At 41.8% G+C, this 72,089-nt stretch overlaps 1 protein-coding gene across 1 annotated transcript; it reads right to left on the minus strand.

The window, feature by feature from the left end:
- Positions 1 to 22,846: 22,846 nt before the first annotated feature.
- Positions 22,847 to 55,161, minus strand: LOC310934174 (zinc finger matrin-type protein 4; the record flags this gene model as incomplete). Its single annotated transcript, XM_083897843.1, has 5 exons — positions 22,847 to 22,947; positions 33,736 to 33,993; positions 40,202 to 40,379; positions 48,465 to 48,557; positions 55,051 to 55,161. The coding sequence occupies 5 exons, from the start codon at positions 55,159 to 55,161 to the stop codon at positions 22,847 to 22,849; spliced, it is 741 nt and encodes a 246-aa protein (XP_083753969.1).
- Between the last annotated feature and the right edge of the window lie 16,928 nt (positions 55,162 to 72,089).

Raw genomic sequence — 72,089 nt, forward strand, 5'->3', positions numbered from 1 at the left:
AAACAAAGAAAATATTTACATTTAAATTTCAAAAATGTATTTAAATTATTCCTTAAAAGGTTTGCAAATATTTTCAACGGATCCTTGTTCAGGGCGATGCCGACTATTATGATGGTAAATTTTAAGTAATTCCGAGATACTTTTTGTTTTTGAGAAGAAAGTCAGCTCACTGTCAAAGTGCATCAGGGTGAATGGATCATTTCCTGAATTTCAAAAAATCCTTAAAATTATTCCTTAAGAGGTTTGCAAATATTTTCAATGGGTCCTTGTTCAGGGCGATGCCGACTATTATGATGGTATTTCAAGTAATTCCGAGATGATTTAGCTTTATAGATTTCTTTGTTTTGTGGATCAAAGAAATAAAGAAAATATTTAAGAAGAAGCTGAAAGGCTCAGAAATCTTGTTTTAATCATGAAAAAAAGCCTCAAACCGATTATCAAAATAGTTAACGATTAATTTAGGAATGGATGATTTTTTTCAGCTCTAAACTCCATGGATTGGTTTCGTTGCCGTCATGGTCAACATTTGCAATAAAATGAGTCGAGAATGACATTAGCACTCAAATACTAGGTTTTAGTCTAAAAGTTTGAGGTTTAAGTTCATTTTACCCTCGGTTTATGAATGGAGAAGAAACTGTAGCCTTTTTAAATTCACATATTTATTGACTGACATATCCCACTTACTTATTCGCCTGCACTACTGTTGTGTTTGAAACTGTTTACCCTTCTCGACACTTCTTCTCCATATGCATTCTCTTTTCCCCCTGTTTTCCCCCTCACTCACACTCCAATAATGCTGATATCTTTAAAAAATAAGTTTGCACCATAATATTACTTTGCTGTTTGTACCTTTATTGTTTTTGGAAGTTTTCTGCTAAACTGAAACTCTTTACCTTGTTTGAAATGATCCCTTCACCACACAGAGACAGGTTTGCATGAGTCAGGCACTCGTTATCAATCTGTGACTGAGGGAATAAGTAAATGCTGTGTTTGTGTTTCTTTAACCACGTCACACCTCTGTTCAAAAACAACGGTAAAAACATGCATTTTATTAATTATGCGATTGTACAAAACTTGGCATTTTGGTGTGTCGGTTGCTCGCGAGAACGCTGTCGAATTAGGAAAACGATAACAAGCTAGTATCATGAGATTACGAACTCTCAGCACCCAATCTGGATCAGATTATTATAATTTATTATTTATGTATTATTATTATTATTATAAATATTAGAAAATAAAAAGGCACTTTTTTAATCTCTTGATACAATACAACAAAACCAATTTCTGGATTTTGTAGCCCTGTGTAACCATGGTAACGGACTATATTTTTAAGCATATTGTCACAAGATGATGTCAGGCACTGGAGGGTGGTGTTAATGATGCAGTGACTTTCTTTCTTTGACAGTTTTTGTAAGAACTTTGTATATTTACACACAATTAAGCTTTTTATGCAGGCGCTGCATCGTCTTACTAGAGACGTTTAATGAGGCGGTTTTTTATGAGTTTATTAGCTAGTTTTTATTCTTTATTTTTTGTAAATGCTTGTCTTAGTTTAGTTTTAGTGCTAATTTTAGTTTATTTGCCAGGGGCAAATGTGAATGGACAACCATCTCTGAATGAGCTGAATACTGCCGAGGTTGGAACAAATGTTGTTTAACTTTATAAAAGCCTTATAATGTCCCACATTGTAAACAAAAACAAATGGAAAACATTTTATTTTGAATGAAAATACAGCAAAATTGCCTGTAGAGAAAAATTAACACACACGCAAAAGATTATGTATGAAATAAATCATTTATTTCATACAAAAACAAAAAACTAGGCACATTTTTCCCTACAATTGTAGTATTTTTGTCAGTTTTCGTGATAATAACCTCGTTGCACAGTGGCTTCAGCACAGTTTTCAACATTGATTTCCCATTACAGTCGGACATGACAGGGGGGGAAACATAAACGTGTGACTCTCTGCCTGCTGCAGACAGGTGAGGCTGCCTGTGTGTTTGTCTTCACGCTGCTTACAGATTTAGATGGCTTGTTTTTTGGGGGGAGTGCCTGCGATCTGAAGGATGGGAGCAGCAGGATGTTGTTGGGGATGACAGCAGTCGCAGAGGGCGCAGCCGTCAGATGTAGCCGTCACCGGACAGATGAGATTAAATATACTCTCCGTGCCCCTCCTGAGCTCAGGCCCAGATACATAACGTATTAGGCCAAATGTTGCCTCACTGGCCTAGTTTTTAAACCCAGTTTAGAGCAGTCTAGAAACTGTGGGACATCCCTTTTGACGTCCCGACTCGCTTCTAATCCTGCTTGTTTAATGCAGCCCTGTCAGCTCTATCAGTGTTATCTTGTATTTAATGTTACCTCTTTCTTTTCCTTTGAACTTAAAAGGATTTGATTTGTTAAGGAAAAAGCCCCTGGATGGTGAAATAGAGACAAAACACGCACACGAACACAGTTTTTAGCTAAAACTGTTGCGGCTTTTTACCAAGCGAGTGTTTTTTTTTGCACTTGGCAAAGCCGTTTGAAAAACAGCAAGAGACAGATTTGGATTAAAGAAGGAGCCCAAAACTGTGTCTGTCTGCTTGACTGGAGCTGCAGACATGTTTTTTTTTTTGTTAGCCTCAAACGAGGTTAAAAATACCGGCCTAATCTGTCAGAGTGCATTTATTCTGATCGCATGTTGACATTAGGATCAGAAAGTGACTTAACACGGTGACGGTGTGATATATGCAGCTCGTCGCCAGAGCTTTGGAGGAGTCGAGACGCAGAGAGACGACTGACGGAGGTGACGCAGTCTGCAGTCTCATGGTGTGATCTGCCACTGACTTTAATGTAGTTCAAATGGTGCAAATACAGCACCTCTGTCCACAGTGTAGAGATTCTTAATCTCCTATTTCAACCCTTTAACACCGAGTGTATCGCAGACGATACGTTTGCGTTACTGCAATTACGCGACGGTTTGTGCTATAGTTTCCATTTTTTGGCCCGTTTTTTGGACTTTGAGACCATGACTCACTGAACAAATGTTATTGATATATATGTTTTCGCTGGAGTTTGTTTGTCTATCTGTCTGTTGGCAACGTAACTCGAATAGTCACGGACGGATTTGGATGAAATTTTCAGGAACAAATAATCCGTAGATGCATTGTGGTGTATTTTGTAGGCACTGAGCTGCCTTGGCGGAGGTCTGCGCTCTCTGAGTGCTTTTCTAATTTTAAATATGTTTTGTGCTGTTCAAATTTCAAATTTAGCATTAGCATTAGCATTAGCATTTAGCAAGTGCAAGTTGTGATCGTCTTTTCTTAACTTGTGCTGCCACTCTGCAGGACTCTCTCAATCCAACCAATAACAAAACACAGAGCTTGATGATGTCAGGAAGCAGATCGTGGGAACACGCAAAAAACACAAAACGACAAATTTCATAGGGATTTTGTCCCTAAGTTATAACACAGACGGGTAAATTGGTCAGTTATCTTGAGTAGAAATATGGATGCAATAATGTGTTGCAATAATTTTGGCAAATGTAAGTGCACTATGGAACGAAATAAATGACAATATAGCTTTAAAAACGTAGTTATTTTCATTTTCTGTTGTGTTTTTTTTTGGTGAATGTGCCACCACGCAGATGCATCGAGTGCTGCATATGTGAATATCCGCTGCCTGTGATATCCACTGCCTCAAGTGCCAGCGAGCACTGTGGGGCTGAACATTGCGATGGTGACGATGAGTTTTGACAGAAAAAGCTTTGACAGCCTCTGACAATGAACAGCCTGCTGCTGCAGCGTGGTGGAAATGTGTGTGTGTGTGTGTGGCTGCTGGGGGGGGGGGGCTTTCTGAGGTCACATCAACACTGGTGCTGATGTGACATCCAGTTTAGGAAAAATGAAGACACTGCAGCTGACGTGTGAAGTGAAAGGAAAACGAGAGCTCTGTTGCTTTGGATTTGTGGGCAAAAAAATGACTAACTGAGTGAATGAGCTGCGCTTTGTTGCCTTTGATCATTGTAAGACGTTCATTGTTATAGGTAGAGATGGAGCGATATTTGTGTGCCATTTTTAAAGCCCCCATAGAGTGGTCCTATCGCACATGTTAGTTATGGTGGTCTATTTACATACATTAACTTGTTTTTATGCTCAAAAACCTCCTAGTTGCTTCAAAGTAGCCGATCCAAATCTCTCCTCACTGAAGCTCTCTTCAGCCGCGCTGTTTCTCACCCCCAGAAGACAGAACTGTGTTGTCATTGGCCAGCCAACAAGAGCTTTCCCAACTGTCTTGTGATTGGCCAAGTACAAGATACCAGCTCCCCCCTCTGGAACGGTGGATGCACTGCTACTCATTATCAAAACATTGTTTTAACAATGTTTAAAAATGGCTTTGTCCTGATTCCCCCCGCAGTCCCTTTTATGACTTTGACCCAGAGTCAGAAGACGCTGTCGCTCGTGAAACACCTCCACAACGGACGTTATTCTTCTTCTGAGGTTCAATGTACGCAACGGATGTGCCCGGACTCGTGCCCGGAGCAGGTAGATCTGCTGTTCAGGAGTCGGGATCCTTACGTCACGATTCCAGGGTTTTTCAGAGCGCTTGCAGAGCCCGAGAATACAATAAAAGCCAGCGTTCTCAGCAGTGGCTGAACAGCAGGAAGAGAGAGAAGAGAATGACTTTGGCTTCACTGATGCGACACCAAAAACAGGCCCTACAAATATTCCAGACACTCGATACAAACCCCTTTGTGCCTTGCGCCTCACTTTGAGCCTCGATTACACGCTGTGTAACTCGCAAAAGTGGACTTGGACATGCCCTGATGCATTTGCCCCACACACTTTTTTACACCATGCGCCGTGGATCGATTAAATTGGGCCCTCAGTGTGTGTGTGTGTGTGTGTGTGTGTGTGTGCGCGACCGCTTCATACTCATTATGAGACTTGGCTGTACGATATGAAATCATCAATCCGCGCTCTCTCTCTTCTCTGGAAGAGACTTCCCTTCTTTGCGACCCCCTCTGCCCCTTACATCCTTTTTTAAAATGTCAAGTGAAGACAAATCTCCAGGTTGACATTTTCAACAAATGCTTCTCATAATGATGCCGACGTACGGCGAGGAGGAGGAGGTCACGCCGAGGAAACCGCAACCTCCACGGCGACCGATTCACCGTGACTCACTGATAGTGCTCCATTACGTGTTGTGGCGTAATTACACGATCGCTTAACACGTCTTAATCCAGTGTAAACTCCACACATGACATTTTTCCTCATTAGCGAGTTCAGTGGGTCCGTCTGTGAAGAGGTCCGACGGTAGCGTGAGATCACCTTTGCAGAAACACAAAGTGGGGGTTGCAGTGATATGGTGGCCATGAATATGGATGAACTAAGATCCAGTAGCTTTGGCTAAGTGGAGTGGCTGCCCTCGTATTCTCATACCCACTGACTTAATGGAACAGGAGCAGGAGTTGAAAGGCGCAGTGAAAATGACATAATACCCGCTTTAATGTTTTATTTAGCTCATCTCCTGTTAAGTACAGTGGCCCATTAAGAGTACACAGCATTTCCCTTCTCTCCTCCCGCTGCGTTCTTATCTCCTCTCTCCGCCTCTCTTCATTAAAATGCACTATTTGCCCTGAAGTCTGTACGAGTTGCAAACCTGTGGCTCGGTGATTGCGTTGATTGCGTCGAAAGCCTCGCAACAGCAGCAGCGGGAGAGAAACATCCGACGCGATTGCCGCACTGCAGCCGTTCTCTGTAAATGTATGCCGATTATGGTTTCCACAACAGGAAATTACAAGAAATTAAAGTAAATATTTTGCTCCACCGTGGCGGATATTATGCCGCTCATGTTTGGAGGTGAGCGCGTTATTATCCTCATTTATCTCCGCAAGAATTTAAGGAAGGTACACGTGTGCGTTTCTTCTGTGATTATTATGCACCCGACTTAACACAACTTTTCTCTTTCCCGAGCCGCTGCAGAACCGTTAACGTTGCATCGGAAACATTATTGAGAGAATTAAAGCTGTAGTGTGTGACTTTTAAATGGAAACAAATGTCTTGTTACCCTTTTTAAACCATTGTCAAACGAGTTTACACAATGCTAATTCAGCCACAGATGAGTTTTATGTCAGTAACCCCCCCAATGCCCTGAATGTTTTAGATGTTTCCCCTGCACCAACCATCACACGTGATTCACACGCTCAGCAAAGCACTGCAGAAGCCTGATAACGATCTGTTTATTTGTATCTTAGGTTAAGGAATTGACCCTGGTTCTCTGAAACATGAGCTTGGTAGTGAGATACTAAAACAAAATGTTGGAATATGAATCTAGTGTTTCTGCAGACTCGTAGGAGGTGTGGAGTAGCTCTTGGAGGTTAGCGACACTAGAGCTCTGTTTCCACTGGGTGGAATGGTTTAGTCCAGTACGGTACGTTGTTTTTTTTTGCGGATTAGTACCATAATAACCAGTCTCAACCTTTCCATTTTGGTACCCTGCCCTTGGGATACCTAGAACTCGACCAGCTCTGGAACGTGTTGACTTGGTGGATATTCTGCTTCAGCCTGACCCGGTGCTTTACCGTCATATCCTACAGTACTGTCCCAAACCGAAACTGTACCATGAAGGAAACGCAGCTTAGTTGTGTTTGAGGAAACGGACGTAAGCGCACAAAAGCTTTGATGCTTTCCATCATTTTCATCTGCTGAATATATTCAGCATTATCCACCAAGTCAACACATTCCAATGCACACACACACACACACACACTCCCAGAGCTCAGATCACACCTCAATGGTATTCCCCTTTTCATGTGCTTCCTATACTTTTCCTGTATGAATAAGTAATGAGTTGTCACCATGGTGAAAGTCTGTATAATCTGAGACACTTCAGTGTTCTGACAGGAACAAGAGTCTGCAGTTGTGAGTTGTGTATATCTGTGGTTTGGTGATGGTGATGATGGTCTGCAGCAGAAAAAACAAGACAGTTACCTCTGCATGAGGGTGTGATTGATGCACCGACAGAGTCAACGTTTGCATTAGGTTCTAGCCAGGATCCCAGCCATTCTAAGGGCACCCAAAGGGGGACATTGTTATTTTTACACCATATATTCTTGCTGGGTAATTTTTATTCAACCTTCACAAAGGACGTGCCACAACTGCACTGGTGATTTTTGAGATCTTTCAAAGACTGGCGCGCAGCGAGTGTTCAATTAACTATTAAGTTTGTTTCTTTTATAAAAAAGATAATGCAATTTAGTGGGAGGGTGACATGCTACGTTAAGGCGGAACGATCGACGTATTCAAGTTGAGAACGGGGCAAAGCATGCTTCTAAACGCTAGGTGAAATTGATACACTTCCGCAAGCATTCCAGGTGGCCCGGCCTTCCAAATATGGCTAACGTATGCTAACGTCATGATTAGTTACTTAGGGTGGGAGATATTTACTTGCTGCTAATGTTGTGAGTTTTGTGGCTGCTGAATGTAAACACAGTCAAAAAACTGTAAAACAGTCCTCAATTTTGCGTGTCTAAATCTAGCAAATCTAGCTAGCGCATGGTAGCGTACCGGCCCGTTTCGCAAGAAACTTGGGTCAATGCTAGTTGACTGGTGAAACTAGGGTTTAGAATAGTATTTAAGGCCCGAGTTTCACCAGTCTAGCATTAGCATTGACACAAGTTTTTTGCTAATCAGGGTTCTAGCTAGCACATGGTAGCGTACCAGCCGTTATGCTACCATGCGCTAGCTAGAACCCTGATTTGCAAAAAACTTGTGTCAATGCTAGTTGACTGGTGAAACTAGGGCCTTAATAAGTCTCATTAGCAACTCTATCTTTAATATATTTCATAAAAACGTTATAATTTCTTCTGACAATGATACAAAACGTGAATGTAAAAACTAGAAATCTCATCGAACGAAATGATCAGACACTGCCAAAGTTTTTTTGTTGTTGAAACTTTTTAAAATATATAAATATGACTAGTGATTTATACTTTTCATAGATATCAAAGACACATTTGGCAGCAAAACAGTGTCCAGATTTTGCCCTTTTTTCTCTTTTTTTTTTTTACAGGGTACGAGCCTTAAATTCTAAACCAAAAAAAGTGTGGTGATAATTGATCACTGTCGTCAACAATGCATTTCTTTTAAACACACACATATATACTGTATATGGTGACACCCAAAACTAGAAAAATAAGAACACACAGGTCTGTTTTTTTGCAAGAGAAAATAGACATAGTTTTGTCATCTTCATTGTATTCGTCGTCAGGCGTGTTTACAAATGTGCTCACGGTTCTCAGCCCACGGCCCCGTTCTCCCGCTGCCGGTGCAGCTGACAGCAGCTTCACATACACAGACACCCACCCACAAAGCGTCATATCACACAATACTAACCCATAAATACAACTCTGTTGTATGTTATGTAACATCTGCTCAAATATGTGACTCATGGCACAGCCATCCTCTGCACATTCTGTGATATCAACACACACGATAACACACACCATCTGAATACACCAGTGCTGGAGCGAGTCATCAAAAGTGTCCCCGACGATGCGTGTCGAAAAGATGCCAAACGACTTGTTGTTTTTGTGTTGTTTTTTTTTTTTTTCCTTCGTGGCATTAACGACAGGACAGGGTTTGGGTAATTTCAGACGTCTCGTTAAAATCCGACAGCCTGTCATTGTTATCACCGTCTAATGAATCCACCGGCAAAACGGTCACATTTCACAGATTCAGACAGTCTTTGATGATCGTGGTCCTCACGGAAAAAAACAGCTGTTATCCCGTAATCCCCCGTCGGTGAGAACGTTCCATCACTGTCATCCACATGCTGGATTTTTGGTCCGTCGTCGCTCCTTGGTTCAGTCTGTCCTCATTTTAGTGTCAGTATGTTTGTATTTTCCCCGTAATAATAATAATAATAGCTTTTACGAGGTACACACTTCCATCATCTCAGTGCAGATCATCACTATAAATAATAAAAAAACACACAAATTTGCCTGTTGCTACTTCTTATTTACACACTGTTTTTCTCTTCTTCCTTTGCTTGGTTAAACAATTTCACTTGAAAACACATAAGTTACAGTTGTTAATACTTCAGTGTGATTGCATAAAAACCATTCCTCCTCTTTAAAGTCTGCAGAGGAAAACACAAGTTTAATCATCAGGTTCATTTGGCGTTCACTCTCTTCACCGTGAAATGATGGAACAAAGCGTGAAATGAAAACATTTGAATGTAGAACTGACAGAACATCATCTTAGCAGTGACTCTAGGACCAATCCATAGACTCCACATAAAAATGGACCAAGTCTCCATGTTTGAAAAGTCAACAATTTGCAAAACATCGGTTTGTAATCGGTGTCTGTGAGGAAATGAGCCAACATTTCACTTGGTTTACAACATCAGTGAACATTTTCCTGAGTAGTTGAGGCTCTCGATCGATAGTTTCTGGTTTTCTTCAAGAGAACGTGATGTCAATTTTGTGGAAAATAGACGATAAAGTACTGCGATAATGTGGACGATAACGGTGTGACTGGAGACCAATAGGTGCTCGGTTGCAGATGATGTTTGTTGATTTCTGGCTTCACGACAGGGATTTATTTTAAAGGGGACATATTATGCAAAATCAACTTTTTAATCATTTTAATACTTATATTTGGCACTCTGGAGGCCCTACACTCTTAGAAATAAGGGTTCCAAAAGGGCCCTTCTACAAGGGCTGAGGTTCTACCTGGAACCATTTGCTTCTGAAAGGGTTTCATGGGTTCTTGGTAACACTAATGGTTCCAGTGAGAATCATTTTGATCCAGAGAACCCTTTAAAACCCCTTTCCTGAATAAAGGGTTTTAAAAGGGTTCCAGTAGGAACCTTTATGAAAAGGTTCTACCTGGAGCCAAAAAGAGTTCTCCTGTGAGGACAAGCCAAAGAAACTTATCTGGTTCTACGTAGCACTTTTATTTTATATAAGACAGTGCAGCACAGAGTTCTACACAAACTTCCAGCCTCAGATGATTTACATGTTATATTTGACGGCAATGTGGCGGCTAGAGTCGACTAATGATGGCTTTTCCAAATGCTAACTGCTGTTAGCCAGCTGACGTAGTTTCCTGTGTCTCATTTGCATATTTAAAGAGACAGGCACTCAAAAGCGAGCGTTCTGAACAGGACTGTTTTGGGCAGAGTGATTGAACTGCTCTGGTGCTTCATCCTTAAGGTAATTTGACCAAAGCATGTCACAGACATGTTCATGAGGACACCAGGGAACGAGGTTTACTTGAAGAAATGGTGTATAATATGTCTACTTTTAGAGCCAAAGATTGCGTCCATTTTTAGTACACAGTCTATGGACCGATCTGGGTGCTAACACACAGTGAAGTGTGTCCTCTCGTCTGTTTCTGTAACAGGTCAACTGGAAAAAACTCCTAATGTTAACAAGAGGAAAGATGGACTTGTTGCCATCTTATGGGAGCAGAGGTGGACACACTTCATCCATTATATCGATTCTCCCACTTTCATACTGGGACAAGGACCAGTGTTGTCTCTGTCACTGTGATGACGCTACAGATGAGCAGTAACTGGCCTTATATTTACTGCGGTTGAATAAATGAGGTGTTGAAAAGAAGCCTCTGCAGCCCTCGTTGCCGACCCTTAACTGTTCCATTGTGCGTAACAAAGCAAAGCGGCGCTACTGCAACAAAATGTGCAAGCAATAGACTTCTAAAAAGGCAAGTAAATGCAACTTTTTTGGGGGTTTTTACATGCGATTTAGGCATTCCCTTTCCCATTTGTGTTTTGTACATTAGCTGCTACATGGATCGGGGAGTCTTTTTCCCTCCCTCTGGGTATTGCAACAGAAAAAATAGACATTTTGTGTAACCTCCAAAAAAATGCATCTGACATCAGTATTCAGCTCTGTGGGAATGTTTACACCTGTACACGACTGACTGTTGTGCTGCTTTTCTACAGTGCTCTCTGTCCTCTAACCCATTTTCTTTTTAAAATGACCCATCCAACAGATGAATAAATAAATACTACATTCACAGACGACACGGGATATAAAACCGAAAAATATCTTTGTTTTTAATTCATGCAGTTGGTTATGGCTGAGGTCATTGGTAGTTTTCAACGTCTAGGCCTGAGAAGGAGCTCTCAAGTGGTCTGAAAGTGAACCGCGTGAATGAAATGTGTGTTAAAACAGACTTGGAGCACGTTGAGGGAGACGACTAGTTAAAGAGTTGTTGTTATTATTATTATTGTTATTATTATTACTGCTGCTGCTGCTCTAATGACGATCATTGTAAGGGTTATTGCCGCTCTGGGCAAACGCACCGACATCAGTTGGATCGTAGGATTGTGGTTCACACAGGAGTCGAGAACTCAATATCTGAAAAAAACACTTGGGTGCTGAATAAAATCCTCAAAGATATTATTTTTTAGAAACAAAGATAGAAAGAAACGACTCACACATGCATACGTATGGATGCCCATGACAGCCATACACACACACACACACACACACACACACACACACGCAGACACAGACATTACTCTGTACTGCTTTCTTATTCTCCTCAGTTTGTAACACGGCTCTCGTCCTCTGTGGCTTCTTATCGTTCCCGTAATCTTTGCGTCTTCATGTCTCCTTTTTCTGCAAAGTTACTGCTGGTGTTGCTTCACGCTGTGGAGGGGAAAAAAAAAAAAAAAAAAAGCACAGGAAATTATTTATTAGTCTTGTTTTGTCTCCGCAGATCTTACAAGACAGGTAAAGCCCGCCAGAGGGAAAGATATCGAGTCGCTCTCCCCCAGTAAGTAATCTCATTTACCTGTGAATCCATGTCTCGTGTCACTCTTCATAGTCTTAGAGATTGCAAAAATAAAACAATTTCCACTGGTAATTTAACAAGACAAATGTGCCGTCGTTAAACACCGTATTCCCCCGCGCGCTCTACACCGAAAAACAATTCCACCTCACCGGGAAAGACAGCTCTACTGTAGGTGAAGCATCGCCCCAATAATCGTGTTCCACAATCTTCTCATTATTGCAGTAATCTATTATGCCTTCCATCCACTTGGCTGTGTCCCCCCCCCCCCCCCCCCCCACCCCTAAGTTAAAATAAACTAGGAAGATAGGAGCATAAACCTTCATGTTTAAAGTGCAATAATTACTGTGGACCCTGGCTTTATCTGGAGACGTGGTTGTTTTTCACGGCGCCAGTTGCTGCTGTGGCTGCAACTCTGTCGCTTTATCACCGTGAAACAAATGCGGCACCAGAGACGCGCACACACACACGCACACACACACACACACACACACACACACACACACACACACACACACACACACACACACACACACACACACACACACCATATTTAATTAAAGCAAAGAGATAAGTTTGGATTGAATCTCATGCTAAGCAACAACTACGTAATTAAAAAAAAAAACGCTAGTCCAGGCACTGTTTACCAGTTAGCTCCGTTAGTTCCTTTAGCGCCGGTTAGCCCGCCCACAGTCGAAGTAGTATACACGATGCAGATAGGTGGCGCTGTATCTCTCGATAAGCTCGTGCTAGTATTTAGTCAGTTTCGTGTTGACCTGTTACATCACAGATTTTTGTCTGAAGAAAATGATCTTGTGGAGCTTCAAGGTCAAAGACCAGGGAGAAAAGTCCGACTCCAGTCTGACTAAGCTTATACATGCTGTAGTAATTGGACTATGAATGCCATTATCCAGGTTTTTTAGTCTGACTATGACTAGCTGGATTTTACTCAGACGTGTTTATGTGAAATTGAGGAAACAAATCATTGTCTTAGTCCGACTAATATCAGACTTTCAACATGCAGGTAAATGCACCGATTATTTCCAAAGGTCTACATTTCTCTGATTTTGGGGCTCTTAAACATCGGGTTATTATGGATGACAAGCTTTTACGCGTTATGCATTTTTTCAAAGAAAGTATGGATGGTTCAACACAAACAAAAAGAACATGTCTGTTGGACTGACTCTTAAAAGAAAACGCAGCAGCCAAAGAGCACAACAAATTCTGTTTTCATCACGGCTCTTGTTAAAATGCCACTTCTCCACTGTGTCCTAATTGGAGCGCTGCCCCAGAGTACGGGAGAGCGGGGAGGGGACGCGCCGGCACCATAGCTGTCAGCACCTATCCCAGTAATGGCTGTTAAAACGGTGGCCTCTTCACCCTGTCTACTCTGTCAGGACTCATAGAGCGCTGTGGAGCTGTGTGCAGCACCGTGCTTCTGGGAGGGGACGGGGGTTTTTTAAGACAAAGGTAAGGGAGCCTGACGAGGGACGGGGTCAAAGGATAGAAGGCTTTTTTTTTTTGTAAAGATGTTCTGCTATAGCTTTTAGGACGGCTTATTACTACTGTCTTTAAACAATAGGAGAAAGAAATGTAAGGTTCTTTCTTAAACTTTCTTGTCATTTCAGATTAGAGCAGCCACAAAAAAGTAGAGCGTTTGCTTGAACTTGGGCCGCAGTCTCAGTTGCCTCATTCTCACCAAGCGCGGCACAGTTTGGAACAGTACACCCTGATCCTGTACCCTTTTCAAAGTAAAAGCACCGTCGGGTCCCTTATTTTTTAAAGACAAACCCTGCGTCAAACACAAAAAAGCAGCTCTGTAGCGAGGCGTTGCTCGATGGGGGAAAAGGTGATGGAGACGAGGAAAGGCAGGGAAGTAAAGGGTAAAGCGGGAGATGGAGGGTGGGAGTCGTGAATACGTTTATCCAATGATCTTCCCAAGGGTTAAAGAGGTGGTTACGTGAGATTTAAGTGTATGAAGTGAACCTCTTTGTTTAAAGGTATGTCACGCCAAGGTCACCTTGGAAGGCTGTCCGGCAGCTGCAGCCTCTCACGGAGCAGAGCGATTACTGTACCTACACGTACTATGTGTTAGTACTACATCCACACAACCCCATTTTCAATGAAAGTAAATATCTCTACTGTAATTTAACAGCTTTCGGAGTCACTGTGACAGTAAAATGTCTTGTTGTGGTGAAATTGGTGGACTGTCTCCGCTTCCCCTACTGTCTGTTAGCAGAAGACCGGACCCGGAGTGTTCAGAATCAGATTATTTATTTTGCAACAGTGAGGATGAAGTGGTAAAAGTATGTACTCCATACTGCAGATTTTTGCCTCAGATATGCTGCTTTATCACACTAACCTGATGTTTTCAACCCTCGATAACAGGGAAACTGCACTGTTTTTGTTTAAAAAAAAACAAAAAACTCCTGAGCTGTGTTTTAGTCTGGACAGGCAGAAACAACAATGACACACTTACCCACATTTTGCTTCCTGTTGTGTTTACTTAAGCAGAGAACAGTAAGCTTTGTTAAGTCCTGAAACCCTTGAAAGAAATCCTTGTTCTTTCTCATTCACCATTGTTTTTTTCTTCTTAGTGGTACATGGAGGAGAGGAATTTACCTTCCCTGTTGTACCTGACATCATTTCTGTTGAAAGCGCGCTCATGTGTGTTTGTCGTCGCGAGGGGAAAGCGAGGACAACTTCAGACACGAGCATGCATTAGTGTGTGTGTGTGTGTGTGTGTGTGTTGAAGCGTGGCAGAGGAGGCATGTGTCGAGAGTTCTGAATTAACCTTTCACCTTGCCTCGAGCAGACGCAGACACACACACACACACGCCGTTAGCAGGTCAATATCTCAACCATTTATATTCAGAATTACAGTAATCTCCTTGACTGTGCATTACTGTGTGTGAGTGTGTCCTCTTTCATACCAGCGCTGAATAATTACCAGAGTGACAAAGCTAAATGGATTGTACCCGACCTCGCCATTATACCCTCGGGGGCCCCCGCGTTAGCATTAGCGTCAACATCACACACACACACATTATTATAAGCTCACACAAAGGCCGGGCAGCAGACGTCGGCTCAGTGATGTGAACATGAACAACATTACGTTTCCATCATCTGTGCTTAACCGGTCGCTTTGTTTTTCACTCGGAGACTCGGAGGAGCTCATTAGGTTTGTTATTTGAATGTATGTTCATGTATATACTTGGACACAAAAGAAAACAACAACTTACAGGCTGAATATATCTGCTGGTAATTGTTGCGCAAAAGGCCTTGAGGATAATCTGCTCTGTGACTATGAAGAGTTTCTCACAGTATATTTTTAGCTTCATATCACAGTGGATATTAGAGAGGGATTCATTTATTTTCTGGTCAGACAATTTAGGATTCAGGAACAAGCTTCATCTTGTTAGTTTCATCTTGGACCAGGTCACAGTCGCAGTGTAAACTCTGCAAAGTTTATCTACTTTCTACAAGTCGCTGCTGCTGTTATCTTCCTGCGCAGCTCCAATTACAGCAGCCAGTCTGCCACAAACTGCGTCAGGTGTTCCTAAATTCAAATGACCTGCAGATTGACGGTGTATGAAAGCAGATGCACAGCGGTGATGGGGAGAGCTGGCGCACACAGCTGCATCCAGCTGTTTTAAAAGCACAGAGAAATCTGTTGTTGTTTTGCGTTGACACGTTTCTTCGTAACGCACACATGCAGACTCACACACACACACGCGCGCACTTTTCAAGGATGTTTCCTCAGTGAAAGTTAATCCCCCTGCTGCTGTCAGCAGTGCTTTAGTCTCCTGCAGAAAGCTTCTTACACAAGGCAGAGCTCATCCTGAGTTTGAAATAACACACACACACACAAATATATATATATATATATATATTTATGTATACACACAAAGAGTTGGAGCAGAAGATGTCACGTCACTGTGCAAAAGCTGCATCCACCCTCTAAAAACCAACAAAAAAATGTCATATCCTTCCTTTTCATTGACACAGTTGGTTGTTCACCATATGCACAGTAGGGCTGAGAATCACAGGGTCCACGATACCAGTCATATAAATATACAACAATTCTCTGATGAGCACTATGTTGCAGGACAATCGCATCACAATATCTGTCTAACTGCAGGATTTCTCCATTTATTCACGGCATAGAGAACAAAGTGCATTAAGTCTATGAATTGAACGTGGATGTGGAATCTCGTGGAAAACGTAGCTTCCTCCACCATTATCCCGCCGTAAACTCCCTCTTCTTTGGCCAGGTAACGTCGGATTACTTCCGAGGTCAGAGTCCCTCATTCATTTGAGCAACGCCCAGCGAGTGAAACTGCCAGGTTCTGTTTACTTTAGAGCTCCTTCATTTCTTGACTAAAGGCCACATTATACTTCTCCGACTGCGTAATGCGTTATCTGACTGCGTCACCACGGAGACCCCTCGAGCCTTCATACTTCTGCGTCGTGGTGACGGATACGCGCTGCAATTTCCTGCCCGATCAGTATGGGTTGCTGCGCAAGGTTGTTGTGCTTCTGGCTACAGTGAGCAATGGCGTCGAGAGAGAAAGACTGTTGTTGTTGAAACAGTTGCCGTTTCTCACTTTTCTGTGTCACGGAACGCAGTTTTAAGATAATTTGAGGCGAGAAATTGGCCATTTACAGTCTAAACATGTGCTGTGTGTGTTAAGATATGACGAATTTATAGTTTGGCATCGACGTTTTCGGCGGTGATCAGCTCCGCCTCTGTGGACGCTCGGTGCTCACTGTGAGCCGGCACAGAGCAGCGAGCTCGGCCTGTCCTGAGGACCAATCGCAGCTCTTGCCGTCTCCGTTGTCCCTTGACGGAGTGACGGACACTTAACAAATATTTTGTGCAGAGGGCTCTGCGTAAACTACGCAGAGGACTTTACGCAGGAGTATAAATTGGGCTTAAAATATCGATGTTTGTCCCCGTGTATCGATTATCGTATTGCACAAGGAAGGACGACGATGCACGCACACATGCATACAGCGTGAGAGTGAATATGTGTTTTAAACTTTTAAGATTGTTTAGTGTAGGACTGAACATTCAATCCTTTTTCAAAGCGAAATTGGGATTTTCCTTTTATTTTTCATTGTTCTATAGTTTTCACTGCATTTACTCAAAAGAAAAAAAATACAATTAGATATTTTCCTCAAATTATTCTTCCCTAATGTCTGGAGCAAACTTTTTTGTTATTTCATTTATTAGATTAATAGTGCAGAATTTAGTGCAGAAACACCTCACTGACAAAAGCATTATTTGCTCTCATATATCATGCCTCCCCCCTCCTCATATGTGTGTGATGGAGTGAGTCAGAGTGATGGCTTCTAATGCAGACAGACTGGTGTGCACACGTATTGTGTTTCACCTGCGTGAAGGAAGAGGAAATAAGGTCGATGAGGTGGAACCTTTGCTCTTGTTCTGTTTTCCCAGGGGATCGATAGTGTAGCGGAACAGAGCTGGCAAAAGACTTCAGCCTCCAGTACCAGTGTTCACTCACACACACACTAAACAGAAGTCAGCATTAAGTCTGTGGCTGCTCCGGGGGGTTCAGTGCTCTGTAAAATCACTCTCCGATGAACTTTTTACACGCTTACTGCACACAACGCTGAGGCAGGTGTAATAGTTTAATAGTTTCGGATTCTGTCAAAGAAAACTTATGAATCTCATTAAGCATATTCACAAATAACATTTAAAAAGATAAATGATCCCATTTAACAAACACTGGACATCAGAGTAAAATAAAAACAAATCTATTTACGCAGCTCGCTCTTTTAAAAGAGGCTGTTTTGTATTCACATAATGTCTCTTCAGGGTGCGTTCACAGCAGCCATTTTTAATTCAACCCTAGTTTGTTTGGACTTGTTATGCCTAAAAACGCAGGAAGTGGACTAAAAGGAAGTGCAGGGCATTGTGGGTAAACGGAATCAAAGCAGCTATGTGCGTAGAGAGATAGCCGGGAGAAATGGCTCGTTGATGTGGAGTGGAAAACGAAGTAAAAGGTCTGACAGAAATATCATGAGACAAAAAATATATCGCAACTGCTACAAAATAAAATACCCAAGAGTGATTTGAGGATTTGATGCAGCTTCCCTTTCTTCTTCAGTGTCTCGTCTTTTAAATAGTGCTGGGCGCGTTAACGGCGTCAGCGTTGACACACAACGCGTTTCCATGACGACTATACTGGAATAAGACACGCGTGACGTCATGTTTACGTGACTCCCGATTGTTGAAATGAGTCTCTAAAGTAACGCTAAACTTTAAAAACAGAGGCACACGTAGTAGTACACAGGTACGCTGGTTATTTGTTAGTGCTGCTCTTTTCGTGTAATAAACAGACCGCTCCAGTTCGACTGTAGGTGCGCTAACGGCGATAAACGAGCTAATGCAGCTAACGGAGCTAACTGGTAAACGGTGCCTGGACTCTGTCGTCGTGGCACGTAAACATGACGTCACGCGTTTCTTTTTCCGGTCAGTCGTCATGGAAACGCGCCTTTCGTTAACCTAGTGCCCAGCAATACTTTAAATGAGCTGTGTGAAAGCTGAATGCTGCAACCCCCGTTTGAACCGAGTCGAGCCGACTATTAGGTGTGAAAACGTTAGAATGAAACACAACAATGCCCAGTCCTCCCCTTCTTTGAATTGTCTTTGTACAGTTTTTACTGCACCTGAACCTCAGGAAAAACAATTGTAATTTAAAGGTGCATTATGTAATAAATCTAAAGCAACTGGCCATAAAATCCTCCTAATATGTCACAGAGACTCAGGAATATTGTTCATATAACAAACTGAACTCACCAACAACAGTACAGACAACATATTTGCATTAAAAAAATATTTTGCAGACTGCAAATCATGTTTTTGCATGTGGCGCCACCTATCGCCGTCTACCAGTCATTGCACGCAACCACGGGTTGCTAGTTACGTCAGAAAACGAAACCTAAAAGACCTCAGTATTTTGAATTTGAATGTAGTAACCGGTTTTTTGCCACATTCTTACATATGGCACCTTTAACATGAACAATGCAGGTTAAATTCCACTGCACTGAAGACGGATTAAATTGCACTTCACCGTTAATGTGGAAGAGAGACGTTTAAACAACTTATATTCTTGGTCTTCTCAGCACTGCCTTCTCCCTCTCTGTCTCTAACTGTCTATTGGACTCTAACTCTCTTATCTGTCAATACCTTGTCAATAATGTCCTCTCCGTCCTGTGAAGCCCTGCAGCAGCAGATGTCTTCACCTCATCTGCTCTTCATCTCCATTTTCTCTCTTGTGTCATTATATTCTCCACGTTTCTGCACATCTGTCTCCACTTTAAAAATTAATCTCAGTCATTTAATTTTTTCGAGCCTCCGTCTTAAACCTGCTGCGTCTTCACTGTCACTCTTCATCGCTCTGCCCCTCCGTCTCTCTGCGTTTGTCGTGCAGAGACACTAGCGTCTCTCTCGTGTCCATTAGTCTCTCGTACTGTCTCCTTCCCTCTCGTAAACATCGCTAGCTCAGCGCGTCGCGTCCTCTTTTCCACTTTGCGACACTAAAACTGGCAGACGAGAGAGAGAGGGAGAGAGAGAGAGCCATTTACAAGGCCAGAGTTTTCCCCGTGATTTACAGCCGCGTGTGCAGAGACGTTATAACGTCCACGCTGACGTAGGACGAACGGATTTCACTGCTCTATAAACAGAGCTGTGAAATGTTATGTCTGAGTCAATGGACTTTGCCTTCGACGGTGCAAACATCAATTCTGTTGTGACCTTAAACTCCGCCCCCCAAAAAAAGAAAATACCTACAGCTGTGAATGACTTCCTGTGGAAAACAAACATCACATCATCCAGGACCTTCAGCTATGTATACATGTATGTGTATGTGTATATATGTATATATGTGTATATATGTATGTGTATATATGTATATATGTGTATATATGTATGTATATCTGTGCATATATGTATATATATGTATGTATATATGTATGTATATGCGTATATATGTATATCTGTGCATATATGTATGTATATGTGTATATACATGTATATCTGTGCATATATGTATGAATGTGTATATATATATATATATATATATGTGCATAAAATGTGTGTATATATATGTATATCTGTGCATATATGTATGTATATGTGTATATGTATGTATATGTGTATATATATGTATATCTGTATATGTATGTATATGTGTATATATATGTATATCTGTGCATGTATGCATATATGTATGTATATGTGTGTGTGTATATATATATATGTATGTACATATGCATGTGTATATATGTATGTGTATATGTGAATATATATGTTTATACGTATATGTATATGTGTATATCTATACATATGTGTATACATGTTTGTATATGTGTATACATGTGTGTGTATATGTGTATACATGTGTGTATATGTGTATATATGTATGTATATGTATATAAATACATTATAAATGCGTCTCTAAATGGACATTTCAAATGAAGAAACATGTCAAAAGTATATTAAAGTAAACATATATATATATATATATCCTTGGCTCCGCAATTGTTTTAAAAGCTGGATAAAAAACCTGAATCCAAAGCTGGTTCCATGTGTGCGCTGTGTCACTGCTAAGAGCTAAGAGCTTTTCACCTCCCCCACGACAACGTGAGATACATGCGAGATGCAAGGCTCTTTGTGGGAATAGGGTTCTCACCTATTTTTTATTTTGCGAGCTCATGCATGCGTGTTCATCTCACAGGGGAAATTGTCTTTCCTCACCGTTTCAGCATCTATATCCAACATTTTAAAAAACGTCATTGAAGGTGCTTTAATGTTATGCAAGGAAGAAGTTAAATTGACATTTAAGTAAATATGTACACAGACCAGGTCTACGCAGAGCAAACGTGTTGTGGACTCTGTCCACGCTGTCTCTCTCTGCTGTTGACGTGAGATGCAGAACAATGAGCGAGTAAAGTTAAGCAAAGAGAGAGCAAATGACGCCGTGATGCAAATTCCAAAGTCTCTGGCTCACTGAAGAAAAGGACTAAGAGTGACTTTGACCCAAGAGCCCAAGGACAATCACTTGTGGACGCCGTGAGTGTGGTTCTTCCAACATCTTAAGCTTTGTCGGCATGTTCGGTCCTTGAATCTGTTCTTGAAAGTCCTTGAAAAGTCCTTGATGTTGAAGCCTGTATGTCTTTTGTGTGTGAGCTTGAGGACGGTGCCGTCACATTTGTTTGTACGCCTTTTTCAGGAAAGATCGATGCCAGACTCGACGCACTACTCCATCACCCTGACGTGCTATAACTCTCTCGTGGTTGATGTTTGTTTGTAGCAGAGATTTTTAGATTTGCCGAGAGGCATCGGAGTTTTTATGTATTTTTTTTTTTAGTACACCGTTGGCAATCAATGTTAGGATTATGAGGAGGAGTCCTTGGAAACTTTCCCTGGCCTCAAAAAAATTTAAGAAACCCTGGTTTTTATGCCAACCAGGGAATAGAAGTATCTAGAGTTTGCCCTTGACCAAAAAAAATAAAATCCTGCTGTTATTTACTCTCAGTTTTTATCTCCTCCATCTGCACCCTGCTTTTCTCATCCTTGTTTTTGCTGTTGTGTTTCTCTCACTCTCTTCCCCCTCCCCTCCTCTCTGTGTTTGAGAGAGTTAACTTTTTCCCAGGAGTTTTGGTGTGTGTGTGTGTGTGTGACGAGTTATGCCCCGCGGCGTATAAATACAGCTTTTTTCCCTGAAAAAAAGCCATGCAGCCTCTTAAAAATAGACAAAAAAGCAAAAAGCAACAACAAAATTACACCCACAAGCTCTGTTTTTATCTGACAAATACAAAAAAAACACTTAACATCCCTTATGTCACTCTTAAATCAAAGAGACACTTGATTTCACCGTCTATACAAACGCTCAAAGCTGTTCCATATTTTCTTCCTATGCGGCTGTTGTCATGCTCTTTAATAAATAAGCTTGTGTTTTCACGAGTCTTATTGTGTATGTGCGTTATTATGCATCTGATGGTACTTGAAGTATGTTAAGCTGTTTCAGTCGTGTGTTTTAAATAGTAAAAACACAACATTTTTATCCACTAAAACAACACCCAGCTTCACTTAAGAAATGATCTGTGGATAGATAGAAGCTGAAATTTGTCTTTTAAATCCACGAGGCATCAAAAACACAATTTAACTTCACACCCAGGCATTTGAAGACGCACTTTATTCGTGTGTAATATGACTTTATTCTCATAATATTAGGATTTTATTCTTGTAAATTACGACATTCTTGTAATATTATGACTTTTTTTAATATCAAAACTTTATTCTTGTAATAATATGACTTTAAAAAAAATATATTGCAACTTTATTCTTGTAATATTATGACTTAAAAAAAAATATTGCAACTTTATTCTTGTAATTTTATGAATTAAAAAAAAAAAAGTATTGCAACTTTATTCTTGTAATATTATGCCTTTTTTAAATATTGCAACTTTATTTTTGTAATATTATGACTTGTTTAATATTACAACTTTATTCTTGTACAACTTTATTTTTAAAAATATTGCAACTTTATTCTTGTAATATTATGACTTTTTTCTTTAAATATTGCAACTTTATTCTTGTAATTTTATGACTTTTTTAAATACTGCAACTTTATTCTTGTAATTTAACATTTTTTTTTTTAAATATTGCAACTTTATTCTCGTAAAATTACGACTTTATTCTTGTAAAATTATAACTCTTCCCTCATAATAGTATTACTTGTTTTAATAGTACGACTTTATTCTCTTCAGCTTGGCCCTCTCTACTGCAACGTTCTTTGTGAAACCAGCCGTATCGCCCCCTGGTGGTCATTCAATAGAACTGGAAGACTTTGTCCACTTTACATATTGTAGTCTACGGTGTGAACAAACAGGCTTGTGTTCAATCTCGGCCAGTGAGGCACGTGATGTGCATCCACTGTACATCCAGTGTGAGCCAGGCATCATAGTCGATTGCCCATCCATCCATCCATCCATCCATAGTTATACTGTACTCACTTGTTCTGGTGCTTGGAGCCCTGGAGGTGTGCGTGGTACTGCTCGATGGAGTTGAGGACCACACTGCAGACACTGCAGGAGTAACTACTGCGCAGTCCTGCACACACACACAAGTACAACAAGTACAAAGTACTGTGAGTGCATTTTCAACGATCATTTGCTTCATAAAGACCCGTTAAAATCTGTCATCATCATAATCAACATCAGCAGCATCTGGAACATCATCAGCTGTATCACTGAGGCCGAGGGGGCAACAATACAGACCACAAATAACAGTGTTACTTGACACTCTACAGTGCAGGGTAATTTTCCTCATTAGAGTGCATCTGGGGGGGGGGAGAAAAAAAAGGATTTGATTAGACTAATCATTAGCAGAAAGCCAGTCATATTTTTAGATCAGTGCCTTCTGCTTTTGTGCATGTGTGTGTGTGTGTGAAGGTGGCTTTGGAAAACTGAATTTCAATTGGGGAAGAAGAAGAATGAGGACACAGAGGGTAAGGAAAGAACAGCAGAGCAGAGAAACGTGTTTTCTTGTATTGTGTCGGCGAATGTGTGCCGCTCGCTCACACACAGATGTGAACTAATTAGAGGGTTTGCAGGTGGTCGAGATAAGCCCCGCCCACTCCCCCCTCTCCAAAAATAGATGGAGGCGGATGGAGATGTGAAGAGCTATTGAGGGGTTGGGGAAAGAGGAAAAGGCTCTGGTGGAAAATAGAAAGATGGAGATGAGTCGGAAATATGGTGAGCCTCGAGATCTGTGGTTTGACCAGCAGTAAATTCACAGTTATCACCTGCAGCCGCGCACTTATTGGACGGTAGCAGGTATTACTTGTCTAGTTTCTTCTGTGGGGACATCATTCACAACAAGTGACGTCATGTTCTATTGAGGAAGAGCCTGACGCTGCAGATGGAGACCGTTAAGCAGTTAAAAATGTTTAATGACGTTGATAAATCACGAGCGAGAACTCGGCTCAATTTCCAGTCGCCCCCTAGTGGTTACCTTCCATCATTCTTCTTTGGCTTCACTTTTCAAGCCTGGAGTTTAATGACACCCCCTCCCCCCCCAATATAATGATAGGGGAAACACTGGACTTTATTCTTGTAAATTATAGCTATATTCTTGTAAATTACGACTTTATTCTTGTAAATTACGTCTTTATTCTTTTAAATTAAGACTTTATTTGTGTAATATTAGGACTTTATTTGTGTAATATTAGGACTTTATTCTTGTAAATTGCGACTTTATTTGTGTAATATTAGGACTTTATTATTGTAAATTACGACTTTATTTGTGGAATATTAGGACTTTATTCTTGTAAATTACGTCTCTATTTGTGGAAAATTATGACTTTATTGTAAATTGCAACTTTATTCTAGTAAATTACGACTTTATTTGTGTAATATTAGGACTTTATTCTTGTAAATTGTGACCTTATTTGTGTAATATTAGGACTTTATTATTGTAAATTACGACTTTATTTGTGGAATATTAGGACTTTATTCTTGTAAATTACAACTTTATTCTTGTAAATTACAACTTTATTCTTGTAAATTACAACTTTATTCTTGTAAATTACGTCTCTATTTGTGGAAAATTATGACTTTATTGTAAATTGCAACTTTATTCTAGTAAATTACGACTTTATTTGTGTAATATTAGGACTTTATTCTTGTAAATTAAGACTTTATTGTAAATAATGACTCTTTGTGTAACATTACGACTTTATTCTTGTAAATTACAACTTTATCAGTGTAATATTAGGACTATTTTCTTGTAAATTACAACTTTATTCTTGTAAATTACTTTATTGTAAATTACAACTCTTTGTGTAAAATTACGACTTTATTCTTGTAAATTACAACTTTATTTGTGTAATATTAGGACTTTATTCCTGTAAATTACGACTTTATTGTAAATTACAACATTATTCTTGTAAATTACGACTTTATTTGTGTAAAATTATGACTTTATTCCTGTAAATTACAACTTTATTAGTGTAATATTAAGACTTTATTCTCTTCAGTTTGGCCCTAATACTCCAGCCAATCTCTAAAAACTCTAAACTCTAAGCCAATCCCAAAAGCACGTTGACGACAACACACCAGCGCTGACTTCATCACCTTTCTGTTACCAGGACAGAGGAAATACTCTCTGTGTTGACGAGTAAACGGACGTAGTTGGCTGTGGATTTTGTCTGCGTTTAACACTGCACACATTCACTCAGGTGACAATCAGTCAAAAACAAATGAAGTCAAGTGTGTTCCCCTCCAGCCTCTTGGTCTGGGTTCTCTCCTTTTTATTTGTATTTCAAATGTTTGATGATGAATGCGTTATAACTGCGAGAGACAGTGTATTGTGAATAAATCAGCCTCTGCTCAAGTATGCGGGTTGCCCTTTCCTCTGCTGCCGTTATTGTCCTTGAGATCTATGAGTTGTCGGCGCGTTCCATCACCTTTTGACCTTCTGTGGAGGTAATTGTTGGGAGTACAGTGGGAGATGAAGTTGTGATATTGTTATCGGAGACGTGGGAGTTTTATTTGGACTGGGCTGGAGCTGCATGACGCGGCCTATTTACTGCCCGGTTGTCAGACGGTCGCTCTGTCGAGAGAGATTAAGGACGAGCGGTCATTTTGGGGCTGAATTGCTCGCCGCCGGAGTGAACACTCTCTTTGCAAAAAAAAAAAAAGTGGATATTTTGCATCTATTGAGAGATAGTAGCTAAGTCGGTGTGGGTGTGCATGCTCTCGGGGGCCAAAATGTCATTACATCCATTTTCTTTTAATGAAAAGGCGATTAATCTGTAAAGAGGTAATTTGAGGAAGAAAATGATCTCTTATTCGGTTTCCCGTAATTCTGCACTGCTGCGAGGATGACACAAAGAGGGCTATTTTTGTGTTTCGTGTGTGTGTGTGTGTGTACAAAGGCCTCCCTGCTTTTAGCCTGATTGATGTCACCTCCCTACCGCCTGGCTGAGAAGCACTGATGTACAATATGCTGCGCTGTTGTGTCTCTGCCAGATTATGAGTGCGTGCCAGCCTTTTTGAACACACACACACACACACACACACACACACACACACACACACACACACACACACACACACACACACACACACACACACACACACACACGCGCAGATGTGTTATGGTTAATACAGCAGTTCTGGCATCCGGCTACATGGATGGCCACGGTAAAGAAGGTGTGTGGGCACGTTGTGTTAATTACACGCAGGGTAAAAAAATGTGTGTGTACAACGCAATGTGACAGCATGCAGGGCAGGACTGTGAGTGTGGGTTTTTCTTGCGAGCAGTATTTGTGAGGGTGTTCTTCTTCTAAGCCTTGTTAATTACTCGAAGACGATTTGCCAGCGAGACAGAAATGAGTGGGGTTTTGATGAGCTAAGGCAGCGGGTGTGTGTGTGGTTTGTTTGATGTAGGGACTTGTGGCGTTGCTGCCACTTTTTTTTTTGTTGTTGTTGTTGTTGTGCGGTTACGCCTAAACGCTTTTTGAAATAAAGAGACGAGCCACGCTCTGCGCTCGGGAAAATGACGACAATTATGTTCTTTTTCTAAAGCCGCGTAGTTGTAAATAAACGGAACGTCCTCCCGCAGCAACGTTAATGACACATCGAGAGTGTGATGTTCAGAGCTGCTCTTATTAGGGATACTCTGCTCTGGCTCTAACTGCAGCTACTCTGGTTTCAGAGTCTCTTGTGTGTTGTCAGGTAGTGGTCAGGACTAGCGATTGTTAAGTGTAGTGTTGTGTGAACATTAGCGGTTAAACAGTGGGGTCTGCTTTTAATTTGCAGAGGGAGGAAATGAGCCTTTAGAACAGTGTGTGAGCTAGGCATGGGCACTTTTAAGGCAGACGGCTATAGGACTATTCCATGGATAATCCCATTGGATATTCAAATATTAATATTAAAGTTTCTGTACACAAAGTTTATTGTGTACAGTTTATTTTTGTAACTTCTGGGATAAAAAGGCAGTTAGTCTAAGTCTTTTATTTATGCAAGTTATTTTTTTGTACAGTAAGTAAGTTTTTATTTGTTTTGAATGAATAAATTTGAACTTTTGTCTTAAGTTTGCCTTTGTGTGATCACATTATCACATTCAAACTGTATTGTTTTGATGCCATAATTTGCCTTAACACACTATCCATTGTATCAATTTTTTAATCCAGAATCGTATGAATCGAATCGATTGAATCGAGAATCGATTTTGAATCGAATTGTGACCCTAGGAATCGGAATCGAATCGTGAGCCACCCATCCCTAATATTCATACAATGTCTTCTTGAGACAAAACAGCCACAAACTGTGCAGATACGAGCTGCTGGATGTCCTCCTTTGTTGTCTGTCGTTCTATGGCGTTGTTGTTGCACCGGCACAATGTTAAGCTACATGTTTGGCACACATCGCACACCTTAGCTGCCAAGTAAAGGCTCTCAGTTCAAACGCAAGCCTCTACATTGGATTTACCGTTCCAAACTGTACCGAAACCGAACAATACCATGATGGAAGCATGGCTTTTTTTTGCATGTGCTGAGGTAAAAGGTGCTAATGCTTTAGCTAAATCTATGAGACAGAATTTAAATTGAACCTCTATACCAATATTGTATGTACACCTATATGATGGCTACTGAGAAGCATTGCATGGTTCACAGCATGGCAAATTTGTACCACTTTTACTGGGTGCTGGGTGTGTCGAGCTTGAGACGAGCTTCAAGATGCATTCAAGAAACCCAGTAAATTTAAGTAAAAACCCGATAAAAGTCACCTCTATAAACATATATATATATATATATATATATATATATATATATATATATATATATATATATATATATATATATATATATATATATATATATATATATATATATATATATATATATATATATATAAACTGATAATGCCCATCCCTGGTATAAGCACAGCTGAACATCAAGTTACAAATGTATAGTAATTTTAGGGTTGTTTCCTTTATTTTCCATGTTCTCCCTCTGTGGGGCTGACTCTAAGTGTGATGGGTATAGTAGCTTAGCGCTCTTACTACCCCTGGACCCCGTGTGCTGTGTCATTATTTTCACGTGTTTTGCAAAATAAAAAGGGACGGGGAACCAAACACGAGCCCACTGTGATACATTCAAAACTAACAGTCTGAAGCAAAGGCTCGACACTGAGTCTCACATGACTTTATCACAAACACCGGTGCTAAAATGGCCTGAGTGCTTGGTTAGAGTTAGAGAAACCAAGGGGAGTTTTCCAGGAAACAGCCTTATGAGGATGTAGAAAGACTGTGACAGAAATTTGAATATTTTTTTTATTGAAAAATATTGTGATACACAGGAAACAAACTGCAAAATGAGATGATTACATTGTCAGCTCAACATGACAGTTAATTAAATTGTTTATCCTCAAGTTATTAGACATTCTAAATCATAATTTAATGTTGTTGATCACAGTGCAGTGTTTTACTAAATATGACCAACTTTTTATTTACTGTTTGATGAATGCAAGGAAAAGGTTTGTGCTTGGTCTGCACCAAATCTCCAGGGAAAATATCTGACTCTGGCTACTAATTACTCCACTGTGCTCAAGAGCTGAGTTGCTAAGTATTTATGCCATTTTGTTCTAGGCTCGAAAGAGCTTTTCCTTAAATAAAATGTCTTACTGTGCTGATGAGAGTAGTGAAAATCAAACCAATCTACAGTTATTGATCTTCTGTTCCGAAACTATTAGCGAAAAGATGTTTAAATGTCTTCCATCATGGTACAGTTCGGTTTGTAACGGAAAAGCCTCCGGTCAGGCTTGCAGGTCCCGATGACCACGTTGATGATCGACATAAAACATGACACAAAAGACAACACAGGAGGCCATCCAGCAGCTCGTTTCTGCGCAGTTTGTGGCCGTTTGTCTCAACAAGACGTCAAGCTTTGTATGAGAATAGACTGTGGGCATTGAAGGAAACACCGGTCGCTGGGGAGTGACGCATTTCTGTCGCCCAATCAGCTGACTGTCGTGGTTCGAACTCGGCCTGTAGCATACCATTCCTCTAATACCCTAAGGGAAGGGTACTGACAAATGGAACAGTTGGGGACGGTTATTTTGGTACTATTCACTATCCAAAAAACTTACCATCCAGAACTGAACCGTTCCTCCTGCCATCTGAGATTAGCAAAGCAGCGTATGTCCTGCTGACTATGCTAATGTTTGCTAAAGTGCTGGCGATGTGATTGTCCTCCATTTCCTGACGGTGTTGGGTGCCCAAAAAACATTGGCAACGAGGGAGAACGACCTTGTCCGAGTGCTCTGTTTGGACTGTGTGGTGTTATTTTTGAGCTAAAGGCAGATGAGATGTGATTGGTTTGCACCCGTTTGCTATATTTGCATAATGCGATTTGATTGGCTGACACTCACAGTGCCGCTTCGAAAGTTCTCAATGTCCCGACAACCCGCAGTGCGCACGAGGTGTTAGCGGTGGCAACACTGGAATGTTTGGGACACATTTTGACTTCCATGAACCGGATCTGACTGCACATGAGTATTGTTGTTGGATGTGGACCTGCGTTGCCTACAGTCCTGTAGTCTTGAATGTAAGCATGTACTGTAGTGGCGACTGTGCCACAATGAGTGTTGTCTCATGGGAGGAGGTCAGCTCTGTCTCCCAGCTCAGGCACAGTAATCAATTACACACAATTTTCTCTGCTTTGGTACTTCACCCTCTCTTGGGTCCTTGCATACACACACACACACACACACACACACACACACACACACACACACACACACACACACACACACACCAGTCCTACACACTTAATCTCACTGCCTCTGACTCTCGACTCGGTCTCCAGAGAGCAGAGACAATGCACCGGCTCTGTCTTGAGGGGTTTCTACTCTTGTTGTGATTTATGTAAAGACACAGCCGAGTCAGCCGGGCTCCATCCTGCATCAGTAGCCACCGCCGCGCTAACTCCCCTCGCCCCGGGTCCGCAATCCATCTCCGAGCGTTTTTTTGGCCTGGCACCTCGCCAAAGGAAAATAACAGCATTGTCCCCGGTGCCCCGTCTGTGCAATTACACCGTCCGAGAGTCGGGAAGCGGTGTCTATAAATGTCACGGGGATTTGGGTGATATGTTTTTGTTGCGCGCGATAAGGAAACGGGAGAGGCAGAAAGATAAAAAAGATTCAAGTACAGGTAAAGGTCGGCGTGATCGATAAGACGCAATCAAGACGGTAGTAAACCAGAGCGCACACTGTACAGCTGTAGTTTAGAGAGAGGGGGCGCTGTGCGGCGGGTAAATAATTCACCTGTATCTTGTGGGGATTTAATGAGGATGACAGATGAGACATGACCAAAATATTGGAACCCCTAGAGGTGCTGGTGCACACACACACACACACACACACACACACACACACACGCACACACACACACAGACAGACAGACAGAGGAGAGAACAGACAGATATAAAAATGTATATAGCGAGAACATGGAGCAGCAAGATGGAGGACAAAAGGACAGAGATGAATCTGCACTTTCCCTCGCCTCCCACTCCCCTCCCCCTTTCTCTCTCTCGCCGACTCTCCCGTCTGAGATGACACCCTGGTGCACCTGCGACTTCACACCTGAGGTGGCGATAAAACGCCAATCAGACGTGAGAACCTCGCGCCGAATGGAAATGTACGTAACGGGGAGAATTAAACGACGAGTGACAGCGAGACTTGAATAAAGGGTCTTTGACTAAAAGGCGCCGGAAAACAAACGCTTGATTGATGGCACATTTGATGGATCGTGTCAGCGCGGGTGTGATGGATTTTTGCAGTGATCACATTTTTTTTGCAGTAGAGTGACAGTCCTGAATCTCGGATGAAATAAAAAATAATAGCGCTGGGCACGTTAACGTTAGCGGTTAACGCGCAACGCGTTTCCATGACGACTGACTGGACGAAGACGAGCGCGACGTCATGTTTACGTGACTCCCGATTGTTAAAGCTCCCAAAGCGTGGTCCTGTTGCACATATATGTGAGTTATGGAGGTCTACTTACATACATTAACTTGTTTTTATGGTCAAAAACCTCCTAGTTGCTGGAAACGAGCCGATAGAAATCTCTCCTCACTGAAGCTCTCTTCAGCCGCGCCGTTTCAGACTGGAATCTCACCCCCAGAAGACAGAAGTGTGTTGCGATTGGCCAATGTACGCAACCGGATGTGCCCGGACTAGTGCCCGGAGCAGGAGGATCGGCTGTACCAGGTTTTTTCAGAAATCTCACTGAGCCTGAGATTACAATAAAACACAGCGTTCTCAGCAGTGGCTGAACTGTTTGTTTTTCGAACATTCAGGGCTTCATGAACGTAGTAATGGTGCAGATACACACCAAAAAAACAGCTTTAATTGGAACTTCCGGTCTAGGTCCACTTTAAAATGAGTCTCTAAAGTAACGCTAAACTTTAAAAACAGAGGCACACATACGCAGTACACAGGTTATTTGTAGCGCTGCTCTTTTTGTTTAATAAACAGACCGCTACAGTTCTTACTCTAGGTGCGCTAACGAAGCTAACAGGTAAACGGTTCCTGTTATTTCCTGGTCAGTCGTCATGGAAAACGCGTCATGCGTTAACGTTGACGCCTTTAACGCCGTTGACCGCCAACATGTCTTTTGTCATACTCGCCGAGGTTGTGGGATCTGGGTCACGCTCCATGGACAGAGGAAGATATCCAACGTGACACCACTTAGAGCCTCTGAGCCAGCGAAGGCGGCGGACACAACTCATGCTTTTAATACGATTGGCTTCTTAGGGATAATGAATCGTGTCACGGCACCTGGAGCACGCGGCATTAGCATGTGTCCTGTGTGTGTGTGTGTGGTATAAATATGTGAAACGTGCTTGTGTGTTTCCAGTTTCCAGGCTGATATGAGATGATGTCACTCACAGGGACCATAAAGAAGGAAGGCAATCATTTTTGTACCAAAAAAAGCCTAAAAACCTCATGTGAGTCACAACTTTACACAGCATGTGAGGAGGATGAAAACAGAGAGGGGACAGATTGTCATTTGATAGCAAACATCTCACGTCTGTCGTTGTCAGACGCGTTGTTTTTCAGTCGTCAGCAGATAACAAACGCGCCGTTATTTCGGTCGCCGTTTCTTCTGCGACCCTGTCGTCGAGTACGGGTCGCATGTCAAGCAACTCTGACACTTTCACACATCAGCGGCGCTGGCACTAATGAGTGTGAAAGTTACGCCGTAACGTGAGCAGACGGTGACCTCCTGACAACTGTGAGGGGGAAAGGTTAGACTGCGGCAAACAGGTGATGAGTGCGTCTTAACTCGGACCGACACACGAGGGTTAATTATGAACACAGGAACGTGTGCTCGGCTTTTACTTTTCACTTTACCCCAAACTTTAAGAGAATTTAGTCGATAAAAACTTTACATGCGATGTAGCATTAAAATGAGAATTGATTTAAAAGTATTGATCAACGTTAATTCTGTTTTAATTATAGGCGTAGACCCAAAAGTATTCCCTTGTTATGTCTGACTCATTAGCCGGTAAATTACCTGTGTCTTTAAAAAAAACTACCAAACACATTCACTCTCTAACTCAGGCTTTCTAATAAAAGTTGGCAGCTTCAGAGCCTGAGACAACATATCTGTGTGAGGTCACTTTGAGTCATTTTGCCAGACTTGGCAAAGCTTCTTTGGAGCCATGATATTTTCCAACTGTATTCACAGACAGACTCTGAGGACCTCTTTAATTCTGTATCTAGGACTGTGCACCTGACGGCCAACGGGAAATAAAAACTAAATGGGAACACGAGTCGTTTTCCAGATTCCCATTTACAAACAGGGAAATGAGAAAGTAAAAAGAGAATGATCAATTGTCTGGATGTGCAAATAAACAGGAAACAAAATGACTTTTTCCTTTTTCACTGATTTTAACTCAACTTTTTGTAAATGGTTTGTTTTTATGTCCTTAAAACGAGAATCCGTTGGCTGTCCAAGTCCACGCACCTCTCAACCAATCAGTGCAACCTTATCTCTCGATTGTCAAGATCCAAACTAAGGCCCGTGGGCCAATCACTGCCCTCGTTGAGATGTTGTGCGGCCCTGCAGCTTCTGTTTTATAATGTATTATTTATGGCCAAGCTCCGGTCTCCAAATGTGTGTAAATCACTTCATTAGTCTGTCAAAAGGACACAAATTATTCGCCCTGCCCCAATCAGAACGATCTAATGTCGCTCTGGAATGAGGAATCGGGTGGAAAACAGTCCACAAAGCATGCTGGGATGTGTAGTTCTTCATGGGAAGCGGTTGTGTTCTGGTGGATATAAGTTGTTTTTCAAAGGTTAGACAACATTTATGCTTGTATTTCTTGAAAGTGAGTTGTTTTGCTCTTATTTTGCGACTGAATCTGTGAATCTTGGTAATATTGTATTGTTATAAAACAGTGCATTTGTATGTAAATGGTTCTGTTAAAAAAAAGGGAAAAAAAGGACTATTGGCCCCGGGAAATCAGAAAGATATCTAAATCGAAATTTTTTTTTATTTACAGTGGATAAAGTTTGTCAGACATATATCCACAGCTCATGTTGTGAACAACTGAAGTTGTAGCACTAATCTGTACCGCGACTCTTTAATTGTGCTAATTTTATCCATAAATATCTCACCACATGGTGAAATCTACACCGCGCGGTGTCAAAAGACACGCGGACATTTCAAGAACTCCACTCTTAAACAGATCTTGAACACGATCCCGCCCGTATCGTCTTTCCTCGTACAAAGTCCTAACACCTCCTGCTGCCTTTCACTTGTCACTTGTGTCACGGCTGTGTGTGTGTGTGTGTGTGTGTGTGGGGGCTTTAAGACTCTGACCTGTGCTCTCTGTGGCATCCAGACTGCCGGCGAGCTGCTCCAGCAGCCGCGCTCTGGCTGCGTTCCTGCGGTGCTTCTTGCCCTCGTAGTGCTGCTGTGCCATCAGCGGGTTATTGAACCAGGCTCCGCAGAGGCAGCAGTACTTCCCCGCTTCTCTTCCTCCGTTCCCGCTGACCTCTGTCGTGGGCCAGGGCAGAGCGGGGGGCTGAGGGGGGCACACGGCAGGGTCTGCGGGCTGAGGCGTGGAGGGGGAGGAATCTGGAGATAAGGAGGTGAAGGGAAGCGAGAGAGTGAGAAAACATGTTAACTCTACACTCTTAGGCTTTTCCTCATAGGAGAACCCTTTTTGGCTCCAACGCATTTATAAAGGTCCCACCTGGAACACTTTTGGAGGGTTCCACCAAGAACCCTTTGAAAACCCTTTATTCAGGAAAGGGGTTTTAAAGGGTTCTCTGGATCAAAATGGTTCTTACTGGAACCATTAATGTTACCAAGAACCCTTGAAAAACCCTTTCTTCTGGAAAGGGTTTTTCAGAAGCAAATGGTTCCAGGTAGAACCTCAGCCCTTGTAGAAAAACCCTTTTGGAACCCTTATTTCTAAGAGCGTACTGCAAATGATGGTCTATAGCCGAGGTCTCAAACTCAAGTGAAGCCCTCCAATCAAATTCAGATGACCCACCTCTTTATGTCAAGGTTTATTGAGTTATTTATGTATGTTTATTATTTTAACTATGATACAGCTGAAACGATTCATCGATTACTAAATTAATCGTCAACTATTTGACGAGAGACCCCTGGTCTTATAGTGTTTTAAACATGGCGGATTTCTGCAATATCTGTGTGTGCAAAATGCAGCATTTAGATAAACACATTTCCCGACAGGAACAACAAGGTGCATTATATCATGTCCCATCATAAAATATAAAAATAATTAAAACCCACATTAACTTACTTAATTTGTGGAATTAACGTGGTCACTTTTTTTTTTAATGCATGCACAGAATGACCCGCTCCATACATCGCAAAATCCATCCCACTACATCTACTAGCTCCGTCGTCCCGATGACGACAACAACAACAACATTCATTCAGATTATTCCGTGTTGAATTCATCGGTAAAGGAAGCTCGGAAAAATCGAAAAAAAAGTTAAAGTTAATTTGCCTCAGCAACACATTTAAGTGTTCAAAAACAAAGAAAGAGGTATAGGTTATATATAGGTTATATATCTTCTTTTAATTTCTCTGTCATATTTAAGAATGTTGATTAATCGTAATTGATCCACAGATAATTAAAATATTATCAGATGCACACACTGACTCCACTGGAAAAAAGACATGGCAGACTTTCAAGTGACCTGCTCCTTGTGCCATGACTCGGGTTACCATGGCGATCGCCCATTAATAGCCAACAGGCACTGACATGTCCACAGGACGCTGTTGTGTGTGTGGATGATTGTGCGTGTGCAGTACAGTGTGTGTATGTGTGGGTGGTGGTTGGAGAAACGTGTGGCGTGTGCGTGGATGAATGAAGCGCCGCCACAATAGGCTGCTTGTGTGAACATATAATAAGGCGTACAGTACACACACACACACACACACACAGAAAAATAATCTCAGCTCGTAGTGTTTATTTGAACATGAGGAGCACGGTGTTCGCTCTGCTGCCAAACTGTGTGAGAAACCTGACTGAGCCAGATGGCACGGCCAAATGTGATGATTTACATGTGAAATGTGTCAGAGTATTGTACGACACGACCGCATTATCACACATGTTATTATTAGTAATCAATTAATCTGTCGATTACTTTCTCTATGAATCGTTTGGTCCATAAAATGTTAAAAAACGTTGATCAGTGTTTGTCAAACTCGGAAAATGACGATGTTCTCCAATGTCTTGTTTTGTCCACAAACCAAAATAATTCAGTTTTAATGATTTCTTTGTTACGTGGAGCAAAGAAACAGAAAAAATATTCACATTTAAGAAGCTAAAACAATCAGAAATCTTGTTTTAATCATTAAAAAAATGATTCAAACTGATTAATCGATTATCAAAATAGTTGACGATTAATCGTTTCAGCTCTTATTGTTGACCAGTGACACTGACATTGAGGTATATGAGTTTGTGTGTGTGTTCTTGTACTTGCAGCATACTTAGGACCAGTGAGGGTTTTTAACCAACAAAGTGAGGTCCGTTTTACGAAGTGAAGACATTTTGGCTGGTCCTCACTTTGTTTCATTGAAATCACTTCCTTAGGTTATAAACATAATATATAAACTTTAACAGAGCTCCTCAATTTGGTACAAAAACCAGTTTTCCAGTCCCGCTGTTTCACACACTTTTTGCTCTGGGGCTCCGCCTGCAGACATTTTATGGTACTGTACCCAGTAGTTCTTTATAGATGTCATTCATGAAGTAGATATGTTGTTCATGTGTTGATTTATAAAGTGAAAATGTTGGTCCTCACTTTGTCAGCACTTTTACCTGGTCCTCAGTATGCAGCAAGTACAAGAAAGTGTGTGTGTTCTCCAGGTATTAATGATGTTGTGGGGACGTAAATCTGATTGCACAGTCACGTTATGCAGACAAAAAGCAAGGTGAAGACATGGTTTACGATGAGGGGAAGGTGACGGTTAGCGTAATAAGTCAACGTAATGTCCTCTGAAGTCATGGAAACAAGACTGTGTGTGTGTGTGTGTGTGTGTGTGCTGATTGGCCGCTCCTACCTTGATGTGCCTTAAGTCTGCTCGGTTCACATAGTTACAGTATCTATGGCTGTGTCTCTCTCTGCTCGTCTCATCACCAAACCACACCCACTCACATTCTCTCCCTTCGCTTGTGTTCGTGTTTGCCTTCACGACTCCCATCATCTCATCCTCTGCCACTACTATCAGTGTGGAAAACAAAGCTCAACCTTGTGTGTGTGTGTGTTGTGACTCTGACTGTCAGCGAGCGAGGGAAGTTGCTCTGAAAGCGTTTGTGGGGGCAACACGTGGAGAGCAGCAACAGGGACTCATCCTCCTCCTCCTCTACACTCCTTGTTTTCCCCACTCTACCTCCTTTTTCCCCCGACTGTGCAGAAATCTCTCATCTCTGCACACCGAAGCAGACATAAGTGTTTTTCACGCAGTTAGCCACACTCTGTGCGTGTGTGTGCAATAGGAGGTTGTTGTGGATGTGGAAGTTTACACTACCGTTCAAAAGTTTGGGTTCACCTATACAATTTCTTGTGTTTTCCATTAAATGTCACACTTTTTTATTCATCAAAAGAGTTGCAATATGAATAGAAAATATAGTCAAGACATTGACAAGATTAGAAATAATGATATTTATTCAAAATAATAATTTTGCCCTTCGAACTTTGCTGTTTTTAGCTGTGCTAACATCATTGCACAAGGGTTTTCAAGGGTTTTCTAATCATCCAATAGTCTTCTAACGCCATTAGTAAACACAATGTACCATTAGAACACTGGAAATTGGCCTCTATACACCTATGTACATATTCCATTAAAAACCAGACGTTTGCAGCTAGAATAGTCGTTTACCACATTAACAATGTATAGAGTGTATTTATGATTCATTTAACTAGTGCAGTTCTCGTAGGAAGTATGTATTCCTTTATGGGAGCTGAAGAAGATTTTCCAGTTATGGTAATGCTTGATAAGGAACGTAAAGGGTTAACCGCTGGCGTGGCTGACAGCTAGCTGAGCTAATGCTAATCAATTTTTTTTTTAAATTATGTTGTTCCTAATGAGGTTGCGCAATGTTTGTATTATGTTAGCCCTACACTCATGCTAATCATAGCCTCGCTAGCTTACATTTGGAAACAGGTTCAACAAATTAGCCAAGTTAGCGGCAAAATAGCCGTCAGACGCGCTGCCTGGTGTTGCATGCTGGTGTGCCTACCTGTTGCTGGCACTCTGACAATCCTGACTGGTGTAGCGTGTTTGTGTAGCATGATAAATCGGCGAAAATTAAAATTAATCCAAAAAACTTGAAAATCGAGGATGCACACCGTTGGGCCTTGCTCAACCCATATCCAAAATCTTAGGGCGATCTGACTAATGGTCAGCGAGATATGCCCGTCACAGACACACACACACATACACAACTTGCTTTATAGATAGATGTTATAGTCCGTGCTTTTCCTTCAAAAAATAAGGACATTTCTAAGCGACCCCAAACTTTTGAACGGTCGTGTACACATGAAGAAACATAGGTAGAGTCCAGTCTCTCCATCTCTTCTCCATTTGCTCACCCTGCCGTTACCATGTGTGTTCCTCTGTGTTCCTCTGTGTTCATGTCAGTGTCCGGTGAATGTTCATTCATCAGTCATCACCGCTCATGTAGATTCCCAGTAAATGTTTGCTCTGTGTTCCTGAGCCTGTCAGCTCGGCTGTGCGTCGTCGTCTTCTGCCGAGCGCTCGTCGTGAAGCCACTTTTGACTCTAATCTCTCCTGAAATCTCCTCCTCCTTCTCTCCCAGGTCACTCTCTCGCTATATTTGTTCTTCATTTTCTTCTTCTTCTCCTTCTTCCTCCAGGTCACTGCTGTCACAAAACTGCACAAACTCCGTCGACAACAGCTTTATGGAAGTGACACTTTCCCAAAGTAGGACAACATTTGGGGAAAGACCCTCTCAGGGACTGAATTCTAAATACTACTGTGATAGATTGTGCATTTATAGTGCGGTGAATTTTTCCACTTTTAATCCAATTTGAATCACATTATGAAAAACTCCCCCGGAGACAACTTTCCACTTAACACTTTAAAAACAGAATCACTTTTCCAATGTCTGGATTTGTTACGGATCTTTTTTTCCTTTCACCTTTGTAACCTTTAAAGTTTTATTTCTTCATGCCTTTGGCATATTAGCATTTTACCCACACATACTTATTCATCTGATGTGCACACAAGACATTTTGACTGAAGCATGACTAAAGCTTTCCCAAATCCACTTCCTTGAAGTAAAAATAGTTTTCCCAAGAAATAGATGCCTGGATTACATGGATGTGTGTGTGTGTGTGTGTGCAAGTGAGGTGATTATTTATAACCTTGATCTTCAGTCAGGCAAGTTTTAATGTGCAAACTGACTGGTATTAGTAAATACTTGTTTGTAATCAGGGTTATCAGAGTTATTTGAGAATGTCTGTATGTGAGGAATCTCAAAGTGTATTCATATGCACTGGATGTTGGACAAACCATAATTCAGTGTAGTTGTTTGGCCTTGGTGACAGTCTGTGGAATTGTAAATTCTTTAGTTAAATAAACGTCGGTGGGTTCATTGTTACATTCATATAAACCTAGATTTATTTAGGTGTATAAATCAATAGATGTATTGATAACACGGTGTCCGCACATCCTTAAAAAGTCTTAAATTTGTGTATCTTAAGTAGTGCTGGGCACTAGGTTAACGCACATTTATGGACGTTAGCGTGTGTTAGCGCATGATGCGTTTCCATGACGGCTGACCGGGAAAAAGACGCGTGTGACGTCATGTTCACGTGCCGTGACACCGGAGTCCAGGCACCGTTTAGCAGTTAGCTCCGTTAGCTCCTTTTTAGCGCCGGTTAGCCCGCCTACAGTCGAGCAGCGCTACAAATAACCAGCGTACCTGTGTACTGCGTATGTGTGCCTAAAGTTTAGCGTTTCTTTAGAGACTCATTTTAAGAATCGGGAGTCACGTAAACATGACGTCACACGTCTTTTTTCCGGTCAGTCGTCATGGAAACGCATCCTGCGTTAACGTGCGTTAACACGCCCAGCACTAATCTTAAGTCCATCCATCTGTCTTCTTGTCAATTTAGAGTTATATTTCTTTATTTACTTTTACTCCACTACATTTCCGAAATAAAATGTGTACTTTTACTCCGATACATTTCCCTTAACCATCTTCGTTACTACAAAATAAAAGTTGAGTTGGTGACGTAATGACTGCTTGTTGTCGCTAGCTAACCAGCTGTTAGCCGCATATTTCGGCTCCAAACACACCGGTGGCTCGTTGTTTAGCGTGTCAGACACCGAGGCCCCGGTCTCCTGAGCTCCTCGGCTAAGTGGCCAACCAATACTTTTACTTCTAATACTTAAGCACCAAAAGAAATTTTCTGATATAAAATGTACTCGAGTACAGTAAATGTCAGGTACTTTAAGACTTTTACTCAAGCCATATTCCAAAAGGTGACTTTGACTTCTACCAAAGTCATTTTCTGGTAAGATACTTGTACTTTAGCTCAAGTCTCACTTTCAAGTACTTTATACAAGGCTGACATAGGGCGATAGGTGATGTCACACACTCACACAACCATTCACATTCACACCTACGGTCAATTTAGAGTTGTCTAATTAACCTAATCCCCCATTTTGGATGTTTTTGGACTGTGGGAGGAAACCGGAGAACCCACACACAGGGAGAACATCCCTCAGTCAATGTCAGATTGTTAGATTAGACTGTAAAATAGCCATAGTCTACCTGTGTTTGCTGGGCTGGTCATGGCTGGGGTGAGGTTGGGCGGCTCGCCCAGCACCAGGCGGACTCTCTTTGCGTGGGTTTTGCCCTGGTAGTGAGACTGGGCCACGATGGCCGACGTGAAGAACATGTTACACAAGGTGCAGCACTTGTTCTTGTCCACTTCTGTCTCTGCACAGTCCTGGAAGCAGAGGAGAAGAGGGAGAAAAGATGGGTAAAAGAGAGAGTCTTGGAGGGCAGAGAGAGGTGTCAGGAGAGGAAAAATAGACCATTAGGGAGGAGGAGGAGGAGGAGGAGGAGGAGGAGGAGGAGGGAAAGAGAGGTTGGTGAAGAAGAAGAAGACATTAAAAAAAGAAACAGGGTGAGGTGAAGGTGAGGAAAGCAAAGAGCAGTGATGGGGAGAGAAATGGAACGATGTACACTTTGGTCTGACCTCAGTGGTCTTCATCCCATTATCATGGACACAGACACACACATACACACACACACACACACACACACACCCACCCACACACACACACACAAAGAGAGGCCAGATCAAATATTCATCTGCATGTTCTCATGGCTTCGGCCTCTCACAGCTGCAGATCCATTACTAACCAGGAGGAAAAGAACAACTATGCTCATCCAGTCAAAGATAGAAAGTGTGTTGTTCTGAAAGTGACATTAATCTAGTAATTTTCACGGATTAATAAGATGACTTTAAAGTGGACCTAGACCGGAAGTTCCTATTAACGCTGTTTTTTTTTGCGTCATTACCTTGTTTACAAAGCCCTGAAAGTTCAAAACAAACAGTTCAGCCACTGCTGAGAACGCTGTGTTTTATTGTAATCTCGGGCTCAGCGAGATCTCTGAAAAAACCCGGTCCGGTTACGTAAAACAGCATTTCTCCTGAACAGCAGATCCTCCTGCTCCGGGCACTAGTCCGGGTACATCCGGTTGCGTATATTGTACCGCAGAAGAAGAAGAAGCTGCGATACTGAGAGCTGGTGTGCTGAATATGTCACTTCCGGGTATTGGCCAATCACAAGACAGTTGGGAAGGCTCTACGCTGGCTGGCCAATCACAACACTCTCTGGGTGTGAGATTTCAGTCAGAAATATCGCGGCTGAGGAGAGCGTCAGAAAGGAGAGATTTCTATTGGCTCGTTTACAGCAGCTAGGAGTTTTTTGAGCATAAAAACAAGTTAATGTATGTAAGTAGACCTCCATAACTAACATATATGTGCAACAGGACCACTCTATGTGAGCTTTAACAGGCAGGAAAAAAGCTGCGTCAAATATGAATTGTGTCTTCTTCTCCATCCTTCCATCTGCGAGCAAACGAACGATCCAACCGGTGTATTTATTCATCCACACCCAAAAATGCAAAAACAAGTACAATGGTCCCTCGTGTCTCACAGTTTATGTCTATTTTCTCCTCTCTTTTCACACCAACACTCTTTCTCTCGTCCGGGTGTCAAATCCAGTCAGAGCGAAATCACAGTCTTTAGGAGCGAGAGAGAGAGAGAGAGAGATGGAGGACAATAATAGAAAAAGCATCTGCGACACCCCATCACAGTGTGTGTGTGTGTGTGTGTGTCCTGTCAGCCCTGGTTAGCATCACGGACAGTGGATGTGAGAGTTAAGGACACCTTTACCTTCCAGGCTTCACTTAATCTCTCAGCTGTCCCGTCTTTCTCTCTCTCTCTCTTTCTCACTTACTCGCTCCATTCTTCTCTTCGCTCTTTGCCGTCCGCTCGCTCTCAGCCTCTCCTCCTCTTCCTCACCCTCTGGGCACAGTCTCAGTAACTCCGTGAGTTGTGAAATTAAATATTTATCTGTATTGGCAGCCATGTCTTTCCTTCCCCTTTTACCCGTTTCGCCTCCTCCTCTCCTCCTCCCCCCCCGATGTGTGTCTGTCGCTTCTGTCATCATCATGTCAGAGGTTTGTTTGGAACGACCCACAGTCAGATCTCGACCCAAAACCACTGACCTTCTCAGTTTGTACAACAACTCTTCACCTCATTGTGTTTCATTAGCACGTGGAGAATTGTGTCTCCGTGCCAAAGGAAGACGAAACCAGTGTGAGAGTATTTGTTTATCTGGGATTTTGATGATCTTTATTCATGATTGTGTCACAGATTTTTCTGTGTTCTTTCTCTGTCTCTTTGTCCGGTCGGGCAAAAGAAGGATGGCGACCCAGCGGTGTAGCAGCTTGCACTGTTGCCTTGTAGCAAAAAGGGTTTGTGAGGGACTTTCTGTGTTAGGGTTAGAGTTGGGGTTTCCTCCCACTGAACAAAAACATTAAAGGGACACTGCGTAGTATTTATGGGTTTATATGACCCAAAATCCACTTAAAATCCACTTTTGTATACATATTAAGTGCTCCTGCATTGTCTAGTCGCTTGTTTCATTTTCGTAGTGTTTCAAAAAGTCATGTAAAATAACATGGTCGCGGGCCGCTGTTGCATAGCCACTGTTAGCAGCGAGACGCCATGTTTCTACCGGAGCCCGTAAGGACAAACCCGAGAGAACAAATCAAGCGTCGCTTTACTTGTAGCGGAAGTCCCGAGCGGATCTTTTTACGCGTTTTAGAACGGAGGCCCACACGTATTTTACAGCGGATAAAGGAACACCAGTAACGGACCGTACGCCCGCACCACGGAGAAAGACGACGAGGACGACATTTGACCGGCTGAGGATACCGTAGCGCTCAGGGAAGGGAGGGGGTGAGCAGAGGAGCAGTTCGTTGTTGTAAATTTCAGCCTCTCCTCTAGATGGCACTATAAACTACTTACTTCACCTTTAACAGAGGTTCATTGGACAACTCTGAATGTAGAGGATAGCTAGTTCCAATGCTGGTGTCGCTGACAGGGTTTGGCATGCGTACTTATCATTACCGTAACTCCGATAGACCGTTTGTGACATCTAGAAAATTAAAAAACTATGGACTGGCGATGCATCCACGGTGTGACCTCCACCTTTTTCGCCCTATGTCAGCTGAGATTCGGTAGAAGCAGTAGAAGATAGAAGCTGGAAAGCAGAGAAATAGAGCTTTTGCACCCATATACTTATGCTAGCCCGTCAGGACTTCCGCGGAAAACAACCGTCCAATCACAGACAAGATTCACCAGCACGTCACACGTTTGTGAGGTCACCTTCTCTGTACCGTAATTCCTAAACGGTTGAATAACCGCCAGATATAGAAAGTGAACTTTATCTTGGAGAAAGAAGCACTCGCTCGTCGTCATAAGAAGGTTAGAAAAGGTCTAAGATGAACGATGTCTGTGTGATGATCTCCACTGTCAAACTCTACAGAAAAAGCATAAAAAGCAGCACTAAGATGCGTCTACTGAAAAGTAGAAGGCGACACCAATCCCCCTCCACTCTGTGACAGATGTAACACCGCGGGAATTAACGACGCCGCGCGTGGAAAAGTTTTTTAAAGAACAGTCTGAAGTGAGTGACGTGATTGTGATCGTCATCTCGCTGTTCTATTTTCCCTCTGTATCTCTGTCTCTGCTGGTTTACCTGTCGCTTACACCTCGCGCGCATTTACGTCGAGACTGATTTGCATGCGACGAGATTGTTTTGTGTCGCGCCGCATCCTGAGACCTGACAGTGACGTCTCTATATCACAGAAGATTCCGTGTTTGGGTGGCTTTCTCGCCGCTCAGGCACCTAACAATAGACTCCTAATTAGCTGTTTATCTTCCACCGTCTGTTTTGCTCTCTCCCCCCCCCCCACTTTATTTCTCCCACTGCTCTGTGTGGAGGCACTGCGGGAAAAAACATAGCTAAATATACACACACACACACACACACAGGGAAAACAGACGCTCTCATTTGGAGTTTGACGGAGCTTTGGAAGTCGATTTAAAAAGGGGAGGAAAGTGCAAATGTATAGCTTTACGGTAGACGATGAGGTCAGGAGGAAGTGCATTTTTTTATTTATCAGAAAGCGTCTTTGTGAAAGTGGAAAACTGAAGGATCAAACTCCCTTTCATCTCAGAGCACCTTTATGACCTACTTTCTCTGTTCTGTGACAAACACTTTTACACACAAGCCTTCAAGGCACGGCGTTTTTTTACTTTTTAGTAGACGCCCGGCGTTTTCATTCACTCTCTCTGCTGCCGTTTCCCACTGGACTGCACCACGTCAGTCAGGATGAAAAAACACGGGGGGTAGGGGGGGCAAAATGCTAAAAGGGAAAGGAAGACGAACAAAACTTCCCAGAGGGGGAAAAGGAAAAAAAAAAAACACGAAAGAGATGAAAGTAGAAATTTTTATCACAAACTCGATGATGGGAAACTGGTCTCCAGAGAGCTCTTACTTCTTAAATTGCTTTTTCCAGCATTGACAGATAATCAATGTCACATCTGTGGGTGAAAGGTTATGTACAAAGTGCTGGAAGACGGATGGAAACGCAGGTTGTGTGTTTTTCTACAGTATGTGTGATGGTTTTAGTCAAAGCACGCACAGGTGCTTATGACACGTCCACAAGAATCACCGTTTTACCTTTTTTGTACGACATGTTTTCAGTCAGTTGCACAAGAAACGGGTGTAAATTTAAAAAGATTGTATTATAAAATACCAGTTTATTTATTTAACCTATCTGACTTTTCAGTTTGGTTTAGTTTTCTGGTGGCACCTGCTTATTCAAAAAGTATTTTTTTAATTAAGTGGAATATTTTCTTTTTCAATCCACAACCAAAACCACGACTTTTAGACACGCACGCATTTTTGGACTTTGCATATTTTTGACACACACACGTCAAACACCAAGCCAAGGCAAGTTTATATAAAAAAATAATATAACATTAATATTTATAAAATAACTAAATTCAGCTATAAAATAATAATAATAATAATAATTAAAAAATAATAATAAAAACAAGTAGGTAAAATATATACATAAATATATATGCAAAACATTAAGTAATAGAAGATTAAAATAATAATAATAGGCTCTCCTTTTTATTCTTCCACCAGTTTTTATTCAAATAAATGCAACACAAAAGTGTGTCTTTTTAAAAGGTGTTGTTTAAATCTGCCTTTGCATTTAGGACCAGCTGTTAATACTTTAATAATTCTGCCCTGGTCAGAAAATAATCTGATGATTCAGGACTAAGATCATTCTCAAAATTGTGACACCAGAATATCCAGATTAGACAAACATAAAGTTCATCTTAGGGATGGGAATCGTATTGTTATCTGATACTGGATATAAAAACCAACGGATCAGATGTCGGACGGATAAAACTGTAAATAAAATAATCAGCAAAAGCATTTTAGCTGAGTCATGTTTTAGGTTTTTTATTTCTTCTTTTTGGGAGAACGTATTTGTTACACAGTTGTGTTTGAAATGACTCAGTTAAACGTGTGTTGTTAACAGCTTCATACGTTCATAAACGGTCTATAATGACTGTGTACGGCTTCCCTCTTTTTTTCTTGTAACTTCATATTTAAAACATGTTAATGACTTAGAACAGTTGATTACAGCCCCAATCAGAATGTGGATCTTTCCGTCAGTGGAGGTCACAGGGTCAATGTCAATGATGCCCAAGGATTGTGGATTTGACACCATCATCTTCTCCTTCACGTGTCTCCTCTCTGTCATTCTCTACGTCTGTGGATTTCTCTTTTTGTTTGATAAACTGTCTTTCCACCAGATACGGCCCTACATTTGTTATATATGTCATCTGTGTGTGCGTGTGTGTGCGCCCCATTCCTCTTGCTCGGTAATACTTCCTCCTACTCCTTCCACACACACACACACACACGTGTTTGCACAGCTATTCTTCTGAGGACACCAACTCTTACCTTAACTTAAAGGTACAATATTTAGTATTTATGGGTTTATATAACCCAAAATCCACTGTTTTATACATATTATGTGCTCCTGCAGTGTCTAGTCGCTGTATAATAGTTTTTGTTTCATTTTCGTAGTGTTTCAAAAAGTCATGTTAAATAACATGACCGCGGACCGCGGTTGCATAGCCACTGTTAGCAGCGAGACGCCATGTTTCTACCGGAGCCTGTAAGGACAAACGCGAGAGAACAAAACAAGCATCTCTTTACTTTTAGCGGAAGTCCCGCCTCCTCTCTCTACGCTTCGTCTGCTACGGCCGCGGTAGCTTCGCCCTCTCCCTCACCTCACGAACCTCATCTGCTGACACGGAGAAAGACGACGAGGACGACATTTGACCAGCTGCGGATACCGTAGCGCTCAGGGAAGGGAGGGGGTGAGCAGAGCAGCAGGTCTTTGTTGTAAATTTCAGCCTCTCCTCTAGATGGCACTATAAACTACTTATTTCCCTATTTCGCTCTAATCTTAACCAGTTCCTCAGAAATTAGGTTCTGCCTCAGTTGGACCAGATTTTTGTCTCGTTTATGCCAGAAAAGAGGTAAAAAACACACAAACACACACACATAAACACACACAGAGCTGGATGTGGAGTGCAAACTCATCATTTTCCAGAGGATCCTAGAAACCTAGATATACACAGACACAGTGGCCCAGCTACATCACTCACACACGGTGGTTCTGTATTCCCTGTACTCTCCAATATTCACCTGCTGCAGTATTCACATGTACATAAAGTAGGCTGGTGGTGTCGGCTAACCCCCGTCTTAGCGGGAGCACCACACAGCTAAAGGAAATCTGTCCTTGAAGGAATTATAGCTCATATGGATCAAAACTGGAATTCCCTGTGAGCACTTGGACAACTGCAGTGGGCCAGATTAAGAGGGAACTAGGCCAAGTAAGAGATTACGTCGAGTCTTCAAATGCCCACAGAATATCATGTAAATAACTGTAGATAACATCTTCACAGGTGTGATCAGACTGCAGGACAGGACACAGGAAGACAATAGGCCAGTGTTTGAACCATGAATGATTGAATGATGTTTTCTCTACCATATGAAACGGAACAATACCTTGGGCAAGGTAGCGTGATACGGCAATCCAGCTTGCACTGTTTCTTTTATATTGTACTGTTTTTGGCAAATGTTCCTAGCGTTGTCTGCTGTTGACAGCTGCTAGCGCTGCTGGTGGAAGCTTTTCTTCTAAGCTGATGTTGGGATGATGAACTCTGAGGTGTCAACTCCCGACCGAGGACCTTGTTCTTGTTCTCCAGCTCTCCATTTTCTCCTGCTTTATATCCAAACGATACTTCCAAATTGGCCAGCTTGCATTTTACAAAACAACTAAGTCCATCGTCATGTCGTCGTATCAAACGCTTCATCGGCCAAATCGACTTCTGCCGGGATTTTCTTTTCAAACTATCAGATATGGCGGCAAATATCGTGAAAAATACGATAATACAGGGTGAATTCCAATTCCTTGCTTAACTCTCAATCTCAAAAATGTGCGCTCCCTCTAGTGCAAGTGCTGTCCCGATTCTCAGAAAAATTAAGTTGAGGGGCAAGTTTTAAGGGCTGCATCGCCCTCAATATTGAGATTTTCTGAGACCACCCCTGGGAGCAAGGGCTACCCAGAATGCATTGCGGGTTTTGGCATAAATTAAGTATTTTCTTTGTTAATAGAGATATACAAATTACGAAAACCCTTGTATTATCTTAGTTTACGCCCATATTATGGATTACTTTACATTTATTTTTATTTTACGATCTTTTGTCAATAGCCGGCCGGTGCGGACAAGCGATGGTTTGCTATGGTTTACTTTTCAATAAGTCGTGGTGTGTGGTAACTGTCAGCTGAATATGTCCGTGGTTGTGGTATTTGTATGAGTATCATCTTATAACTAACTGACAACCTAATAACTTGACTGACAAACGGATCGGAATAAATAATCCTGACGTAAATGTGTTCTTCTTCTTCTTCTTTTTTGGAGTTGACAGACTGGACGCAGCTTTCGCGTTATTCTGCCCCCTACAGTCTGAAGACGTATCTGCATTTAAGGGGTGTCCCATTTCTAAGTGACAAAATAACCCTCAACACTTGGTTTTGAGGGCCAGTTAAGATTAAGGGTTGAGCTTGAGGGTTAAGATAGGAATTGGAATTGGCCCATAGTCTACTTTTACCTGTCAGTCAAGTGCAGTTTCAAAGCAATAGAGAATTGAGAAGTCTAGAGAACAGCTGCTCTGGATAGACTTCCTGCAGAGTTTGAGGTCAATCAGCTGCATGATGTTAGTCAGGGAAATCAAACGGACAGAAACACAAGACCTGAGAGAGGAGATTTCTCTCAGGTTTCATCTGGTTGGAGGAAATGTAATCGACCTCACTGGATATGTTTTGTAGAAGCGACGAAGTGTAAACTTACTGGATTGTCTGGCCTCAGTCTCTTGGACGGTGGTCCTCCGTCTTCAGGGTGAAGCATGTAGAACAGGCGAACCTTGTTGGCATGTTTTTTACTCTGAGTGAGAGAGAAAACCAGAGTCAGGAATCTTTAATTTAATTTTATTCAGTAAGAAAAACAAGACCGTCAATCCACCTCGACACCTTGCACCAAGCTCCCCCTGCTTCAGCCGCTGATTCTAGCAGACATTTTTTCCTCCCTGACGACCCAGGCCGACTTCATCTTTCTGGAAAGCCTCGAGTGCAATGTTATATTTGAGAAGCTACTCGGGGCTTGTTGATCGAAAGAATCCCAGCACACTTCAGATCCATGCAGTCTTTTCAAAGGTCTCATAAGTGTGCCACAGATTTTCTTTACCAACTTGAACTATTTTAAGCCTCCAGCGCTTCCACAGGAGGAGAAGGAGCCTGGTGAAGTGTTAATCTTTTTTTTTTCTGCTGTGTCGAGCGACTAAAAGGAAAAGTGATGGAATCATCGTGAATCAAACATTGACAGCTGTGAGTCTGATCGCGGTGCCTTGACGGCTCATTGTGTCGTGGTCTTTCTGTGTTGGAAGGAGCTGATTGATTTTGTTGATCTTAATATAGTTTAGATTTACAATGACAACACATTAACATCTCGTCACAAGTTTTAGTATTAGATGAGATAAGATAAGATAATCCTTTATTCGTCCCACACGGAGGGATTTACAGTGTTTTCAGCAGCACGCAATCAACAGCAATGGAATGAATAAGGTAAACGATAACATACTATGTACAAGTATAGTTTGCAGTACTGCACAGAGTGAGGCAGTTTTTGGTGTGCTTCCAGGTAGAACCCCAGCCCTTGTAGAAGAACACTTTTGGGACCCTTATTTCAAAGAGTGTATACCAGCATCACCAACCTCATCAACAGTATTATCTGAGGTAGTAAAACAGCTACTTTCTCTTCTGTTATTTATTGCTGGGTCTGTATGGGTGGTGTAGTGGTTCGCGCTCTTGCCTTTCCAGCACGAAGGGCCTTTCTGCATGGAGTTTGCATGTTCTCCCCCGTGTGTGCGTGGGTTTTCGCCGGGTTCTCCAGCTTCCTCCCACGGTCCAAAACATGCAATATGGCGATTAGGTAAATTGGACGCTCTAAATTGATCCTTGCTACCCTCATATGAAGGATAAAGTGGTAGAAGATGGATGGATAGATGGTTTATTGCTGTCCAAATTGCAAATAAACCTTACTATGGTTTCAGTTTGATCTATGTGGAGACCACCGCTGTGTCTGGGTTAGAAGTTTTGGTTTGGTTTAAAAGTCCAAGGTTCTGCACCAAACAAAGTGGTGTGATTGAAAGGTGTAAAAGTATTGATGAACACCTCCCATAATGAATTAGCTCTGCGTGCCAAAACGTCTCAACTTGTAACTGTAATTTTCAACAGCTGAACACATAATTCCATCTAAAAGCAACAGCTGCAGTGAAAATTACAGGAAGGACAGCTGAGGAGAAAAAAACAAACTGTGAGGACGTGTGAGTTAATAGCCTTACATCACTACCCTATTATTAGTTCTGACTAATTACATTTGTTTAAATGAATGTGTTGCTTGGATCTAGATGTGTTCTGATGGTGTGTGTGTGTGTGTGTCACTGTTTTAGTCTCGTTATTTTCCTGCTGCATCAGCCCTGGTGTCAAACTGACGAAAAAAAAGAATTAAAACACAACAACCGCAGTATATTATTAACTCTACAAAGGCTCAATACACTGGCGTTGACATGGCCTGCAGCTAACGGAGAAAACTAAACAAACAAAAGCACGAGCAGGTCCTCCTACACAGGACTAACCTCCTGCTGAGCAGCGGCTCATCTGCAGCGCAGGGATATCGCGTAATCATAAAAATCACCGCAGAACGGGGAAAGGGATTTGTGAGACTGAAGACTTTTGACCCTTTCACAATCAACGATCTCTGAAAAGATCAGACCTTTCTCATCATTAGGTGGTGGTGCTTTTTAGAACAGGCACATTTGTTTGTTATCTTGACCATGACCTCTTTAGGTGTGCAGCACACGTTGCCATGGTGATGTATATTACTGTAAGAAACAAGAGGGAAATCATGAGAACCTTGGGTTTAACTGCGAGTTACCTTTTTAACCACAGATCCTAAAGCCGTGTGGAACAGTTCCATTTGGTTCGGTTCTGTATGGTACATGTGTTTTTGCAGTTTTAATAATTTCTTTGTTATGTGGAGCAAAGAAATGAAGAAAATATTCACATTTAAGAAGCTAAAACAATCAGAAATCTTGTTTTAATCATGAAAAAAGCTTCAAACCGATGAATCGATAATCAAAGGTTTACAATTAATTTAGTAATCGACTAATAAACGATTAATTGTTTCAGCCTTACTTGCGACCGGTGTTTCTTCTTCAGAATATTCTCGTACAAAGCTTGACGTCATGTTGAGAAAAACGGCCACAAATCGAGTGTTGTTGTCTGTTGTTTCGCGTTCAATGTTGTAGTTTTCGGTGCACCGCTATGACCACGCACCGACAACGCTATGACGACGCAACGATATGACGATGCAACGATATGACGACGCACCTTCATGACGACGCAACGATATGACGACGAAACGCTATGACGATGCAACGTTATGACGATGCAACGTTATGACGACGCACCTTCATGACGACGCAACGATATGACGACGAAACGATATGACGATGCAACGTTATGACGATGCAACGTTATGACGACGCAACGCTATGACGACGCAACGCTATGACGACGCAACGCTATGACGACACAGCGCTATGACGACGCAAAGATATGACGACGCACCTTCATGACGACGCAACGATATGACGACCAAACGCTATGACGATGCAACGTTATGACGATGCAACGTTATGACGACGCAACGTTATGACGACGCAACGTTATGACGACGCAACGCTATGACGACACAACGCTATGACGACGCAACGATATGACGGCGCACCTTCATGACGACGCAACAATATGACGACGAAACGCTATGACGATGCAACGTTATGACGATGCAACGTTATGACGACGCAACGATATGACGACGCAACGATATGACGACGCAACGATATGACGACGCAACGTTATGACGACGCAACGTTATGACGACGCAACGATATGACGACGCATCGCTATGACAACGCAACGATATGACGACGCAACGTTATGGCGCAACGCTATGACGACGCACCGCTATGACGACGCAACGATATGACGACGCAATGTTATGACGCAACGTTATGACGACCCAACGATATGACGACGCAGTTATGATGACCCAATGTAATGACGACGCAACACTATGACGACACAACGCTATGACGACGCAACGCTATGACGACGCAACACTATGACGACGCAACGCTATTACGTCGCACTGCCACACCGCACCGATATGATGACGCACCGCTACGCCACAACGCTACTATTCCACACTACGACGCAACGCTATGACGCCTGATGCTACGTCACACTGCTACGTCGCACCGATACGCCGTACTATGACGCAGCACCACTATGATGACGCACCAATATGACGAAGCACTATGTATCTTGCGGACGCAGCCATCCAAGTAAAAGTAGTTATTTGAAACGCAAGCGTGACCAAGGCTGTGCTGTTGTACCATGATGGAACCACAGCGCTATAAATACAGAACAAGCCTCTGACTGTGTGTCGTTGCTTCCTCCTAAAGCTCCAGCAGTGGTGCTTATATGAAAGGATAGAGCGCTGTCTTTGAAGCGGCACACTGTCACATTAACGCAGGAACAATGCAACATCATTGACACGCTGTAGGTTAACGAGTATCTTAAGTGTTTGTTTACACGGCCCTGATGTCTCTGCATACAAGTTTGACACAGCTACCTTGTTCTGTAACATAATTCGTGTTATATATCGTTTTTTATCGGCACACTGCGACCTTCACTCCTCCCCGCTCTGTATAACATCTATCATTTTATATAAATTCTACTGCTGAGAAATTGCTTTATGAAACGCGTCAAGGGAGGAAAATGTGGAGATGGATGTGATGGAATTAGAACGTGTCACATGTGGAGAGACATTTACACAGATGTGAGAGTGTTTTACATTACACTCTCACATCTAAATGGATAAAATATAAAAATACTACTACTGTCCTATGCTGTGTTTTTTTTTTTAGGGAAGGTTGTAAAGCAGTGCAATGATTTTATCTTGCATTTGGCAGATTATTCAGATTTTACAGTGTGTTAGAGTGTGGCTGATTGTACACGGTTAGAAGGCAAAACAATCTACAGATGCTACTGAAATGTTTTCCACACATTTATGAAGAGTAATTTTAAATAAACAGGGTTAAAGCGGTAGGAAATGGATGGATGTATAGAGCAGCACTGAACAAAAGCAAACAGTAGACTCTGGTAAAGACACTGTACTTGCTGCTCCATCGCTTTGATTGGTTCCTCTGCCCTGAAGACAAGAAAGCTCCTCACTTGTCAGACGACTGTGATGCAGTCTTTGTGTGAGTGTGAGTGTGAGTGTGTGTCTCAGAGTCAGTATAAATGGTCATGTAGTCGATGGCTCTGGATTATGGGCGAGAAGCTTGACTTTGAACGTCTCCATGGTTACAACCCTGAACCCTCACTGACCCGCCGTCGTCGTCCTTGACGCTCTGTCCCGCCTTTGTCTTCTTCTTTGCGTCGAATTTAAAATGGAGAAGAAAGACGGGACGTCATCCTCGTGTATTTGTGTATACGTAGAGAATTTACTGTACGTTGCTCACACATACGTATGTCAGACGCTCCTCTGAGACCGCAAATGAAAACCTTTGTTAGTGTGACGCTGCTCTGCGTGTGCGTGAGAGGAAGCAGCATGAGCATCATAGCTCTTGAAGACGCTGAAACTTTTGCCCTGACTCAAACTACATAAAACTGACATGATTTCTGTTGTTTTTTGGTAGTTATTAATAGCAGCAGCAGCAGCAGCAGCAGCAGCAGCAGTTTGTGTATCTTCCATTTCTTCTTATTTAAATATAAGAAAGTAAAGCATCTGCTTCTGGTAAATGTAATCGCCCAAGTTTGTTTTTGTGACAAATGTGCAGCAACGCAGTCTAAACATACAGCATGTATGCATGCACCTGTATGCAGGGGCTACATTTAAAGTTGCCAGACACCCGCGTAAATCCGTAAAATCATAACACATGCAATATAGAGGGGAAACAATTCGATTTTTAATCGATTACTAAATTAATCGTCAACTAATTTCATAAACGATTAATCGGTTTGAAGCTTTTTTTCATGATTAAATCAAGATTTCTGATCGTTTTAGCTTCTTAAATGTGAATATTTTCTTTGTTTCTTTGCTCCACATAAGAAAGAAATCATTCAAACTGAATCATTTTGGTTTGTGGACAAAACAAGATATTCGAGAACATCGTCATTTCCATGTTTGACAAACACTGATCTACACTGATCTTTTCTATTGCATTAGAGTTGCAACTCTAATGCAATAGAAAACAAACACATCCAGAGCTTCATATCTGAAACACATAACCACATATAAATGATAGACAAATTTAAATCAACCAAAATGAATCTCTGGCGTCCTAGTGCCAGTCCCAGATTAGTAATAATGCCAGCTGCAAGTAAAAAGGTGCATTTTTAGGCCTAATAAATGTCATTATTTTCATCACAAATGACCAGTATGAGGACGACAAAAATTCAAAGTACGGAAAAACGCCCCAATCTGGCAACACTGGCTACATTAGAGAGCGAGGCCAGGGTTTTTAGAAGAGATGCTGAAAAAAGACAAGGTAATCTTAAACATGAAAGGCCGCTCTGTTGAATAAAGACGGGAAAGAAACTCTTTTATAATTGTGCTGCTAAGCTATTTCTGTTTCCACGTCTCGAAAACAAAACACTTTCAATTAAAATAAAACTATTTCTTTCCTCGTCGTCTGTAGCCTGACCTCTGCAGAACTCCGTTTGTAAAAAAGGATGGCATTGAAAAACACTCCGTGCACACAACTCAAGTCTGTGTGTGTTTTTCAGTCACACAAATGTTCATGTTCTCTGAACACTTTTGTGGACACACTCATGTTGTTGTTGTTGTTGTTGTTGTCCTTGCTTAATATTCTCCAGACAGGGGCCGTGTACTCATTAATTTGCTTGTTAATCACAACTGTGTCTCGTATTCAGGACAACTGCAGCGCACTTAAACGCACGTGTGCAGCCACACACAACACACAACACAACACAAACACACTGCCTCTGTAAATAATGCAGAGCTGGTTATTTAATTGACCTTCATTAAAGTAGTTTTAGAGCGTCTGCTGAGGAGTCGACTACATTAAAGGAGAGAAACTGTGTGTGTTTGTTGAATTACCATGTTGCATTAAGTCGATGTGCATTGGACGAGCTGTGCTAACACAAATTGGTACAAATAAGGCTAATAGAAAGTGTGCAGAAGTCAGCCTGACATTGCTTTGTTTTGTGCAAATTTCCCCCCTGTGTGTGTGTGTTTGTGTGTGTGAGTGTGTGTTTGTATATATATAAAAACAAAGTATTCTCACCTCATAGTGAGCAGTGCGCTGGGACTCAGAGATGAGCTGGGCGTTGCAGATGTTACAGTAGCTCTCCGTGAACAGCCCTCCGTCCACGACGCTCGCCGATTTCATCTTCATCTGAGACTACACACACACACACACACACGGCCAGACATAAACACAAAATATGAATATGTTAAAAAAAAAAAGGATTAAAATGCCAGTCGAACCTTACAGTGTGCTTTGTATATGCATCGTATCTCAATTTACGATGAAAGCTCTGCCACAAATATAATGATCCTCTACAGGAAAATCCACTCAGTGATCATTTTGGTTTGTATTCTTGTACATTTTGTCACACCAGAATAATAAAACATGGTTTAAAACCTGTTAGAAACAGTGATTAAACCCTTTGATTTTGCCCCCTCCCCTCCCTTCCTCCAGTGAGTTGTGTTTAAAGGTGCCATATGTAAGAATGTGGCCAAAAACGGTTACTACATTCAAATTCAAAATACCGAGGTCTTTCAGGTTTCGTTTTCTGACGTAACTGGCAACCCGTGGTTGCTCGGCAGCTGAGACTCTACTGACTGCAATGATTGGTAGATGGCGGTAGGTGGCGCCACATGCCAAAACATGATTTCAAAACATAAACATGATTTGCAGTCTGCAAAATATTTTTTCTAATGCAAATATTTTGTCTGTACTGTTGTTGTTGGTGAGTTCAGTTTGTTATATGAACATTATTCCTGAGTCTCTGTGACATATTAGGAGGATTTTATGTCCAGTTGCTTTAGATTTATTACATAATGCAGCTTTAATGTCACAAATGTGCTGTCAATAAACAAACGGGCAACCGTGAGAGACGAGCGACAGTGGCTTGAATTTGACTTCAGTCCCTCTTTCAGGCTCAGCAGGGAGCAGATTATTTAAAAAAAAATGTGTGAGTGCTTTCACCTGGGCGTCATGTTGACATCACTGCTGATTTCAGCCAGAGTGGTTTGACCCAGTGGTGACTGCTGATTGTATTCATCCTCACTGCACTCTGCACATTCTGCATATCTCCATGTGTTACAGATCATGAATCTCCCCAATTTTTCATTTTCAGTAGCTATGAAGAGTCATTGTTTGTTGACAAAAAAAAAACCCAAAAACAAAATGAAGAACAGAGAGCAGCATGGACGTATTTTTAAAGCTGAGGAAAAATCGATCGGAAACCACTGCACAGACATTGGGAAAAACCAACAGAGCAATTTTGAATGTCATGAAATAGAAAGGGCTGTTGGTGGCACCATAGCATGAGAGCTGTGAAGAAAAAAACACCACCACCATCGTCCTCCAGAGCACAAGAATTGAAGACGCGTGCATCTTGTCACCTATAGTTTGCACATAAATAACATTTTAAGATCTTTTGAGCGTCTGTCGTGGAGAAAAAGAGGTCAAACGTGGACAAACCAAGGCTCTACATGTTCATTTGTGAAGTAGAGCAAAGGTGTTGTTATGGTTTTTCATCCTGCAGCTTCACTCCACTCTCTGAAACAGCATCACCACTCTCCTCATCTACTGATAGCAGCGGCGTAATTAAACGTTGTGGCTGCCAATTGAGCGAAACGTGCATTCAAACGTTTCGGTCGACCTTGTTGTAGACGATGACTCTTTAAGGCTTTAATCACTTAACCAGAGTATCAGCACGTGAGGAGACGACTAAAAACTGGACAAATCAACAAGAGGCTGCAGCCAAAGGACGATATTGGCGATATCGGTGCTTCATAGGCTCGATCCAGCTACTATTATAAGTTATAAAAACAAACAGACCTCTAAAAGGTCATAGAAATTATTCTTATTTATTCCTATTGTTGTGAGTAATTTCCTCTCTGCTATGCTAATTGACTTCAATTGATTCGACGCATAAATGTCAGCTAAAATGAATAAGAAATGAAATTGTGTTGATTTAACTTGAATGAATGAACTATTTTCATAATAAGCTAATTCATTTGAGTGGGTTTTTTAGGTAAATTCATGAGTTTTCTGAATTTGCAGCTTCGTTGGATAGATAGATAGATAGATAGATAGATAGATAGATAGATAGATAGATAGATCTGGTGGACATCTGTTTGTGGACAAAATGAGGCCAATCAATTTGAGGTCTTTGTCGACACTGGTCAACGTTTTCTGACATTTTTCCAAAGTCCAAACAGTTTCTTTTTTATTTCTTGTATTTATTCTGAGTTTCCATATAATCTTAAGTGAACACTCCAGGGCTCCACTGAAGGCTGTTGTACTTTACGCCCTCGTCAGAGCCAGAGAACCTGTCTGCCACTTTTATTCCCGAGCACAATAACGGAAAACGGTGTAATGATGGTTCTCCAAGGTCTTCCATTTCATCCTCTCTTCATTAACGCTGTGCCCTGTGGGCCGTGCTCTGACGGGGGGGGTTAGGGTGAATAACGGGTCTGCGGGGAACTGAACTGAACCAGGAACATCAACCATTAAACTGGTCGAGCTCGTTGCCTCGAGGTGTGAAGCTGCAGGACGGGATACTGCACAGTATTAAACGGCCCCGCGATGCATTGACGGAGTCGGACTCTGTGACTTTGACGGAATAGTCTCGTATACTGTACGTCGTCCTGGGAATCGCAACGTTATTAGTGAGATGAGATAAAACCTCAGCAGGGAAAAAGCAGGCAGGGATTTATATTCTTTATCCGAGGTGTAACGTGTAATTACCTTTTTGCCAACACGCGACATGTGCACACACACCTCACAACAATACTGGTAATTACCCTTGTCTTTTCATCCTGTGTCTGTTTAGTGCACCCAGGACCTTCCAATTAAACCAGAGAAAGTGCTGCGGAGACGCTCGCTCTGTTATTTAATTGATCCTACACTATAACGACCCTCATGCATTAACTTTAAAAGGTATAAGCATCAGCTTTGGAGCGCCAGACTTAGGCCCTGTCCCAAAACCTCCCCTAACCCTACATTTTTGCCCTAACCCTACATTTTGAGCGTTCACCTGTAGGGTGGAGCGAGGCGAAATGTGATTTTGCCCCTATAATCAACCCTCAAAATGTAGTGAGCTCTGATGCGGGCTTAAAAAGAAGCGGAAGATGGAATTACCCATGATGCTCTGCGAATTCAAGATGGCCGCCACGTCTACCGAGGAACATTTTTTTTGTTGTAATATATTTTCGCAAATAGGCACGTTACAATGTCGAATTGTGTTGGAATATGTTGGTTTGATATACATCCAGAGGACCGCCGAGCTTTGAACACTAATGTCAGAAAATAAGTGACGATTTATGAAAGCAGCTAGCTAACTAGCTAGCGAGCGGCTATCCGCCGTGGGGCCCGAGAGAGCACGCAAATGTTCTCGAAGCACCCGGCAAACAGCCGCCAGCCAGCTCTGCTACATCTGGGTCGTTTTTGTCAGTGTGTGGGTGTGTGTACCGGCGTTCACTTGAACACGAATACCATGGACTTGTCAGATTTCAATCACATTCGCGATATATAGCGTTTACGAGGACGGACAAAATCCAGCGTTGACGGAGAAAAACAAACTGAAAGCTGATCCGCCGGAATTTTTCCTGAATGAAAATAGTAGAAAATAATAGTTTCATACTGAAACTCACACCACGCGGGTGTGAGTTGAATGCAAAAAAAGTAAAGCGTCCTGTTAGACAGAGTTTTGGGACATGAAAAAAGAGACACTATGTTTGAACGCCGGCCAAACCTCGGAGAGTGAGCCCATCTTCAATCTTCCGGTGCTAATTAAAAGTGGTCGTGACGGCGGCAGAAAAAAATATCCCCCCCGTCTTCCTAATATCTCCATTACCTCCGATTATTACATGCAAGATGGGAGACGTCGGCTAATTAATAGAGGCAGTCTGTTAGTGAGATTAATGGATTGGCAGGCCCGATGAAGTGAAAAGATGGGAGAGGAAGATGGTGAAAAAATAATGAGAGTGGGGGAAAGAGGTGTGTGTGTCTGTGTGTGTGTGTGTGGAGGGAGGTTTTAACTGGTACACTGAAAAGGATATTTTCATGGGGGTTTAGATGTCTGAATGGAAATGTGGTTCCAGGCACCTCATCAGAGAGACCACTGCAGTGATTCACTGTACTGTTACTACTGTATATAGCTATGGCTGTGTGAGAATTTATGACTTCACCATCAATTTTTAAAACCAGTATAAACCACCCCGGGAAGCCTCTTTTATTTCGTCTGTGAACATTTTTGAGCCTCTGTAGTCCTTTTATAGGTCCACAGTCAAATGTGACGGTGTTACAGTTCGCTAAGGACAGAATAGTGTAACAGCAAAATAGTTCATAGACATCAAAAACAATATTTTACAATGAAAGTTGGGGCTTTCATTCAAGAATGGACAATTTATATTGAACTTTATACACTGTCGATGAAGCCTCTGCTCTTTAAGGGAACAACATCACGCAGTAGGTTCACAAGCCCAGTTTAATCAAGCTAAGGCCATCGTCTGACTAAGACAGGCAATCGGACATCTTGCCAAGTCAGACTATACAACGGGCAGAGGAGAAAATCGATTTATTGGCTATATACATCTGACTCTATCAAGCCAAGTCCGACTCCAGTCCGACTAAGTGTATATATGCAGGAGTAATCGGACTATGAAGCACATTATCCAGACAATTTAGTCCGACTAAGACGATCTCGATTTTAGTTGGACTAACGTGTTTAAGAAAACATGACGTTAAGAAGGCCGAATTATTGTCTTAGTCCGGCTAAAATTGGACTTTTAACATGCATGTTAAAGACGGAACTCATTCATTGGTCAACAGATAACATCAAATACAACTACAAAGTAACCAATATAAAGGTTTAACATCTTTCTCTTTGTGATTATAACACACTGCCATTTTTTAGTTGTTACAGTGTAGCAAATATGGACGACTGACTAAGATGGGCAATCGGACAACTTGCCAAGTCAGAGTATACAACAGACTCCAGTCTGACTAAGTGTATACATGTAGGAGTAATCGGACTATGAAGCACATTATCCAGGCATGTTAGTCCGACTAAGACGTCCTCGATTTTAGTTGGACTAACGTGTTGTATGTGACATTAGGGAAACCGAATTATTGTCTCAGGCTAAAATCGGAACTTGGTGATTGGTTAACAGTAAACATCAAATACAACTACAATGTAACCAATAGAAAAGAAAGCATTTGTAACGTGTTGTTTATTCTAAAGTTTAACAGCTTTCTCTGTGTACAAAAGTAGGACATTCGACAACGTCAACAGGAGCAAATACGGAGGAGGTTGTGTTGCTGCGGGGCTGAGGCAGTGTTGCTGTGTTTGTGTTTGATCACAGTTGGTGGTTCGTCCTGTGAATGTTGCCAAGCTGTTGTCAATCAAAAATATAAACCATAAAATCCAGATGAAGCATCCGTTTAACCTTTCATCTTAAACACTTTTTCTTTGAGGTTGGGCAAGAGGTTGAGCCTCGAATATAAAGATATAAAAGGCAATTTATGATCGCATTCATACTCCCAAGTTCAGTTTAGAGCCAATAACTTAAACCCATGTCGGTTTAAGTGACTGCAAACATTAGTTTGACACACAAACAGTAGTTGGGATTGGGATTGTGAAAACAAGACAAGTCTTGGCCGGGGTCAAAAAAAAAGTATCTCTGATCCTGAGCACATGAAAGCCTGCAGCGTCTCTGATGACAGCATGAACCATGTGGGGATTCATTTTTTCAGACCGTATCAAGTATTTAAACATGGATGTGAACTCTGTGCTGTCTCAGAAACCTCAGCCTCTGGCACTGAACTGGACGCGGCTTTTGTTCTATAATAAATACACAACTGCGTTGACACTGCGTTTCCCCCGTCGCCCGAGTTTGAAAGATGAAGTGGTGCGTGACCTCGTTTTCTACTCATACTGTAGCAGAAGATTGGTTCTTTCAGAGATACGGCGAAATGTTTTACTGCGTTTGTAGGTGAGAGGTTTAGTGTGGATAAGCAAGTGAAAGATATAAATATATACCATCCCTTAGTGAGATAAAGGTATAAAGAAAGAGAGATGGAAAGCAGTGGGTGGTTGGGGCAGCAGCAAGGGTTTGTTTTTGTTGTTCAAACTTCCTAATTTCTTTCTTCTCTCTTCAATCTGCTTCATCGGGAAAGGTTGGTTCCGATGATCTGTTTCCCTGCTCCAAATATGCAGGGCACTGGGTTCTCAAGACTTCTCTGCACTCACATTTTGACAGTTCTCATCTAATTTAAAAACAAAGGAAAAGAACCACTGCTCTGGTTCAACCGCCAATGGAATATTGACGTTATCTTGTGAGCCAATGATTCGTTAATTGGGCACAAGTGGGAATAACAAGAGATAGAGTTGTAGGGTTAATACGAAGATCCATACCACAAAATCACTCCGCTCTCTGACTTTGATCTTTTTTTTTTTTTTTTTTTGTGCCTCATTTGCATTCGGTAATATAATCTATTTGAACGCAGTCTACCCTCTGCGGCTCCTCCTCCCGTCTGTACGCTAATCAAAGGTACTAGATTGAGGGAGTAATGTCTTCAAAGGCATTCCGAGTCCACCTCCGTTCTGGTTACGCTGCAGAAAAATTACCCCGAGCCAAATCTAAATCTAGGGCAACAAACATCAAAGTGTAACCACTCAAAAGTATGAAGCCAGAATGACTCAGAATAGGTGAAGCAAAAGATGTGATTACAGTGTCTGTTCCGTGTTGGTCGGTGTTGTTGCTTTAGATGCTTTCAAACCTGCACTGAAGAATGACGACTGAAACATTCTACAGAGCACTATCTCTCCAGAGAGTCCAGTCCAGTCATGTGAAAATGCAGCTGGAGAAACTCCACAGTGGCTGAATGGATGCATGCTCAAGCCAGGTGCCACCTCCAAACATTGACGTTCTGAAGAGTCTCCTGCTGTTGCTTGTTTGCTTCACACCCAGACAATTTCTGGATGCATTTGTCACCCAATTTTTCAGACTATCCTGGGTGCATGTCTGAAATGCCATGTTTCCATCACGGAACAGTTCGGTTTGGTACAGTACAGTGTCGTTTGGAATGGTAAAACCCTCGTTTAGGGTTGCATTTCGACCTTTACTTGGTCTGCAGAGTGTGCGCTGATGCGCGATGGCCGTGTCAGCACTGGTGTGGCATCGAATTGTCTGAACAAGTCAAGACGTGAAGCTTTGTACGAGAATAGACTGCGGAGAGTGGCGCTTCTCTGTCGCCAGATCAGCTGACCGTTGTGGGTCTGGCTCCACCCGTACTGTACCATTAACCCAAGGGAAGGGTGCCAAAAAAGTGCCACGCTCAGTTTACCTGGCCCTTCCCCCATGTCTTGTTATTTCTCCTATTAGTTTTTCTCCTCTTCGGGGCTTGTTGTGCCCCAAATTCTACCTCAGACGTATGGATGGAACATCTTGATATCGACAGTGAAAAACATTTTGTCTCTAATCTCTCATTCCCAATCTCATCTGCCTTCGTGGGTAGATAAGCTTAAGCCATTGGTTCTCAAAGTGCGGCCCGCGGGCCAATGGTGGCCCGCAATTTATTACAATTGATAGTTTTAATCCAGGAGCTACTACGCTTGTTAAATGTTTATTGGACATTACTGGATACAGACCAATAAGTGTAAACAAAAATACTGGGTATTTACCTGGTTTCTATATGGTGAATTTGAGTGTATTATTGTGTTATAAGCTGGTAATAAGCAGGTAGCTACAGCCCCAAATTACTAGGTATTTACCCAGTAAATATATGGTCACAGAAATGTAATTAGAAGGTAAGAACAATGGCCAAAATACTGGGTAATTACCCCATAAATTATAAAGCGTTATTATATTGACGCTTAAATTACATTATATTAACGCTTATATAACTTAACGCTAAACTGTAGAACTGCAATCTGGTCATTAAAATTATTACAAATGGGGTTTCTTGGCCCTCAGGTATCAAAACTTTGATTTAAATTTGCCAAAGGACTTTAAGACTTTAATTTAAGATGAATCTATACATTCATTCTTAGGTATCCTCACACAAAAAAGGCCACAGTTATTGATATCTGAATTAAGACCAATATCACAATAATAAAGAACATAGATATGGTCCATGTGGGGATAAATCAGGTTTATCTCTCTCAGAACGAGGCAGTTTGTTTGGAAACGTCCGATGATATCATGTCGACTTTATGACCTCATCGCCTTGATAAGACCTTTCATACTTGAGGTTATAGCGTGGTACTTTTACCACCGAATATCTCTCTCTCTCTCTCTCTCTGTGTGTCTCTTGGGACCATTACTTTTTAGTGGTATTAATAGGAGAACTATTGCTTTAGGCCATATTATAGATTCATTAGAGGGTGAATGAAGGCCATTATCCCGGGCAAAGTTGGGTTTTCCCAGTTTAACTGAGCGTAGCGCTGCCTGTCTGCGTATGTTCACGAACAGACTCCAAGGCAAACCGAGTTAATGGTGGGAGACAAAAGGTGGCCTGAAGTTTGAATGGGGTTGTTATGCTACTGTAACATATGGGTGATGCTAAGCTGCATGGCAACAACACTGTTTGAGGTCTTTCGTGTTCCATTAGCAACTAATTGCAGCAGTTTAACAACAAATATCAAGAACACTTTTGTCTCGAATCCTTTTTTCGCGTAACTTTTCTTTGCCGTTTGTGTTATCGTCAGTGCTCTCATCTTTAAAATTAATAATCCAATAAAAACAGTGTCTGAGCACCCAAGTGTATGAGACCTTGGACTGCAGTGATACAATTAAAGCTCGAGGATCCAATAAAAGCCAAATAATGGTGTGATCAATAAAGAGGAGAACGTTAAACACCGGATTGTACTGAACATAAAAGTACATGCTTCAAGGATTTTAGCTGTTTTTGTTTTTCTTGGGTTAGGGTTAGAGATGAGCATAAGAATAGTAACAATGTAATTCAGCATTATTGTCATTCATGTACTGTATTTACCAGAATACAGACTACACTCTTAGAAATAAAAGTGCTAAGTAGAACCATAAAAGGTTCTTGTAAGGTTCAACCTGGAACCCTTTTGGAGGGTTCCACCAAGAACCCTTTTAAAACCCTTTATTCAGAAAAGGGGTTTTAAAGGGTTCTCTGGATCAAAATGGTTCTTACTGGAACCATTAGTGTTACCAAGAAGCAAATGGTTCCACGTAGAACCTCAGCCCTTGAAGAAGGACCATTTTGGAACCATTAGTTCTAAGAGAGTACACATACAATCGTAATATAAGGGGATTTCTAACCTACGGCACTGCGATAGAAAAGGACATAGAAATATTCAAGTGACAAAACAGGAAGCGGAATCGTAGGAGTTGCACATTCATCATCATCTCAAACTCTTTGTCTCCGTTATTTATTTACGTGTCATGACTTCAACATCGACTTCATATTAAAACAATTACTGGCCACTAATTTGTAAAAAATAAGCTCCTCACGTTGGCACCAAAGGCTTAAAACAAAACAAACATCACACAGTTATACTTAACACTTACTGTATGAGTCATGTAGTTCGACAGTAAAGCAGGTCTATTAGATTCAGCGCCATATGTTCTGAGGGTTGATAATGATGTATGTATTTTGGTCCTTTTAGGCGTATGTACATGCATATGTGTGTGTGTCTTTGCATAAAAGTCAAATTTGTGTACGTTAGCGTGAGTAAATGTGAGCTGCAGAGATTCTCACGATGAGCCAGAAGTTACAAAACAAACTCTACGTGACCTTTGGTTTGTGGACACATAACTAGACATTTGAAGAAGTTGTGGTGTTCTGCATTAATCCACTGGATGTTATGGATAGAACGCAATGTTTTTGTACAAAAGAAGATCAGGTACACTGGAGTTACAATGTCCTACATTATTACTCCAGTATCTTTCTATATTTATTTGTGTTCACTGTGAGTTCAGTTCTGTTATTACATTGAAATAATTGATTTTTGGGGTTCTCCAGTTAGAGCTTGCTTGACTTGACTTGACTTGAGTGTGTGTTAGAGAACAAGGCTTCCAGCTAAGTGGAACGACAAAATCAATGCCCTCAATAATGGCAACTAAGGAAAGGAATGGAAAAAGCAACTTACTCTTAAAGGAGCATTATGTAATAAATATAAAACAACTGATCGTAAAATCCTCCTAATATTTCACAGCCAAAATATTTGCATTAAAAAAATATTTTGCAGACTGCAAATCATGTTTATGCTTTGAAATCATGTTTCGGCATGTGGCGCCACCTACCGCCGTCGACCAATAATTGCAGTCAGTCGAGTCTCAGCTGCCGAGCAACCACGGGTTGCCAGTTACAGTACGTCAGCGCTACAATGGCGGAGAAAACGAAACCTAAAAGACCTCCGTATTTTGAATTTGAGTGTAGTAACCGTTTTTGGCCACATTCTTACACATGGCGCCCTTTAAGCCTGAAGTCAGACTTGTAGCAAAAAAGCCCCAAGCATCAAAAGAGAGTGTTATTACAATTTAAAATGACTGTATTCAACCTCACAACCTGCACCTTACAATTTACCGCCTGCTTCAAAAATGCCCGATCCCTTCCTCCTCCTCTGTGGTTTGATTCATAAAACATAATGTGTTTCCCAAATATGAGACGTGTGAGTTTGATTCAGGAGTTGAAGCAGGAAAGGCAGAATGACGCTTGTTGTTCTTATGAAGAGAAGCAAAGAGAAAGAGAGAGAGAGAGAGAGAGAGAGAGAGAGAGAGAGAGAGGGCAAAAACCAGCACAACCTTCTACTGGCGAGTTATTTATTATGACTCATGCAGTCTCCACATGCACCGGCACATGAACATCATACTGTGCAGTGTAAATTATGACCGACCTCATGCATACACACCGAGGATATTGATATGTATGAGCTGAGACGGCGTGCTGTGATCACACACGCATACACACACACACACACACACACACACAGGAGCACAGACTAAATAGGGCATGACCTTGCAGCACCTAGCGTATAAATAAATAGGCGCTGTGCGCTACGATCGAGCTCCTGCGCTCCTTCCTGGTCCGTGTGATTCTCGGTGTGTTTGTGAGTGTGGATGTTTGTCAGAGAGCAAACTTTTTCGACAAAATTCCGTCACACGTCTGTGACGAGACAAACGCAGGGTATCCGCGGGGTCTTAAAAAGTCTTAAATCCAATCATTTGAATTTAAGGCCTTAAAATGTCTTAAATTCTCCTAAAAATCTCATGAAAGGTCTTGTATACAATTTGGAAAGGTCTTAAAAATCTATCAATGTTACTTTTATTTAAAACATGCATAAACTTTTAAACTATCGCTTTTTGAGGATGCGATTACATAACTACAAAACGGAACTAAAGCAGGCCACCTGTGTTGCTCGGTGGGAATTTATCGAGCACAACTCTCCAGTGTGCTGTGCTTGCGCCGCGGTGTGTTGCAGCTTAGCATAGCAGCAGAGAAAAGTTAGCCGCTTACAGCTAAGCCAAATTCTTGCATATGGGTAAGTGCAAGTTCAACGATTTGTGGCTCCAATTTTCTTTCACGTCTTTTGTACTTTTTTGCCAGTATGGATTTGAAATGGGTCTTAAATTGTATTCATTATGGTCTTAAAAAAGTCTTAAAAAGTCTTAAATTTGACTTTTTGGCATCCCTAAAAAATGGCTTTTTCAGGGTAAAGACCTGGTTTCAGGGTTAGAATTAGTTTTAAGTTAGGGTTAGGAAATGCATCATACACTCTTAGAAATAAAAGTGCGAAGTAGAACCATATAAGCCCTTTTTGGCTAAAGGTTCCACCTGGACCCCTTTTGGAGGGTTCCACCAAAAACCCCTTTCCATCCATCCATCCATCCTGTGTGTGCGCGCCTCGGTGTGTTACAGCTTAGCATAGCAGCGGAGAAAACTTAGCAGCTAACAGCTAAGCCAAATTCTTGCATATGGGTAAATGCAAGTTCAACGATTTGTGGCTCCAATTTTCCTTCACGTCTTACGACTTTTTTGGCAGTATGGATTTGAAATGAGTCTTAAATTGTATTCATTAAGGTCTTAAAAAAGTCTTAAAAAGTCTTAAATTTGACTTGTTGAAACCTGCAGAGACCCTGCAAACACTCGTGAAAACCAGTGACCTGAATTCTACTTCTGATAAAATGATCTGATATGAATATTCCTCTCTCCTCTCCCCGATCTGGCAGCAGGCCACTCTTTAAACATGACGATGGAGCGAGAAGAAATTGATTTCTAAAGAGCTCTGTCTGCTCTGCCCGGATATGAAATATGCAACTAGTTATGAGGCTAACGTTTGATATTAACATAACCTGACAACCGTGTTCAGATATTTATTAAACATGTGTCCCGTTGTCTTTCAAGAGACGGGCGCGGGACAGGCCCCGAAAAACGCTGAACTACCTCTTGTTCGGCGCCGGGTAAATCATTATTAGTGCTGCGTTGTGATGATATCTGTTTCTGAGACAGTTGGCACTTCTGTGACACTGATGTGAGACGAGAGTTATCGTGATCGTGGAGACGGGCGCAGCAGGCGCCTCCATATTAGTTATTATGCAGCTATTAATGAATGTGCACCGAGAAAGGTCACATGGCCCACACACACACACACACACACACACACACACACACACACACACACACAGATGCTAATGCACTCATGCACACACACAGTCGGCCCCGAGAGGTCACAGAGTGTGAGAAAAAAAGATATTTGAAGAAGATATGCTCCCTGTTGCTATGGAGCACATTTAGAGGAAATACACACATACACACACACACACACACACCTGTGTATGACGCTCGATCTGTCTTGAAGAAACCACAACAGTCGCACTTCGTTAAACACAATGACACACTTGGTTTGGCGCTTGTTAAATGAATCCCACAGACACTTTTCCGCTGATGTGTTACAGATCAGTCACGTAGTCATTTACACTTTGATTGTCAAAGCGGGCAAGGTATCCTCTTGTGTGGGGGGGGCGGGGCTTAAAGCTACATACTGCAGGGTTCTAGCTAGCACAGTTTTTTTTTTTTGCGCAACCTACTAAATTTTCGTGTAACGCGTCATGGCTGCTGTGATCTAATCGCCTGAGCTGTTCGTAAAATCCATCATCAAACAGGACGAGACACGAGCTAGCCACTTCAGATAGCCATCGTACGTTCTACTATCAGCGAAGAACAAGAAAAGCGGAAGTCCGTCCGCCAATCGCGACGACATGACATCATTTCAGAGATAAATGAGAGAATAGTTAATGGTCAACACCAGCATCGAAACGTGGAAATAACAACAAAGGCTTATCTAGCATAGCATCGTATTTCACACAAGGGTTCTAGCTAGCAAAGTCTCTTGCTCCTAAAGTCTAGCTAGCCGAGAAGTGATAAAACTTAACGCAACTTCCGCGAAGACACAGGAACGTGCATGAATGTTGTGAATGAGCGCTGTCAGGTAATCTGTTCAGTTCTATCATTTAATTTTAGTGCTGGGTACGTTAACGACTGTTAATGCCGTCAATGTTAGCCCGTGACGTGTTTCCATGACGACTGACAGGAAAAAGACGCGACGTGACTCCCGATTGTTAAAATCTACAGTAACGCTAAGTTTCAAAACAGAGGCACACATACGCAGTACACAGGTACGCTGGTTATTTATGGCGCTGCTCTTTTCATTTAATAAACAGACCGCTAACGACGCTAAAGGAGCTAACGCAGCTAACAGAGCTAACTGGTAAATGGTGCCTGGACTCCAGTGCAGCGGAACGTAAACATGACGTCGCACGCATCTTTTTCTGGTCAGTCGTCATGAAAACGTGTCATGCGCTAATGTTAAAGTTAGCGTGCCCAGCACCACTTCATTTAAGATAATAGCTTCTTAATAAACGTGTAAGAGTATGAACTTAACTCTATACATATATTTGGTTTGCATGTTCATGTTCATATCACCGACCAAGAGCCACATCACATCCCCTGTTTCCTCCTGTGTTCACGTGTGAATTATGTCGTTAATCAGATTCTCCCTCAGACACAGTTCAGCTCCTCGTGAGCGACAGAATAAATGAAAGAGGTTACAGTTCGTCCACCACATGGGTACAAAGCTGACGAGAGAGCCACTCTGCATATGTTCCACATTATGAACGTGCTAATTGACTTTTTGATTTACTTTTTCTTCCAAAAAAAAAAAGAGCCTTCACTCTGTTTATTTAGCTGTGAAGTTAAAGTGCAGCACATGGAAAATAGGATAAATACAAGCTGTTTAATTACATTTATGCGAATCAGTAACTTCACCTTGTTACGACACAAGTCCTGACATTTTAGTACAAGGCAGGATTAAGGATATTTAAGACTCAGTAATAATATTCAGACTATTTTCTGACCATCGTCTGTTGTAGCTCTGTTACATTTCTACTTCTACTCTGCAGCAATGACCTGAAGTGCATCAGAAGTCACAATCGATCGCGGCCAATAACTGAACATCTCGTGCACTAACTTGTGATCAATAGCTGTAGATGTAAACAGAGCATATAAAAAGCTCAGTGTGGATGGTTGACAATAAAAAAGGCTGCAGGAGTATTGACCACAGCTCAGGGGTTAATAAAAACGTCCTGGATTGAAATGATGGCGACATAAATATGTCATATGTTATTATTACACTGTTTCCAAAGAGTGGGAAAACCCTATGTGTGTGTGTGTTATTTTTAATACTTGTATAAACATTGACTCAATATATAGACCAAAGTGCAGTCTTCATTAAGAAAATAGGTTAGGTTAGTCCACAGTGAATGGGCTACAGTAACTAAACAGTAGGTTACTGTGTACTTGACATTGTTACTGTAGCTCTTTTAGGACCAGTCGTCCCTCATATGGGGACCAAAACCTGGTTTAGGGCTAAGATTGGAATTGTAGTCAGGTTAAGTTTAGGTATAACACTTTGTTTAGACTGTCCAAATGAATGGAAGTCAGTGCAGTGTCCTTAGAAAAATAGATGTGTAAACCTGTGTGTGTGTGAGGACCAAAAACTTATATACTGAAGGAAGTGAGGACATTTTGGCTCCTCACATTTTGACGTCCCTAAAAATGGCTTTTTCAGGGTTAAGACCTGGTTTTAGGGTTAGGGTTTGAATTAGGGCTGGCTTTACACGACAACGCCTCAGATGTGCCTTTCGTTGAGACGGCGACGGCGTTTTTGGGGCTTAAAAACGAAAAAAAATGAACCCACCCTCCAGAGTGGAAATCTTTAAAAAAACGATCCACCGTCGCGTTCCCGTCTAAAGGGTTGAAAACACAAAAGTGCGCTCTGAGCTGCTCACGCTGGCTATCCTCCTGTACGCGTTGACGTCAGATCCATGTGCAGTAAAGCCAAACAACAACAAACATGTCGAATTATAATCCATCAGTCGGACATTCAAGTTGCCTTAGCTGCTACTTCGCGCTACCAGAGAGAAGTAGTAGGAAGTTTCAACGTTCCTGCACTCCTGGTGTTGTTGTATGACAGTGCTTCACATTGCCACCTAGCCACCTGGCATGCATACTACATCAAATTTCACACACTTTGGCGTCACAGCGTGCATGCAGATTTCCACCCAAAGACGCTCGACTAAACACGAAATAAAAAATGGGAACGCAACGCCGCTTTTGCGGTTTGTGTTCAGATCGTTGTCGTGTAAAGCTAGCATGGGTTTAAGCTAGGGTTAGGGAATGCATCATACACTCTGAGAAATAAAAGTGCTAAGTCGAGCCATATAAGGTTCTTCGGCTTGTCCTCATAGGAGAACCCTATTTGGCTCCAGGTAGAACCTTTTTTTAATAAAGGTTTCACCAAGAACCCTTTTAAAACCCTTTATTCAGGAAAGGGGTTTTAAAGGGTTCTCTGGGTCAAAATGGTTCTTACTGGAACCATTAGTGTTACCAAGAACCCTTGAAAAACCCTTTCTTCTGGAAAGGGTTTTTCAGAAGCAAATGGTTCCAGGTAGAACCTCAGCCCTTGTAGAAGGACACTTTTGGAACCCTTATTTCTAAGAGTGTATCAATCAGCTTGTCCCCATAGGAGAACCCTTTTTGGCTCCAGGTAGAACCTTTTTATAAAGGTTCCACCAAGAACCTTTTAAAAACCCTTTATTCAGGAAAGGGGTTTTAAACGGTTCTCTGGATCAAAATGGTTCTTACTGGAACCATTAGTGTTACCAAGGACCCTTGAAAAACCCTTTCTTCTGGAAAGGGTTTTTCAGAAGACAAATGGTTCCAGGTAGAACCTCAGCCCTTGTAGAAGAACCCTTTTGGAACCCTTATTTCTCAGAGTGTATCAATGAATGCCCTATGAATGCTAAACAAACGTGTGTTTGAGACATGAGGCTGTATATGAACATTCTTATTATTTCCATATTGTCAAACACATACAGAACTCTCTCTCTCAGTCTCAGGAACAGGAGCCAGTGAAACGTGAAGCAGCAAAAGAATATCAAAGATGATCCTGTGCATATTTGGTGTGTGTATCATTTTCATCACACAGAGCCCATTACTGAAGGTGGGGTCAGAGCTTGGGTTTCCAACTCCAACTGAAAAGTTTAGACAAAAATCCATGCATGTAATTCCATCTTTTGCTAAATTCCAAAAAAGCATCTTGCAGGAGCTGAACGGGATTGTTCAATTATTTAAATACTTGTTTTCCTAGAAAATGATCAAGCAAGACAGAAACTCCGGGAACTCCGTTCCAGTGTCGCGGTCACTTTCGCGGTCGTGTCTCTGCAAACTGAGCATCTTTGATTTCTCCAGTTTTGGCCGAACGTCTCGGCACATCGGGAACTGATCCTCGGACGCTTGGACGTTTAAAATAGTGCTCAGACGTTTCCTAGACAAAACAGTGCGTCTATAAATAAATGAATGGATGATGTAAACACTGAAGACTGCACAGGAGTCAACCTGATATCTGTGCAACATATACATGTCACCAGAGGCGCAGTTTGTGAACAGGCAAGGCAGGCAAGTGTTTGGGGCCCCCCGAGCTGATAGGGGGCCCCCCCGACACTCGGAGCTTGAGGGCTGTTTTTACTGAAAGGTGCAGTGACCGGCCGGAAAAA

The sequence above is a fragment of the Microchirus variegatus genome, assembly GCF_963457635.1.
Source record: "Microchirus variegatus genome assembly, chromosome: 11".
Classification (NCBI taxonomy): domain Eukaryota; kingdom Metazoa; phylum Chordata; class Actinopteri; order Pleuronectiformes; family Soleidae; genus Microchirus; species Microchirus variegatus.